General features: G+C 36.5%; 2 protein-coding genes and 1 pseudogene across 2 annotated transcripts; 1 reads left to right on the top strand and 2 right to left on the bottom strand.

Moving 5' to 3' along the window:
* The first annotated feature begins 31,251 nt into the window (after positions 1-31,251).
* Positions 31,252-35,291, top strand: LOC113275374 (glucan endo-1,3-beta-glucosidase 2-like). The gene is made up of 4 exons (XM_026524859.1): positions 31,252-31,490; positions 33,332-34,585; positions 34,697-34,724; positions 34,829-35,291. The coding sequence occupies exons 1-4, from the start codon at positions 31,427-31,429 to the stop codon at positions 34,971-34,973; spliced, it is 1,491 nt and encodes a 496-aa protein (XP_026380644.1). The 5' UTR covers positions 31,252-31,426; the 3' UTR covers positions 34,974-35,291.
* Positions 35,292-35,714: 423 nt separating this feature from the next.
* LOC113273833 (B3 domain-containing protein Os04g0386900-like) lies at positions 35,715-38,748 on the bottom strand. Its single transcript, XM_026523428.1, has 4 exons — positions 38,700-38,748; positions 36,654-36,857; positions 36,339-36,547; positions 35,715-36,201 (listed from the first exon to the last, which is right to left on the bottom strand). Exons 2-4 carry the CDS (start codon positions 36,853-36,855, stop codon positions 35,896-35,898), a joined length of 717 nt encoding a protein of 238 aa, XP_026379213.1. The 5' UTR covers positions 36,856-36,857; positions 38,700-38,748; the 3' UTR covers positions 35,715-35,895.
* A 17,893-nt stretch (positions 38,749-56,641) lies between these two features.
* On the bottom strand, positions 56,642-56,741 carry LOC113276802 (annotated as a pseudogene).
* Positions 56,742-66,363: the final 9,622 nt, after the last annotated feature.

The raw sequence follows: 66,363 nt of genomic DNA on the forward strand, positions 1-66,363 counted from the left end.
CCTCAAGGACAGATGGGCCTCAAGGAAACGGAGAGCTAATCCCTAAAATTTTAATAGTACATGTTCTTAATAATATCAGAAAAAGAAAAAAAAAAACAAGTACATGTTCATAAGTAATTTTTATCCAGGTGAGGAAGCACGAAGTCCAAGCAAAAAAATCAACACTTCACTTTACGAAACAAAATTACTTTGCTTCTGACTTTAGCTTTTCTACTCACAAATCCCGGTCTCCAGTCTTTAGACTGATTATGGGAGAGCAAAATAACAATTTACTATTGCAGTTAAAAGCTATTTTTGTAAAGGAATAAAACAAAATATAGTGATTAAACCAAGGTTATTTGACATGCACAGGCCCCAAATCCATGGATATTCATTTATGGACATTGCCTTGATATAATTTACGAAGTAAATTTGTTTTATTTCTTATTATCCACCTTCTCAATATTTAAGAACATTAGAACAAGCGTATGCGTCAGGATTTTGATGTCCCGAAATAATTATTTTTAAAAATGTGCCCGCGCTAAGCCTATAATGACGAGCACGTGAAAAAAAATGCACATCTAAATTCTTTCTTTTTCATTTCCTTCTAAATACGTACATATACTTATGATATGAGTTTCTCTTATCTCACACATTACTTTTGTTATTTTGGTACTTATGATCTATAGTTTTTATACTTGTATGGGTCACGAGTCGATTCGTGCGAGTCTACATGTCCATTTTAAAAGTCGACTCGATATATGAATCAGACTAATCTTAAGTCGCGATTTCAAGTGTGAGTAAACAATTCACAAATTTGTTTTGACTTTTAAAAAATTTCCACTAACATGTCATGCGCATGCCTGGGTTTCATCTTTAATTTTTCTTTGAAGTAAGAAAAGATAATCTTCATTAATAAACAATCGACTTGTATCAAATTTTTCTGCACTCAGAGAAGAAAACCATAATGATAAATTCTCAAGACAAGAAACAAAGTTTTCATTAAGTTCAATATGTTTTACACTTTTACTAAAATATCAGCTACTTCAATAGTTTTTCGCGGACATAACAACGTTTCCATTTATTAAAATACTTGAGAAGTTAAATAATATTATTTTTTGTCGAATTCCCATAACCTAACTTGTCACTGATTGCATTAACCACATTAGCACAATCCTCTTATAATATTAGGTTGGAAACTTGATGCTCCATTATCCATTTGATTCTTTCCAATGCAACAAGTGTTTCTACCTATTTTGCATCTTGAGCAACTGCTGGAACACACTCTTCCTCTTTCCAACTCCATGCATCATCAATAACAATTAGTCCAGCACCGATCAATTTAGTGTTTTTTATAAATGACATAGGTGGTATTCTCCAAGGAACTTGAAACCTAGTTTTAACACGTGCTTGTGTATTTATCAGAGAGGTACTGATACTATTATCCCATTCCATCCTGTTTTGGTTAACCTGACTTACCATATTACCCACACTTACATGTGAATACTAAAAAACCACCGCACATCTCAGCTTCCAAATATTCGTGAGGATAAAAACTGCAATGTTCATGAGTTCATTTGCGTTTCAGCAGTATTGGCTTTAGACGAATATCAACTCGCTATCCAGTAAATGAAAGACATTCCATTTAACATGCCTGCAATATTAGTATCAACAATTATCCAAATCTCCTTAGAAACACCACATTCTAACAAAAAATGTTGAACATTCTTAAATGCCATGTCACATAGGTCACAGTTTGGGCTAATGTTATTCACATGCCTTGCTAGCCTCTCTCTGATTGTTACGCAACCATGCAAACACTTCCATAAGAGATGCAAGATTCTAGGAGGAAGACAAGTTTTCCAGAATTTAGTCCAAGGAAAATTCATAAGGCATGACTAGTGCTAGCAACACTATTAACGGAATCAACAACTTTGTAAGTTGTTTAAACATAAGAAATAAAAAACATTACAAGCTAGTACGTACCCATCTCAATTGATCCCTACGAAAGGATGGAATTCTAATGGTACTAATAGCTTCATCACCAAAAAAGCTCTTCAGAACATCAAATTTCCATGATTTAGTATCATGTAGTTGATCAACAGTTTGGATATAAGATGAAACATGTTGAGAAGAAGGTGGTTTTTTTCTAACAAGGATTCCAAACATCGTTTCATATGGATATGCTTCTTTCATTTCCAACTCCAAGCAGTGGTTACTCTGATAGTATCAAGGCCTCTACACACACCCTTCCATGTCCAAGGACCCTTGTTTATTATTATCATAATACAGACGGTTGTGATGAGGTAAGTGGCTCACAGAGAATTGTTTTCTGTAATAATCCTCGAAGCCAACTTGTTAAGCAGAGCTCTGCTCATAACATCAAAATTTTTTTTATATTCAAACCACTTAGAGCTTTAAACCGAGCAATAGTATTCCGATTAACCATTCGCATGCTTCTACCGTTTATTTTTTGTTAAGTAAAAAATTCCTTTAAATCCTATCAAACTTATCAGTTAGAGCTTTAGGAACAGGAAAAACAACTTACTGGTGTGAAACCAAGGATCTTAAAGTAGTTTGGGTATTAAGCAAAGTCCAGCCTGGCTGATTGATGTACTTTCCTTTCCAAATGACTAATTTATTATTAAAATTCTCATCTAAATGATCAAATGTTTCCATCTTATTTATTTTTTAATTAAGATAGGTACCCATAGACTTTAGTTTTTTAATATCTTGCAAAGCTATCCTCCTAATATTGAGGATGCTGGCAATTTGGTTTTTTAATACTTGGACTAGTTTTGTAGCTGACGACAAGCCTAAACTTTTCAAAATTGATAGACTTCCCGAAATTTACGGAATTTATGAATCATTTCATCTAATTGCTTTGCTCTAGAAATAGTGGCTCTAGTGAAGACTAAGCAGTCATCTGGATGAGATGAATTTAGTAAATCTAATAACGTGGATACTACCATTGTTCTCAACATGCACAAGAAGACGAGATAAGGATTCCATACAAATTATATACAAATAATGGGACAAGGGATCCCTCTATCTAAGAACCTTTGTGGGATAAAAGATATCACCACGGCTACCATTAACAAGAATATGAGCAGAAACAGTTGAGACACATTCATTGATCGGAAAAAATGTCCCTAAGGGTAGAAACTAAGAAATTTCACTGTATCATATCAAAGGTTTTTGACATGTCCATCTTGACTGCCATAAGACCTTTTTTAGCTTTAGATTTTTCATTATGTCTGCAGTTTTATAAGCAAGAACTATATTGTCAATTATTAACCTAGATAAGAAGAAAGCAATTTGATATAGGCTTATGAATTTGTTCATAACCTTTTTCAATCTACTCGCTAATAACTTGAGATAACTTTATAAGTTACATTGCTATGACTTATAGGCCTATATATAATCTGAAGCATGTATGCCTAGAAGTAGTGGATTTTGGTACGAGACTAGTGAAGGTGTGTTTCATATTTTAAAGCAAATATCTACAATGAAAAAAAAATTACCATTTTGATGATAATAACAACTACCCCGTTCCATATTTGTTGGTAAAAACCAGGTGGATATCCGTCTCGATTTAGAATAGTCAAGGTCGCATATGAAAAAGCACAACTTTTATCTCCACATCACTGGAGTGAAAAAGAGTTGCATTTTCCTCATGCAAGGATCATGGTTCATCGAAAATTCATCGGTATTAATAGTCCTAATAATTGTAGAGAAATGATCTTTTAAGTTTACTAGCGATGCTAGTTCTATCAGAAAGCCAAACTCCTACACTAGATGGAGATGTCTATCTGAATTCTCCTTTTCCTAAATTTCATTTTGTCATGGAAATATTTAATACTCATATCCTAAAAAGATAGATCATCTTTATCTCGTTGTCTATAAAAATCTTGTTTCCCCTTATACCAATACAATTGATTTTTAAATTGGTAACAACATATGGATTGTCCATCCTAGATCCACTCTGCAAAATATTAGCAAGCTTATCCTGGATTATAGTAAGTTGAGTCCGAAAATTAACAAAACGCTTATATTCCACTGGCTTAAAACATGATTTAACATTTCTGCAAAGATTTGATTAATCTAAATATGAGATCCATTATTATAAGTTATCTTGTGTAAATACTTATAATTGTTGTTAAGGAACCAACAATTATTGAACCTATATAGTTTTCTAGTAGCATTTTCTCTTCGGCTTCTTGCTCTTTTGAGAATTCTCTTCTCTAGAGCTTACTAACAAAATGGGAAAATGATCACTTCGTAGACTAACCAAGTAATAAACAATGACATTAGAAAACAAATTAAACCAATCACTGCTAACTAAAGTGTTATCCAGTCTCTCATGGATAACTTCCTCTCAGATCTTTTCTATCAGTCCATGTGAGTGGACTATCTACGAAGTTGACATCAGAAACATCAAGCATATCAAGTTGACTTTTAACATTATTAAGTTGGGTTTTAGCAACACGGTTTCCACCTTGATTTTCACATGGTATAATCACAAATTTCAAATCATCAATGATGATTAGAGGATGGTTAAAAATGTATTAGTAATACTGTGCAGAAAATTCCATTGGTTAGCTATGCCCAAATCATCCAAAGCCTCGTGCATGCAAAACTAGGATATTTTCACTTCTAGTGTCAAAACTAGATACAAACATTAAATCTAGAATTCATTTCAATAATTTCACAGTCAAATCCATTCTTCCACATAAAAAGGAACTTTCAGAAAGACCAATGGATTGGCAAAATAATATTTAGAGAAATTAAGGCACTAAGTGTATCAAGTCATTTTCTTGCCCATGTTTTTAGTTTATGAGATAAACAATGTATCATGATCATTATACCTAATTAGGGCTGTTTGGTAACTATTATTTTAATGGATTATCAACCTATAATCCATTATGCAGATTACAATGAATTCTTTATGTGTTTGGTAACCATTTTAATAGTTGATTATTTTAATCATATTTGAAAAAATCCATTATTTACATAAACAGAAAAAAGTTGTTTTGAAAATTTGTTATAATCAATTATTTTTTATAACAAACTCAAATTGATTTTTTTTTCTCTAAACTATCAAGAGAGAGACAAAAAAATAACATAAGACTAAAAAAAATCCTTAGATCATTATTTTTTCCTATCCTTTTTGAGATCATCATTCTAAGATAATCAATTATTTGAAAAAAGTGTATGGGAAAATTTATTTTAAAAGTGATTTATATCAACATCATTTATCAATTTATGATTATATATAATCATAAATTTTACCAAACAAGGTCATTAGGTCCCTAAGGTGATATTCAATATTTTCATTCTCATATCCTTGCATATTCCAAGCTAAGACCTTCATGATGCAAATCTCAGAAAAACAATATTGATGAAGACAATTTCTAATAGTTGAAAAAGTGGGGGTACAACAACCACACTCAATATTTCGCTTAGTAATCTATATGGACTAATTCCAATATACTTTCAAGAGAATCAACTAGACTCAATCTTAATAAAGCATGTCAAAGAGTTATAGCTCTCTTTCTTGATTTAATTCTTACTCAATCAAATAGAAATTTGCGAGTCTAATTGAATACGAGAGAAATCACTTGAACGGTACCAAAGACCAATGTTCAAGTATCAATCAATGTAAATCAACGGCCAAAGGTTGGATATTCTAATTGATTGATTCAAGCACACAACCTATGATATTTCAATTATATAACAAAATATAATGCGGAACAGAAATAACACAGACACCAGAATTTTGTTAACGAGGAAACCGCAAATGCATAAAAACCTCGGGACCTAGTCCAGATTGAACACACACTGTATTAAGCCGCTACAGACACTATCCTACTGCAAACTAACTTCGGTCTGGACTGTAGTTGAACCCCAATCAATCTCACACTGATCCTAGGTACAATTATGCTCCTTACGTCTCTGATCCCAGCAGGATACTACGCACTTGATTCCCTTAGCTGATCTCACCCACAACTAAGAGTTGCTACGACCCAAAGTTGAAGACTTTAATAAACAAATCTGTATCACACAGAAAAATCTGTGATAATAGATAAATCTGTCTCTCACAGAAAAATCTACTATTTTTGTTCCGTCTTTTGATAAATCAAGGTGAACTGGAACCAATTGATAAACCAGACTTATATTCCTGAAGAACAGCTCAGTATTATTAATCACCTCACAATAATCTTAATCGACACGGCGAAAGAAGATATTGTGGAATCACAAACGATGAGACGAAGATGTTTGTGATTACTTTTATATCTTGCCTATCGGAGATATCAATCTCAAGCCAATCTTTTCGATTGTACTCGTATGATAGAAACAACAAGATCAGATCACACAACTACGAGAAAGTAGTATCGGTCTGGCTTCACAATCCTAATGAAGTCTTTAAGTCGTTAACCTGGTTTTCAAGAAGAAACCTAAGGTTAAAGGAGGATCGACTCTAGCTTATACAACTAGTATCACACAAGAGGTATGGGGATTAGGTTTCCCAGTTGCTAGAGTTATCCCTTATATAGTCTTTCAAATCAGGTTCGCAATCAATGTTAGCTTAGTAACAAAGCATTCAATATTTACCGTCAGATGAAAACTTGATTAGATTCAAGCTAATATCTTTCAACCGTTCGATCGAAAACTTAGATTGTTACATACAAATGAAATGCACGATTTTAGGTTTGTGTAACCTTACCCAAACATGTACATTTGTTGGTTCAACAATAGTTAACCAAATGGTTAGCCATATGAACACTTTCATATCAACCATATTCTTCTTCACCATAACTAGTTCAAATGACTCAAATGAACTAGTTAGAGAGTTGTTCAATTGCTTAGATCTTATAGAAGTATACAAGACACAATCGAAGCAAAAACGATTTGATTCATTCGAATCGATTCATGAACTTTATAGCCACGGTTTGAAAACTTGCATTCCTTGGTTTATATAAGTATAAGTTCATAAATAATAGTCTTTAGAAATAACCAACTCAAGTACGCGGAATAGGTTCGCGGACTTAAGTTCCCGGAAGGAGTTCACAAACTCCAGCAGATTTTCTTGGCATGAGAACCTCCGCCAGTTCGCGGACTGGGTTCTCGGACTGAGTTCACGGCTCTTATTCTGGTTTTCCTGATCAAAAAAGTACGCATACTTTGGTTCAAGGAATATGGACTTATACATATATGTGTTGCCACACAATATCCAACATTGGTTATATATTCTAAACTCTCATTTCAATCATTGAAACATTCTTAGAGGACGTTATATAGTTGTTATTTACAAACCATTTTTCGTCAAAGCCATTTTCAAAGTGATTGAAACATAATATGACTTTCGTCACTAGGTAAAGATGAACTTGGCCAAAGCGAAAGCTTACCAACACATATTTCGAGAAATAGATAGGCGAGATAAATTCGTCTCGAAATAGCAAATGTGTATAATCAAAGTATATATAGCAAAACGACTTTTGTCTTAAGATAGGAAATAGAGTAGATAGACTTTTGAGTGATAGATAAGTTCAAGTCTCCACATACCTTTTAGTTGATGAAGTTCCACCAGTTCCTTGAGTAGTTCTTCGTCTTGTATGATGATCGCCATGGAGTTCTTGAGCTCAACTATACTTTCTATCCTAGTTCGATACTTAGTTATACTAGACTAGAAATCAAGACTTATAGTTTTTATCACTAACATTGACAAACATGCTTGAGATAACAACGCATGCGAGTTCGACCGAGCAGTGCTCTAACAATAGTGATGTGAGAAATCTATATCTTAAAATTCATCCAGTAATTAAAAAATATTATTACTAAATTTAACTAGAAAAACTTTAAAAACAAATTAGGTTTTAAAGGTGAATTAGGGGAAAAAAACTTTGGATGAGCAAAAGACATTCCTAGTTGATTTTGTGTAACCAAACTCCCAGATAAGTTTTCTGAGATATCAATTGCTTTTGCAACCTTCTCTTTTTCATGGTTGTAGTGGTACACATGTTAGATCATTGCTCAGTCGAACTCTCATGCGTTGCTATCTCAAGCATGTTTGTCAATGTTAGTGATCAAAACTATAAGTCTTGATTTCTAGTCTACTATAGCTAAGTCTCGGACTAGGATAGAAAGTGTAGTTGAGCTCAAGGGCTTCATGGAGATTCATCATACAAGAAGAAGAACTACTCAAGGAACCGGTGGAACTTCTCGACAAAAAGGTATATGAAGACTTGAACTTATCTGTCACTCAAAAGTATATCTACTCTATCTCCTACTTCTCGAGACAAAAAGTCGTATGCTGATAGACACATTTTTGTGTCTAATTTGATCTCAATATTATATATTGTTGTCTCTCAATTTTGTACTAATTTTGGTGTTTTATGTATTTGTAGGCATTTTTGGGAATAAAACATTTTTTTGAAAATTCGGCTCGAAAAGTTGATTTTGGCACCCGGAGGACACATGTTATGTGAACTCTCTGCTTTGGATAAGGGGCACCCACTTGATAAGGGGCACCCACTTGATAAGGGGTGACCACTTGCTATTCGCACCCCTGAAATGGATAGGGGGAGGTCATCTTCTTTGTTTGAATTTGGTTTTGGCGGGAATACTTACATGCACGCTGTTGATTTTGGGTCGGATTGTTGGAGGGATTTCAGCGAGATTCAATCGCTAGAAACGATTGGACTGCGCCTGAATACACTAGACAGGATTAGTATGGTCAATTTGATCGAGAAAAATGGGCCATCAAAGCCGTGGGATGAAGATAAAGCTAAACATGGAAGAGAAGATAATATCGATTCTGTTTGATTCTAACTTGGAATTTACGTGGCCAATTAGTTAGAGAATATATTGTCTTTGATTGTTGCTCTATCTTAGGGAGTTTTACAACCAACAGACGCGTGAAGAACGAAATTTGGAAGAAATATATCCGAGAATATTTTCTTCATCAATACCGAGTAATGGAGGATTATATAAAGTTATGGCGAGATATTTCGGTGTTGTTGGGTTATAAATAGTTGCTGAGGTATCCTAGCGAAGGTTGTCGAGAGTCTGGGGGGCTGAGGAGAGCCAGAGAAGAAGAAATTCGAGTTTTCCCAAACTCGGTTTCTGCTGCTGCTGTTGCTGCTGATGAACATGAAGAACACAAAGAACGGACCTGCAGAAGCAGTCGTTTATCAACAGTGAAAAATACTCACAGTCGTGGGTCGTAGGTGTGGGTCTTAGAACTACAGTAACAATAGCACTTCTTCTGTGTCGTTGATTTTGGACGCTTTTTGTGCGTCGCAGATTACAGTTTCACACATTTTTCTCTTTTTCTTTTCATTGTAAACACCATTTGAGAAATAAATAAATATTTTGAACGTGTTTTTATCATGATGAGCTAAACCCAACACTGGGACGACGGAGGAGGTCTAATTTCATCCATGTGGTAATTTCATTAATTCTTTTATTTACTTTTTGCACTAATTTTAATTGAATTAAGATTTTAAATTAATTACTTGTGATTTCATTTGATGGAGTATGCTTAGTCCTAGGGATTTTTGATATGCCATGCTTAATAAATACAAGTAATATTTTATAAAATATATCTTGGCAATAAACTAGAGTTAATATTTGTTTTGTTTTTGAACTATAATTGCTAGAATTAATTTCTGAACCATTTGAAAATGAAAAAAAAAAACGGCCGAATCTTTAGTCCCAGTACCTCTCGCCCATTGTTAATATTTTTGTGTATATATTTTTATTTATAAATCTTTTCAAGTCCGAGCAACGAATTCTTATTTACCGCACGAAAAATACTATAACAAAAATGGCGCCGTTGCCGGGGACTTGTATATAGATTTATTTTTATTTTTTTTAGGTTTATTTTTTTTATTATTTGTTCCTTTTTACTTTGTATTTTTTTCTTTGATTTACAGGTTCGAAGTGGAGCACTAAGGACTTGGAGAGGAAAAAGCTTAAAGCGAAAAGAGAAGAAAAAAGGACAATTTTAGGATTTAATTTTTAATTTTTTTTAGAGTGTGTGAGGAAAACTGTAATGTTTTTATTTATTTTGGAGTTTGGACTTTAAACAATTGGACTTTATTTCTTTTTTTAACCCTACGGAAGGGTATTATTAAATAAAAAAAAATTATATAAACTGTGTGCAGGGAAGGACAACGATTACTATATCGTCTCGGCCCCTCGGGTTCGTACATGACATAGGAGTCGTGGCCCGAGTCGACCTCAACGGTTCATCCCCCGTCTGGTACGGGAGGTAAGTCCATCGAAACACTCACGAATCTCCTGTCAGCGGGTTTACTGTATTCCTTAAGGTGATTCATTGATTTAGGACGAATTTGGACTGTTTTTAAATTCCTAGTAAAGGGAAAGGCCTGGCTAATACAAGATAAGGGTTCGGATTTCATCACCGCTCCCTTCTTGCCCGCCTTAGGAAAACGAAACCTAACGCGAACCCAAGCTTAAACTTTGGAATAGAACGAGACCGATAGGGTAACGAGCTTAATAGGAAACTCGTTCGAAAAATATTGGTTGCTCTTTAAGCACACTCCAAAGTTCATGATGGTTTCTGTGAGTTGAATGCGTGACTGCGCCGCCTTGTGATAGCGGTGAGGCCTTGGGTATCAAAGCTCCACTGAGCTTCCCTCGCCTCAATTCAACTTACTTTGACTCGGATTGATTCCAGAGGGGTTTGCTTAAATTGTAACGAAGTCCCTTTCGAAAGATAGAAGCTGGTCTAGAAACAATCTAAGTGGAGCCATCATGCTTTTTGTTTGCTAGATTTTATAGGTTTGATTTGGTCGAGTCAGCCTTGTTTGTGATTGTGTAGAATTCCCTTGCAATTAAGAATGTCGAGCTGGTATGATAGAAGCCAATACAATGAATATCGACCTGAATTTGAATATGGACATCATCAGTTTTATTACCATGGTGGGAATAGTGGTTGGGAACGCCAAACTTTTCAAGGTTATGGTTCATACCATGGTGAGCCCAATCACTATCCTCACAACCATCAGTCATACGAGAAAAATTATGCTAATTCCTCTTTACTTGAGTCGACACGTAAGTTAGCTGAGACAGCATGTAAGTTCGCTGAAATGAATAACTTAGTTATGGATGAAAATAATGCAATGAGTGAACTTTCTTTACCTGATTTCCTAGATTACGTCAGTAATTCATGTGAGTCGGCCCAAAAGCTTTTGTTAGAGACCCAGAATAGAACTTCTCTAAAAGATCTAAATTTCCAAAATAGTGTTTCCAATTTTACCCTTGATGTAAATAGTGAATATTTTCCTAATCTAGAGGACGAGGTTAGAATAAAAGACACTACTTATTTAGATAAGGTTCAATCATCTTCGTACTATGATGATGAGGATAGCAGTAATGAAGAATCTGAAATATGTAGGCATAGTGATCAGGAGTCTAGTAATCCAATTGAGCTGTATAGTGATTATATTATTTCTAGTTCAAATCCAAATAATTTTTATGATTATTCACCTATTCAAAAGGACGAGGATTTGATTAGGGATACCACCGTTTTAGACGATGTAGTTTTTCCTTTTGATTACGAAGCCGACAGTGGTTTAGAGGAACGGGTTCATTTCGAAAATACTGTTTTAGAGTCTAGCGACTTAGAAACAATAGTCTTGGAAGAAGAAGATAGACCCGTAGAGATGAGTAAAGATGCACTACCTAATAATAACTTAGAAGAATCTCTTGAATATTTTAAGGACTCTGAAGATACGGAAATTCAAGAAATAATTAGAGGTCTATCTAGAGACACTGAAAACTCTAAGTTTGGGGGTGATTATCACTTTCCTAGTGCCTTACCTTTAACTCTGAGAAAGTCCCCACACTTAGGACTTGATATCTCTGCCTCGACCATTTTGCAAGATTACCTTCATACTCGTTTTCCCGAACCTAATGATGTCCAGGAAGAAGTTCAGTCGTTAGAAACCCATCCTCTGGTTGATGTGGTTTGCCCAGGCTATGATACCCAGATTGACTTTGTTTTCCCACCAAATAGTTTTCTTCCAAATGTGGGAACGTTTATATTTCAAATGTGTCGAATATTAAGTTGTGAGACTAACCTAAATGCTTTAGGAAATTAGAATCGACACATTTGCTTAAGAATGACCACTACTCTCATTTTGGTCAATATTGTAAGTCAAATCTTATTGACTTAGAGGATCCTCAGTTATTTAGGTTATTATTGTGCGTTTCTGAGATCATATCTGAGTTTTTCCAGACTCTAGGACCTGATGATTCGGATCCCACCTATGAAGAAACGCAACCTATGAAAATATTTTATTTAGACCCTTTCTTAGAACCTGAACCTGAACCACAATTAGATATAAATATCTTAATCAGGAAACTAGATAAGGGCATGTTATCCTTGTTCACTTTCTTGGGTTATTGTAGTTTCCTTTGGTCAGCTCTTTTTGGTTTTGAGACCCACAGTTATTTAGGCTGTTACTTTTTGATTCTATGAGGTGACTAATTCCTTCCGATGTCTGGATGAAGACTTTAAACTTATCACTTCTTGGGAGGTAACCTAATCTCATGCAACACGGTAATATCTTTCCTTATCTCTTTTGCTTCAAATGGTAACAGTTTCTCCTTGTTCATGCTTTTAATTTCATCTTTAGAACATTGAGGACAATGTTAGATTTAAGTTTTGGGGTATGGGAGAAACTTTTTAGTTGCAGTATGAATAAATAAACTCCAGAGCCTAGAAATTTATGCGTGGCACTAACCAATCTAAGTGGATGGAAGCATTTTGGTTATAGGAGTTGAGGAACCAATCTGAATAGATGGAAACATCTAAAGAGTCTATTCATAAAAGCACAGAGCTCAGGTGTTAGAAATAACATGATAGTTTCACCATATCTCGCTGAGTCCTTTTCACTTCTATTTTTATTTTATTTTGTTTTTAAACCATGTTTCTCTAAGTGATAGGTGGGGCCCACGATTCAAGTTGTTACCAATGCTAGGATGAATTAGAGTGATTGAGTTACAAAAAAAAAAAGTTGAAAAAAAAAAAAAAAATTGAGACCAGACCATTCGACCAAAAGGAAAATTCAATAAAGTCGACCACTGGTACCCTTGTATATGCCAGTTGTGTTGACCTAGAGTTAGGTTATCGACCACTGGTACCCTTGTATATGCCAGTGTGTTGATATTAGTCAGACTAGTATCTCAATCCATTAGGATAGGTTCATTTTGGCGGAGGCCTTCAGACAGATATGAGAAACGCCGTTCACTTAGTAAACATCAAAACCATCTACATTTTTCTATATCCATCTCTTTTTCTATCCATATGATTAGTCTGACTCCGAGTATGATGTCCATCGTGAAACAACCTTAGTAGAGCTCTGTCACTTATATGAATTTTAGTACGCTTGAGTGAAAACTCGTGTACAGTAATTCGAATTTCGCATCAGGGTACTTCCTCCTGTAATTAATAAGTATGCCAACCAAGGAGGTTCTTTAGTGCTTTCCAAGATTTTGCGTAAATAGCTAGGGTCTGGAGTATTGGTTTTGTGGGTACACCTCTGGTAAACCCTCCGGAGACAACACTCCGCCACTAGGTCCACCTAGGGGTTCAAATGATTTTCCTTTATAGATAAATTTGCTCGAGGACTAGCAAATAATAAGTTTGGGGGTATTTGATAGACACATTTTTGTGTCTAATTTGATCTCAATATTATATATTGTTGTCTCTCGATTTTGTACTAATTTTGGTGTTTTATGTATTTGTAGGCATTTTTGGGAATAAAACATTTTTTTGGAAAATTCGGCTCGAAAAGTTGATTTTAGCACCCGGAGGACACATGTTATGCGGACTCTCTGCTTTGGATAAGGGGCACCCACTTGATAAGGGGTGACCACTTTTTATTCGCACCCCTGAACTGGATAGGGGGAGGTCATCTTCTTTGTTTGAATTTGGTTTTGGGGGGAATACTTACATGCACGCTGTTGATTTTGGGTCGGATTGTTGGAGGGATTTCAGCGAGATTCAATCTCTAGAAACGATTGGGCTGGGCCTGAATACACTAGACAGGATTAGTATGGTCAATTTGATCGAGCAAAATAGGCCAGCAAAGCCGTGGGATGAAGATAAAGCTAAACAAGGAAGAGAAGATAACATCGATTTTGTTTGATTCTAACTTGGAATTTACGTGGCCAATTAGTTAGAGAATATCTTGTCTTTGATTGTTGCTCTATCTTAGGAAGTTTTACAACCAACAGACGCGTGAAGAACGAAATTTGGAAGAAATATATCCGAGAATATTTTCTTCATCAATGCCGAGTAATGGAGGATTATATGAAGTTATGGCGAGATATTTCGGTGTTGTTGGGTTATAAATAGTTGTTGAGGTATCCTAGCGAAGGTTGTCGAGAGTCTGGGGGCTGAGGAGAGCCAGAGAAGAAGAAATTCGAGTTTTCCCAAACTCGGTTTCTGCTGCTGCTGCTGCTGATGATGAACATGAAGAACACAAAGAACGGACCTGCAGAAGCAGTCGTTTATCAACAGTGAAAAAGACTCATAGTCGTGGGTCATAGGTGTGGGTCTTAGAACTACAGTAACAATAGCACTTCTTCCGTGTCGTTGATTTTGGACGCTTTTTGTGCGTCGCAGATTACAGTTTCACACCATTTTCTCTTTTTCTTTTCATTGTAAACACCATTTGAGCAATAAATAAATATTTTGAGCGTGTTTTTATCATGATGAGCTAAACCCAACACTGGGACAACGGAGGAGGTCGAATTTCATCCATGTGGTAATTTCATTAATTCTTTTATTTACTTTTTGCACTAATTTTAATTGAATTAAGATTTTAAATTAATTACTTGTGATTTCATTTGATGGAGTATGCTTAGTCCTAGGGATTTTTGATATGCCATGCTTAATAAATACAAGTAATATTTTATAAAATCTATCTAGGCAATAAACTAGAGTTAATATTTGTTTTGTTTTTGAACTATAATTGCTAGAATTAATTTCTGAACCATTTGAAAATGAAAAAAAAAAACGGCCGAATCTTTAGTCCCAGTACCTCTCGCCCATTGTTAATATTTTTGTGTATATATTTTTATTTATAAATCTTTTCAAGTCCGAGCAACGAATCCTTATTTACCGCACGAAAAATACTATAACATATGCTATTTATAGACTTAGATTATACACATTTGGTATTTCGATCCGAGTATACCTCGCCTATCTATATATCGAAATATGTGTTGGTAAGCGTTTCTCTTCGACCATGTTTATCTTTACCTAGTGACGAAAGTCATGATATGTTTCAATCACTTTGAAAATGGCTTTGACGAAAAATGGTTTGTGAATAACAACTATATAACGTCCTCTAAGAATGTTTCAATGATTGAAATGAGAGTTTAGAATATATAACCAATGTTGGATATAAGCATTGTGTGGCAACAAATATATGTATAAGTCCTTATTCCTTGAACCAAAGTATGCGTACTTTTTTTATCAGGAAAACCAGAATAAGAGCCGTGAACTCAGTCCGCGAACTGGCGGAGGTTCTCATCCCGAAAAAATCTGCTGGAGTTTGTGAACTCCTTCCGGGAACTTAAGTCCGCGTACTTGAGTTGGTTATTTCTTTGATGGAAGATGGGTTAAAATCTTTTGTGTTCAAGGATTATGTCTATTAAAAATTGTTATGCAAATAGTGATGGAAGAGAGAATGAATCCTTGTGTATTCAACAGTATTGATCTTCACTGATCCATATTTTATGTAATACTGTGAGGCTCCGTAATGCGTCTTATGTTGAGCACGATACAACCAAGTTGATTAATTTTTGATTAGCTTTGTTGGTTGTTTCGTAGGTACTTTATGTTGAGCATTCTTGAACCAAATTAATCATCTTGTTTGGTTATTTAGTTATTGCTCCATAAGTCTTTTTATGTCGAGCAAAACAAATGACAATTAAATTGATTACTTTTGTAATTAGTTTGGTTGTGTATTCCAATTATATTAATTATGGGTTCTCTTGTAATTAATCTAGTTGAGTATTTTCATACTCCGTAAGATTCCTCTTATGTTGAGTATATGAACAACTATTCTATTCATTTTCTAATGGTTATATTAGTCATATGCTCTGTAAGTTCTCTTATATAAAGCATAATCAATTAAGTTGATCACTTTTGTATTTAATTTGATTGCGTATTCCGATTAAATTAATCATGGGTTTACTTGTGATTAATTTGATTGAGTTTTTGGATATAGAAAATCATTCTCATGGTTTTTGGTGTCCAATCAAAATCCTTCTTTTCTTTTGAAATTAAGGTCGCTCTTGTTGTTCCCTTGGGAATGACATCAAATGGGGGAGAGTTCTTTTGAACTTGTGCTTAATGGCCATATCTTGAGGGGTGTGCGGCTGTGGAATTTTAAAGGGGTTATCTTGTATCTTTAAACTCCCTGATGAATGCTATTAGCTTCGGCTATATGATTGCATCTAAATTAGATGGTATGTATTTTCTTTTAGTCATGAAATGTCTCTTACAGAAATTTCATTATGATCCCGTTCTTGTACCTTTGCCAATTTTATTGACAAAAATGGGGAGAATTAATATGTAGTTCACACTACAAATACATATGGTTTTCGGATCATTGTGTAAGAGGGAGTGGTTTCCATATGACATGGAGTATTGACTAAGGGGGAGTGATACATATCACCATAGTATTATTGTTAAAGTTATGATACAATTAGACTTTGATACTCTGTAACAATACCATGACACTGTATAACAATGATCGAGACCGATGCTTTCTCATTGTTATAGCTATGGATCTTCAACAACGGTGATGCTAAACTTACAACCTTTGGGATCATTGGAGTACTTGGAAGTGACGAAGATTTCGAGGAATGTTGAAGATTAGACATGTGGAATGGAGCTACTAAAGTTTCTATATCTTTTTTGTATTCCATATGTATTGATAGTTTTGTCACTAAAATTGACAAATGGGGAGATTGTTAGAGCATTTCTCGGTCGAAATCGCATGCGCTGCTATCTCAAGCATGTTTGTCAATGTTAGTGATCAAAACTATAAGTCTTGATTTCTAGTCTAAAATAGATAAGTCTCGGACTAGGATAGAAAGCGTAGTTGAGCTCAAGGACTTCATGGCGATTCATCATACAAGAAGAAGAACTACTCAAGGAACCGATGGAACTTCTCGACAAAAAGGTATGTGACGACTTGAACTTATCTGTCACTCAAAAGTCTATCTACTCTATATGCTACTTCTTGAGACAAAAAGTCGTATGCTATATATATACTTAGATTATACACATTTGGTATTTTCGAGCCGAGTATACCTCGCCTATCTATATCTCGAAATATGTGTGGGTAAGCGTTTCGCTTTGACCATGTTTATCTTTACCTAGTAACGAAATTCGTGATATGTTTCAATCACTTTGAAAATTTCTTTGACGAGAAATGGTGTAACAACTGTATAATGTCCTCTAAGAATGTTTCAATGGTTGGAATGAGAGTTTAGATTACATAACCAATGATGGACATAAGTATTGTTGTGGAAACACATATGTGCATAAGTCCTATCCCTTGAACCAAAGTTTGCGAACATTGTTGATCAAGAGAAACCAGAAGAATGGCTTGTTGCCAAGTCCGCGAACTGTCGAACTTCTCATCCCGAGAAATTCTGCTGGAGTTGAAAAACCTGTTACGTGAGTACCAGTCCGCGAACCCAGTCCGCGAACTGCCGGAAAGTCTTTGCCGAGATTTTCTGCTGGAGTTTGTAAACTTTGCCCGGTTGCTTAAGTCCGCGAACCTACTGTGCGAACTTAAGAAGGTTATATATCTGAAGATGATTTCTGAACTTAAACTTATAAAGACTAAGGAATGCAATTTGCAAACCGTCGCTATGAAGTTCATGAACCAATTCGAGTGAATCAAATCATCTTTGCTTCAATTGTGTCTTGTATAGTACATAAGATTTCCTTGCAATTGAACAACTCTCTATCTAGTTCAATTGAGTCATTTGAACTAGTTATGGTGAAGAAGAATATGGTTGGCATGAAATGCTCATATGGCTAACCTTTTGGTTAACTATTGTTGAACCAACAATGTACACGTTTGGGTACGGTTAACAAACCTAGAAGCGTGCATTTCATTTGTGTATAACAAGCTAAGTTTTTGATCTAACGGTTGAGAAATATTACCTTTAATCTAAATCAGCTTTTCATCTAACGGTGGATATTGTTTGCTTTGTGACCAAGGCGAAATCCTGATTTGAAAGACTATATAAGGGGACATCTAGCAACTCTACAAAACTAATCCCCACATACTAGTTTGCGTGCTAGATTCGTTTCTTCTTTAACCTTTGGTTTTCTTCTTCTAAAACCAGGTTAACGACTTAAAGACTTCATTGGGATTGTGAAGCCAGACCGATACTACTTTTATCGTAGTTGTGTGATCTGATCTTACATCTTCTATCGTACGAGTACAATCAGATTGATTGGCTTGAGATTAATATCTCTGATAGGCAAGATATAAAAAGTAGTCACAAACATCTTCGTCTAATTGTTTGTGATTCCGAAAAAATCTTGTTTCGCTACCATACGATTAAGATTGTTGTGAGGTGATTGATTTATCTAGGCTGTTCTTCGGGAATATAAGACCGGATTATCAATTGGTTCATGTTCACCTTGATTATTATCAAAAGACGGAACAAAAACTTTAGGGATTTTCTGTGGGAGACAGATTGATCCTTTGATAGACTTGTCTGTGTGAGACATATTTGTTTATTGTCAAAGCCTGCGATTTTGGGTCGTAGCAACTCTTAGTTGTGGGTGAGATCAGCTAAGAGAATCAAGTGTGCAGTATCCTACTGGGATCATAGGCATAGGGAGTACAACTGTACCTTGGATCAGTGGGAGACTGATTGGGGGTTCAACTACAGTCCAGTTAAAAGTTAGCTTGGAGTAGGCTAGTGTCCGTAGCGGCTTAATACAGTGGGTGTTCAATCTGGACTAGGTCCCGCGGTTTTTCTGCATTTGCGGTTTCCTCGTTAACAAAATTTCTGGTGTCTGTGTTATTTCAGTTTCCACATTATATTTTTTTATCTTTATAATTGAAATAATACAGGTTGCGCGTTAGATCATCAATTAGACTAATCCAACCTTTGGTTGTTGATTGTCATTGATTGATCCTTAGATATTGGTCTTTGGTACCATCCAAGTTATTCCTTGTATTTGATTAGTACTCGCAGTTTCTGTTTGAGGAATTCAAATCAAGAGAGAGAGATATAAACTCGTTGATGTACTTCTAATTAACTGAGTCTTGTTGATTCTCTTAAAAGTATATTTGATTTTGTCCATACAGATTGCTAAGCGAAATATTGGGTGGTGTTGTTAGACCCCCGTTTTTTCAACACCATCTTATTATCAGTATTGTTATTACGATCAACAATTGATTCGATATCAACAATAATTGTAGCATCCATTTGAAACGTAGGGTTACTATGGTTATTGAATAAATTTGAAAATCGGGCTTTAGGGTTAAAGAATGATTTTCATTTCTTCCCCGAGATGATGCCAATAATGTCTATGAGAAAAAAAATCTCGAATAAATAATCTAAGTCTTCTTAGTCATTCATAAAAGGTATTACTTTCCGCTCTTATTCTTCTTCTTCTTAATTTTCTTCCCTCATCCTCATTAAGTTATTCAGTTTATTCTTATTCTTATTCGCATAATATTTTTCTTATAAATAAAGACTATAATTGGCCCGTTAAGGGTTTTGTAAAGATGAAAATAATCTTGAATTAACAAATGATGATGTTCTGTGAGGCAGCAATATAAGTGAAGGCTATAAAAGGAAAACTTGTGTAGAATAGGGTTAAACGAGGCTCTTGTGTTTAATATACCTGACTCACCTTGTTCTCGAAAGTAAATCCGACTAACACTTGTAACCTTTTAATACTCATTTGTTGTGTACTTGATAAAAAGACTACACTTGAATTTATGCATGATAGATTAGACTTAGGTAGCTACTGGGCATTTAGCTATCACAAATTCACAATAGAAACAGAAAGAGCGGGGGTACAACAACCACACCCAATAATTCGTTCGGAAATCTGGATGGACAAACTCCAATATAATTTCAAGAGAATCAACTTGACAGTCAGACTCAATCTTTAGAAATGTATATCGAAGAGTTATATCTCAATTTCTCAATTCAATCCGCAATCAAACAAATAGAAATTTGCGAGCCAGATTGAATAAGAGAAATAAGTTGGACGGTATAGTCAAGTGTCAATCAATTCAATCAACAACCCAAAGGCAGGATTCAAGAACTGATTGAACTTAACGCACAACCTGTGATATCTCAATTATATAGAAAATATAATGCGGAAAAGAAATAATATAGACACCAGAACTTTTGTTAACGAGGAAACCGCAAATGCAGAAAAACCCCTGGACCTAGTCCAGCTTTGAACATCATACTGTATTAAGCCGCTACAGACACTAGCATATTACCAATGAACTTCAGACTGGAATGTAGTTGAGCCCTTACCAATCTCATATTGATCAAGGTACAGTTGCGTTCCTTACGTCTCTGAACCCCAGCAGGATTCTACGCACTTGATTCCCTTAGCTGATCTCACCTACAACTAAGAGTTGCTACGACCCAAAGTCGAATACTTGATAGATTTTTTTGTCTCACACAGAAAAGTCTATTGATATAGTTAAATCTGTCTCCCACAAAAATATCTATTAGTTTTGTTACATATTTTGATAAATCAAGGTGAACATGATCCAATTGATAAACCGGTCTTATATTCCCGAAGAACAGCCAAGTATTATCAATCACCTCACAATAATCTTAATCATATGGAAGCGAAACAAGATATTGTGGAATCACAAACGATGAAATGAAGATGTTTGTGAATTCTTTTAATCTTACCTATCGGAGATAAATCTCAAGCAAATCTTAGAAAAGATAATACTCAATCACGATAGTAGAAGTAACATCAGAACATGCAACTACAGAGAAAATAGTTGGGTCTAGCTTCACAATCCCAATGAAGTCTTTCAGTAGTTAACCTACATGGTTTTGGAATAAACTTGAGGTTAAAGGAGAATCGACTCTAGTATCACACATGAGGTATAGGAATTAGGTTTCTCAGTTGCTAGAGTTCCCCCTTATATAGTCTTCAAATCAGGGTTTAATAGCTTCGGAACAAAGAAATCAATATTCACCGTTAGATGAAACTTGATCTAAGGGCCAATCTAAGTTTGCTTGAAAACAAAGCAATATCTCTCCACCGTTAGATGAACTTATCTTGTTACACACAAATGAAATGTACTTTCATTTAGATATGGGTAACCGTACCTAAACGTGTACACTAGGTTGGCTCAACAATAGTTAACCGAAGTTAGCCATATGAAACTTTCATATCAACATTATTCATCTTAAATAGTTCAAATGGCTCAGGTGAACCTAGTTACAGAGTTGTTCAATTGCTATATTCTCATAGAAGTACACAAGAACACAATTGAAGAAAAATCGGTTTGATTCACTCGAATCAATTCATCAACATTATAGAAACGGTTTGCAAAAGATTGCATTCCTTATTATATAAATGTATTTGTTCATGGCACAACCGATTCTAGAACTTTAACCCGCTCAAGTATGCAAACGGGTACGCATACTTAATTAACCGGACTTGGACTGTGTCCGACAATATGAAAACGGGTACACATACTATCACACATCCAAAAAAACATTTGAATTAGTAAGCGTACAATAGTTCCCAGATTTCAACTGATCTCGCCAGTATGCGTACATACCAAGGCTCCCGGACTTTACCTGACCTCGCCAGTACGCATACGGATATGCATACTAAACCGGCCTTGGATCAACATATATGCAAGTACACATACTATATCAATTATCCAATTATGGTTAAGTGTTCTAAACTCTATTTCAATCATTGAAACTTTCTTCGAGGATGACGATAGTTGTTTTCACAAACTATTAGCATCAAAGCAATTTTCAAGTTATTGAAATAATTAGTACGAAATCTTCCAGGTCTACATCAAATGACTGTATCATACAAATCATGTAACATGTAACCAGGCGATTTTCACAGGATCATCTTTTGACTTTCGTCAAGAATATAAGATGAACTTGGTTAAATAGAAAGCTTACTAACACATATTTAGAGAAATATGTAAGCGAGTTAAACCCATCTCGAAATATCAAATTGTATAATCGAATACCATATAGCTATACGACTTTTGTCTCAATATAGGAGATAGAGTAGAAATAGACTTTCCGAGTGATAGATAAGTTTCAGTCTCCACATACCTTTTGTTGATGAAGTTCCACAAACTCTCCTTAGTAGTTCTTCGTCTTCAATTGATGAACGTCGTGAAGTCTAAAGCTCAATTACACAATCTATCCTAGTCCGATACATAGCTATAAGTAGACTAGAAATTAAGACTTATAGTTTTGATCACTAACATTGACAAACAAGTTTGAGATAACAACGCTTGCGAGTTTGACCGAGCAGTGCTCTAACAGTCTCCCCCTTTGTCAATTTTAATGACAAAACTATCAATACATATGGATTACAAAATAAATAAACTTCGTAGCTTCTCATCCAAATGCTTGATCTCCTTGGTTCTTCAACATTACTCGAAATCTTCGTCACTTCCAAGTACTCCGGTGATTCTAAACGTGTTCAACTCAGCATCATAGTTGTTGAAGATCCGTAGCCATAACAATGAGAAAACAATTGCTCTCAATCATTGTTATACATTGTCATAGTATTACTACACAGCATCAAAGTTCAATTGTATCACAACTTTGACAATAATACTATGGTGATATGTACCACTCCCCCTTAGTCAATACTTCATCTCAAAATGAAAATCACTCCTTCTTACATAATGATCCGTAAACCATATGTATTTGTAGTGTGAACTACACATTAATTCTCCCTCTTTTGTCAATATAAATTGGCAAAGGTACGAAAACTAGTGGGATCCTAATAAAATTTTCATAGAGATACTTTATGACCAAAAGAGAACATCTCAACTTTGTTTCGATGATTTCACATAGTCGAAACTTAGTGTATTCATCAAGGAGTTTATAAAGATACAAGAAAACTTCTACAACATTCCACACCCATATTCCTCACAAAGATTTGGAAATTAAGCACAAGTTCAATTAAGAACTCTCCCCCATAAAATGTCATTCCCGAAAGAACAACAAGAGCGACCTTACTTTTACAAGAAAGGAAGGATTTTTTTGGACATTAACAAATCACATGTAACATGAATTTGAATCCAAAAATCGCAATTGAATTAACCACAAAAATGATCAATTCAATTGGTCATGCTCAACATAAGAAAACTTACGGAACAACACAATACTTTCACAAAGATGTGGATCAGGGAAAGACCAATTCTGCGGAATAATCAAAGATTCATTCTATCTTTCATCACTATTTGCAAAGAGACATGTAATAGACTTAATATTTGTAAATTAAAGTTCATCATATCTTCCATCAATATTTGCATAATGACATAATATGCTTAACTTTTGTTGTCAAAATTTCATTATATATTTTATCAATATTTGCATAATGACATATAATAGACTTAACTTTTAAGCATATATGGGACAATCATAGTTCACGGACGCAAACACACATATCCCATAACTAGTTGCAATATATAAAACCATAAAGATTAAGGGAGAAGATCCCTTAACTTAGTTTTTTGACTTAATTTTTCACTTAAGTTTCTGGCCACAGATTGATGAAGAAGATTCACGGTGGAAGAATCGCAAGAACCATTAAGGGTATCACATCTTTGTTTCTCGCAAGCATTCTCCTTCATACATTTGAAGGTACAATGGACAACGAGCTTGGTAGTTCCAATAGAGTTGTCGATGGGAGCAATGAAATAGGTGCAAAAAGTTCGCTCCATCAAACAAGGATAACCTAACTTCTTGTTGAAAGACGTGTCATCGACATCATTTGAAGAATTATAAATCCACAAATGTCGAGACTTTGAGAACCCAATTCAAGGAAATATACCAACTCCGCAAACTCATGGCTCCACCGAGAATTCTCAATTGTGGAGGGACAAAGATTAGATATACCAAGTTTTCCAAATGACATCAAGGAAAAACTAAGATAATTAGTAGGAAATTTTCAATCAACACTCTTACCACAAAGACCATTAGAAATGGTTTCATGGGAATTTTAGTAATCCTTGAAAACAACTCTCTATTAACAAGAATCCTTTCTTTATTTATCATGGTCTTGAATTCCATGTCCTCGGGATTAACATCATGGATGTTAGCATATAAGATTCTTGTAAGAGTGTCAAAACCTTCACCAATACTATTAAAGATATTTCCAAGATTAAACTTTTCAAAACATACCAAATCTTCTTTATGGCTATTAAACAAATCCAATTTCTTTTCTCGAATAAACCCATTAGAAGAAATATTTTCAAAAACCTTACTACTAGCACCATTGAAAAATCTAATTCTAATAGGGTCTTGTTCTAAATGAAAGTTCATGCTAGAAGAAGATGAACCCAAGTTTTTTGAATCCTTCTTTGAAACCTTGAAATTCCTCATGAAATTCTAGAAAAGGAGAAAAATTGGAGAAATAAAAAACTTACTTGATATGTCCCTTGAAGATGAAGAACACCCTTTGTTATTTTTTTGACCTCCAAAGAAGAATTAATGGAGATAATACACGAACCCTAGAAAAATTCATGTACGCGGATAAGAAAGGGAAGAAGAAGAAGGGTACGCGTACCACTCTCTTATAAACCCATTGATGGGATTGGACCCGTTTATGAACCGCGACCTACAAAAGAAAATGCAGGATTTTTTTAACATTCAACACTAGAGGTTCGCACACTGTGAAACATAACATAGTGCGAGAAGATAGTAGAAAGACTACATCACTTTTTCCTCGGGTGAACAAACAGATAATAAATCTATCAAGGAGTTTTCTTAAAAATAAAAGGTAAAGACAAATTAACCCAATCACAAAACAAATCAAACCATTACTTGCCCTATCTCAAGTTATATACAAATGGGGTAGAGTCAAGACTGTTACCAAGAGGCAGTATGTGCAGAGTGAACCTGATGCACCTTTTCCGATTGATATTTGTGAACATTACCAGTGATATAATCATACTAATGATGGCAATCAGGGTCAACAGAGCTTCCTAACGCCTTTTTCTTTTGACCAGGAAAAACGGTTTTCCGATATTTTGAACATGCACCAAACTCACAAGAACCCTTTTTATTGGACTTACATGAGTTGACAACATGTTTAGTTCGTAAATCATAATTACATGATTTGACATGTACGGAATTTTTATCAGAACGATTATTTTCCTCAATCAATTGAGCCTTTCCAAGAATATGAAAACGTCTTCAAAAGCTTTAAATATATCTTTGTCAAAAGATCCATCATGATAGTATTCCTCAAACAGATTAAGAACCAATCTAGTGAGATTCCATACCTTCGAGCTTTGATCTTGTTTCCTTGAGCGAATTTTCTTAGAAGGACTTTTATTTTCTCCTTTAGAATGTTTTTCATTATCTAAGATTTCAAAAGTCTTAGACGAAGGGATATTATCTTGAGATACCAAAGGTCTTATAGATAATAAGCTCTGAACAATCTTTAAGGACTTCTGGCGTGCATTACAGATGCCAAGAACAAGTTTTCCAAAGTAATTTCCCATAAGGACAAACTTTAGGGATCAGTTAAACACAAACTTATTAGGTTTATAACGTTTGTCTGCTCTGATACCAATTGAAAAAGCGGGGTACAACAACTACACCCAATATTTCGTTCGTCAATCTGAATGAACAAACTCCAATATACTTTCAAGAGAATCAACTAGATAGTCAGACTCAATCTTTAGAAAAGTATATCAAAGAGTTACATCTCAATTTCTTAATTCAATCCGCAATCAAACAAATAGGAATTTGCGAGCCCGATTGAATAAGAAAAATAACTTGGACGGTATCACAAACCAATATCCAAGTTTCAATCAATTCAATCAACAACCCAAAGGCCGGATTCAAGAACTGATTGAACTTAATGCACAACCTGTGATATCTCAATTACATAGAAAATATAATGCGGAAAAGAAATAACACAGACACCAGAAATTTTGTTAACGAGGAAACCGCAAATACATAAAAAACCAGGGACCTAGTCCAGCTTGGAACACCACACTGTATTAAGCCGCTACAGACACTAGCTTACTACCAATGAAATTCGGACTGGAATGTAGTTGAGCTCTAACCTACCTCACACTGATCAAGGTACAGTTGCGCTCCTTACGTCTATGAACCCCAACATGATTCTACGCACTTGATTCCCTTAGCTGATCTCACCCACAACTAAGAGTTGCTACGATCCAAAGTCGAAGACTTGATAAACAAATTTGTCTCACACAGAAGAGTCTATTGATATAGATAAATCAGTCTCTCACAGAAATACCTATTAGTTTTGTTCCGTCTTTTGATGAATCAAGGTGCACATGAACCAATTGATAAACCATACTTATATTCCCGAAGAACAACCAAGTATTATCAATCACCTCACAATAATCTTAATCGTATGGAAGCGAAAAAAGATATTTTGGAATCACAAACGATGAGAAGAAGATGTTTGTGACTTCTTTTAATCTTACCTATCGGAGAAAAATCTCAAGCAAATCCTAGAAAAGATAATACTCAATCACGATAGTATAAGTAAGATCAGAACACGCAACTACAGAGAAAATAGTTGGGTCTTGCTTCACAATCACAATGAATTCTTTCAGTCGTTAACCTACAAGGTTTTGGAATAAACCTAAGGTTAAAGGAGAATCGAATCTAGTCCCAACTCGCATCACATAGGAGGTGTGCGGATTAGGTTTCCCAGTTGCTAGAGTTCCCATTTATATAGTCTTCAAATCAAGGTTTGATAGCTTTGGAACAAAGAAGTCAATATTCACCGTTAGATGAAACCTGATCTAAGAGGCAAGCTAAGTTTGCTTGAAAACAAATCAATAGTCCACCGTTAGATGGACTTAGCTTGTTACACGAAATGAAATGTACCTTTATTTAGATATGGGTAACCGTACCTAAACGTGTACACTAGTTTGGCTCAACAATAGTTAACCGAAGTTAGCCATTTGAACACTTTCATATTAGCTTATTCATCTTAATCACAACTAGTTCAAACGAATCAAGTGAACCTAGTTATAGAGTTGTTCAATTGTTATATTCTCACAAAAGTATACAAGAACATAATTGAAGCAAAATCGGTTTGATTCACTCGAATCAATTCGTGAACACTATAGACACGATTTGCAAAAGATTGCATTCCTTATTATATAAATGCATTTGTTCATGGTATAACCGATTTTAGAACTTTAACCCACTCAACTGTGCAAACAGGTACGCATACTTAAGTAGCCGGACTTGGACTGTGTCCGACGGTATGCAAACGGGTACGCATACTATCACACATCCAAAACAACATTTGATTTAGTATGTGTACAGGTACGGATACAATAGTTCCCGGACTTCAAATGAGTTTGCCAGTACGCGTACGGGTAGACATACCAAGGCTCCTGGACTTTACCTGACCTCGCCAGTAAACATACGAATATGCATACTAAACCGGTCTTGGATCAACATATATGCAAGTACGCATACTATGTAACTAATCCAATTATGGTTAAGTGTTCTAAACTCTATTTCAATCATTGAAACTTTCTTAGAGGATGACAATAGTTGTTTTCACAAACTATTAGCATCAAAGCAATTTTCAAGTTATTGAAATAATCAATACGAAACATTCCAGGTTTACATCAAATGACTATACCACACAAATCATGTAAGATGTTACCAGGCGATTTTCACATGATCATATTTTGACTTTCGTCAAGAATATAAGATGAACTTTGTTAAAGCGAAAGCTTACCAATACATATTTAGAGAAATATGTAAGCGGGTTAAACCCATCTTGAAATATCAAATGTATATAATCGAATACTATATAGCTATACGACTTTTGTCTCAATACAGGAGATAGAGTAGAAATAGACTTTCCGAGTGATATATGAGTTTCAGTCTCCACATACCTTTTGTTGATGAAGTTCCACAAGCTCTCCTTAGTAGTTCTTCGTGTTTAATTGATGAATGCCGTGAAGTCTAAAGCTCAACTACACAATCTAGACTAGTCCGAGACATAGCTATAAGTAGACTATAAATCAAGAGTTATAGTTTTGATCACTAACATTGACAAACAAGCTTGAGATAGTAACGCTTGCGAGTTTGACCGAGCAGTGCTCAAACAGAAACCTATCCTTAAATCTCCGAAATTACAATGCAAAAACACATTTATCTCCAATTTAGTTCGTGGAACTAAACTCTCGTATATATAATAGGTTCATCATACATTATATATATACGATTCACGATTTTAATTATTCATTGATAGTTTAGAAATTTTATTCGTCTATGGAAAAGATACACTATCTTCTTTTTATTTTAGCCCAGAAATATATAGGCCAAATTGAAAAAGTGATAGTATTTTTTTTTTCCAGAAATAGATAGAGTATAAAGATTTCGTTCATTAAAAATTAATGAACCGACTCATCTGAATTTCACTTGTTAGTCGTTTCGAATTGGATGAGTCGATACACTAATTTATTTTTATATTTTTACAGGAAAACTTCAATCAATCAAACATTGTTATATGAATCAGCCTCGCTACAGAAACTTGTCTCATGAAGTATGAGGAGTTTGAAGTACGAGGAGTTTATGTAAACAAAAGTACACAATACTAACATAACATATTAAACTAACTCTTAATCTAATCAAACAAGCATAACTTGTATTACAATAGAGATTCACATTAATAGATTCAACCATTTTAAAAAAATTCTTACAAGGTTTAAATGACATTGTTTAGAGAGAACTAATTTCGTCCAAAATAATTAAAAATAGAATTTGGACTTAGGACAATAGAATGGTCCATCAATCTCTTAGGGCTTTGATGGTATGCCAAAGAAATAATTTCTTCCACACCTATCAGACCTTTCCTGGTCAGGAGATAACAAAATACCCAAATGAAATCAAAATAGGGAAAAAAAACATCAGTGATAATGTCTTCCTGATGTTTCTCTTAGGATCAGTTACTGTGAGGTTGATATTGGAGTGTCTTTTGTGATTGGTATTGCTGGTATCGTGATTTGTCTTGTTATTGCTGATGCGATTTTTGTTATTGTTTCCTTAGCCATTTTCGAATCTAGTGATGATGTCCGATCTGAGGTTGTTACGGTAATTATCATGATTGAAGAAGAGGAGGTGATTAAACACCCTGAAACACCTCCATAAGCCAATCCTAATTTGAAACATCGTCAACATTTTAAAAATGTTTGAGATGGTATTCAGAATACCCCCATTATATTTCATAATGTATCTAAAAAAACGTACATATGTAATATTGTGTTTAATACGGTTACGTGATAATAAAAACTCTATCCATACGTGAGATGGCTCGTTGTATGAACACCAAAATTTCTATTGTGCACTGGTGTAAATATCTTTTAGGATAACTTATACTATTAGTGATTATAGATGCTCTAGGTAAACTATGCGACCATGGTAAAAGAAATGATACGACCAAGTAATGGGAGAGTAGTTATATTTTGTTCACATGATACAACAGTGTATTATACTCGAAATATTTAGTCGATACGATTAACAAGCTAGAATCGGCCGAGTTGATACATAACTTTTATTTTAAAAAAAGAAAAATCGTAAAAGAAGCTAACCTCATAACCTGCATTGATAAAGCCGATTAAGAAAACCGGAAACCTTACATGATTTTTTCAAGATTACAGAAAACTCATACAAATTGTAGTATCTGCATCGATTTTTGCCAATGAAATCTATCATATCAGCTCTAAAAATAGTTTTAGAAGAAACTCTCTCTCGCAGAGGAGAGGACCAAATAACTAGGACCAATCTGATTTTGAAAACAAAACCAGCGTGTATCAGAGTAGAAGGTAATGATTGGATCAAATCCAACCCAATGTTCCTCCGAACATGTATATAACATAAACTGTAGTTTTTTAGATTTAAATTGCCTAACGCCATTAGCGTAACAATGATCCAAGTAACAATAGTGTAGTGTCTAAAGTAACAACAATATCCAAAGTGCTTTGAGTTACCCGGTAATCTGAATCGGTCTTTACGAGTCTGAATCGGAAAAAAAAACTGGCTATTTCGGCATCGGAGATCTGGGAACATTTGTAAATGTTGAAGAATTTTGATGGTGATCTTTAAGAGCTTATTATTTTTGTCATGATTTCCATAATTTAGGTTGTTTGTATTCTTGCTCCTGATGGTGGTATATAACAAACTTGATCCGTATCTTCTTAATATCATCGGTGAGGCAAACATACGTCAAAACATAAACATCCCAAAGTTTTGCATCTAGTGGAAGAATCAGAATACTAGTAAATAACAATAGTTCGAATTTAGACATAATCTCCTTAACCTAATACTAATAATAAACATTACTAAACAAATTAAACAATAAACAAGACCCATAAAAAAAGTAGCAAACCGGTCCGGAAAACAAATCCAAATTTTTGAATCATTGTTATAGAGCACATTGTGAAACAGTGAAAACTTTGGAGATTATGAACTATTAACTGCCATGCTTAAGAAAAAAAAAGTGTTAACTGCCCCGAGACAGACCGTTTTCCTGTTTTTGTTCATCATAGACATAGATTCCTTAATCCCTTTCTTGGTTAATTAATTCTCATTTTGTTCGTGGAGTCACAAAACTACAAGTACTAAAAGTAATGAATAAAATTAAAGAAATATGACCGTTGAATCCATCTCATCTCAGTTGCCACACAAGCATCATCACTCTCCCTCGTAGATCGCACCTTCTTACACTATAGACAGTCAGTCCCTTCAAAACAAGAGGATCATTCAAACGGCTACAATATACTTACAACTTCTCCTTTATCAAGTAGTAGGGACTTCTCTCTCTGTGTAAGAAAATCTCAACCGTCTGATCTCTGACATAGTTTCACGTGATTGATGATCAAACAGTAGCATTTGTTGCAGTACGACAAAGTTTGCTTAGTCACCCTTTTCCTCTTTAAATCCCTCAAACTCTCCTTTCCCTTTGCTTATTAAAATTGTTTATTTCCACTCCTCTCTCCGCTACAAAAACCTCAAAAAAGGTGCTTCATTTCTTCTGTTTTCTCAAGCTTCTCAGTCTCTGTCTCTAGGGATTTTCTCAGCTGGGTTTTAACTGTGAAGAAGAAGATTAATATACTATACCAAGCTGCTATTTGGAGTGTTAGTTACAATGGGTTTACTTCTTCTTTTACTCTTTGCTGTGTTATCATCATCAGTTGTTACTGCTGATGAAGGTAAGATTCTCCACTTCTCCTCCTTCTATTTCTTGTTTCTACTTCCTGGGTTGTTTTACCTATTAGTGTATTTCAATGGGTTTAGCTTATATTTTGTTATGGATGATGCATTTTGAGCTCTTTGATTATTACCCAAAAGGGGTTTCTTCCCATTTTGCCACTTTTTCATTTCCTCAAGTGATTTTTGTTCATTTCCTCAAGTGATTCTTGTGTTTGTTTTAGCTAATACTATTACAGTTTTAGTGAACATTGATCATTTATAATCATCAAGTGTAGTTAGGGTTCATCAAAGACACAATCTTAGAGTATAGATTCATACTCTAGTGTAATATCTTTGCCATTAATAAAATAGATTTGGTGCAAGGGTTAGATAAAGAGGAAGGTTGAAATTTAATGACCTCCAAAAGGTCTATGTTTGTGTTGAAAGTCTATGTATCAAAAGACTAAAAGAAATTTCCAGGGTCTAGAAAATGCAATACAGCTGATACTTATGTACAAGATGACAAAAATACCCCTTACAAAAATGCTTTGTTATTGGTGTTATGTATTTGTTATTATCCAGAGAAGATGAGAAAAGTAGCTTCTTCTGTTCTGGTCATTGTCTTATGCTGCACTTGTCTACACATTCTCTACATGCACTGACCAGCTCAGTCGGGCTTGCACGTGAATGGTCTCTCTCCATGTCTCAAAAAACTTGCATAGATACAATGACCAATGCAAAATTACAAGAATCCTAACTGGTATCATGTAGCCTTTCAACACTTTTAAAGGTTATGGGTAGTGTGGAACTTTTTCTTGTTTTTGGATACAATGTTTAGTAGATTATTATGTACATGTTTGTTCATGCTATCTACCCTATTTAATTCAGTTTTATTGGTGAGGAGCACATGTTAGACAGTTATGTCAGTTTCTTATTTTTTTGTTTTACTTTGAATATGATTAATACATGATTTCAGTGTGTAAAAAGCTCTTTGATTTGAGATTGTATCATTTGTGAATTGTTTTTTCTTACACCCATACTGAATAAAAGAACATTTTGATGATGGGGTAAAGTAGGACCAGTTTTTCCGGGTTGCGTAATGGTATGGGTAGAAGAATTTGGTCAGTGATAATACTGAAATAGGGGAGGACAAAAGTGTATATACATCTTATGAGGAAAAAAAGGGTTTAGTGTTTTGAGTAAAGTGAAATGTGTGGGAGATAATAAGATCTTTAGAATCTTTGGATTGTTCATATTGTGGAACTTTTTAGGTCATCCGCTCTGTCCAAATTATACAGCTGGTTTGGACTGTGACTTGTAATGTGATATGACACAGTTGAATATGAGTCGTACATGTCTTGAAGAATATGTTTAGCTAGTTGATGTAATAAAGAAAAATTCATAGATGTGCAATTATTTTGTTCTTCAAAACAAGACTAAAAATGATACTATAGAAAATAAACATGTAATTTTTGTCCATAGTACAATAGGCTCACATGCAGAATAATGGTTGGGGACCCAGAGATTAACTGTTGGATCTGAAATGGACAGACATCAGTGTTGGTATGATCTAAAGGGGTTCGTATTGCCTTTTGTACTAGTTAAATTGTGATATATGCATTCTTGGATTTGTATTATATGTTGGGGAGATCTGGATGAGCGAATGATTAATATCATGTGGAATGGATGATTAGCTAGCTTCTACCAGTTAATACTAATTCACATGTTCATTCGTTGATATCAGTTGGTACAAATTAGAATGTTTATACACACCCGTTTACTGTCATTTTTAAGAGCATACATAACTGACATAGATAATGTGACTGTAATTGTTAGTAACATTTTATGCTTTATTTTGCAGGTGCCTTCATTGGGGTGAACATTGGAACAGCTCTATCAGACATGCCAAATCCAACTCAGGTGGTTCAGCTACTCAAGGCTCAGCAGATCCGACACGTCCGATTATATGACGCTGACAGGGCAATGCTGCTTGCACTCGCGAAGACTGGAATACGGGTCACAGTTTCTGTCCCCAATAACGAACTTCTTGGTGTTGGCCAATCAAATGCTACAGCAGCGAATTGGGTTGCTCGTAATGTGGTGGCTCACTATCCTGCGACCAACATCACAGCCATAGCTGTTGGGTCTGAAATCCTAACAGTACTCCCAAATGCTGCACCAGTCCTTGTCAGTGCTATGACATACCTACACTCTGCCTTACTTGCATCGAACCTCGACAAGCAAATTAAAGTTTCCACACCACTCTCTTCTTCAATTATCCTGGACTCATTTCCACCATCCCAAGCCTTCTTTAACCGTTCTTGGGATCCAGTTTTAGTTCCAATGCTCAAATTCCTACAGCAAACAGGATCCTACCTTATGCTCAATGTGTACCCATACTACGACTACATGCAATCAAATAACGTCATTCCCTTAGATTATGCACTTTTCCGTCCCTTGCCCCCAAACAAAGAAGCTGTGGATTCCAATACTCTTCTCCATTACACAAATGTGTTTGACGCTGTGATTGATGCAGCTTATTTCGCAATGGCTTACCTGAACATCACTAATGTTCCTATTGTAGTAACAGAATCAGGTTGGCCATCAAAAGGTGATGTATCTGAGCCAGGCGCAACTATTGATAATGCAAATACGTACAACAGCAACTTGATCCGACATGTTCTGAACAATACTGGGACTCCAAAGCACCCAGGAGTTGCGGTTAGTACCTACTTGTACGAGCTTTACAACGAAGACTTGAGACCAGGGTCAGTTTCTGAGAAGAACTGGGGGTTGTTCGATGCAAATGGTGTGCCAATATACATCATGCGTTTAACAGGTTCTGGATCTGTATTGGCGAATGACACGACAAATCAGACCTACTGTGTTGCACGAGATGGTGCTGATCAGAAAATGTTGCAGGCAGCTCTGGACTGGGCTTGTGGTCAAGGAAAAGTAGATTGTTCGGCTATGTTACAGGGGCAGCCATGTTATGAGCCAGACACCGTAGCTGCACATGCTACTTATGCATTTGATACGTATTATCATGAGAATGGAATGGGTCCTGGAACTTGTGACTTCAACGGAGTTGCTTCCATTACCACCACTAACCCCAGTGAGTTGCTTAAAATCCTGCCGAAGTTTATTGCTTTCTGATATTTCCCTCCACTTCATTTGTTTGTTTTCAGTATGCTAACAACTGTTGTCTACTTCTTTTGTATCACAGGTCATGGTACTTGTCTGTATGCTGGAAGGTATAATTCTTGACTATTCCCAACTGCCTTTAGTTATGTTTCCTTATATATGTCTCGCTTCTGTAATACTGATATCTGTCTCTGATTTTGTTATGTGTTTGCAGTAAGAACGGCACATTCATAAATGGGACAACAGTTCAATCGACTAACTCGACTTCCGGGTCCAGTCTTGGAGTGAATGGTGGTGTTTTTTCAAGCTCACTTATCAGTGGGGCATTAGTTCTACTTATTAGTTTGATTTTCTTGTAGGATATTGTAAGTTCCTATCTTTCTTGCATTTAACTTTTCCCTGAACTGAATTCCTTCGCAAAAACACTCTTGGAGGATATGGGTAGTAGAAATGATGTGGGAGTCACTATTTTGTTCCCTTATTGAAGAACTGCGACATACCCAAATTTTGTTCCCTTCGAGACAAGTGAAGGAAGGAAGCTGAGGAGGGTTTTGGGATGTAGAATTTCTGTACAAACCATTGAAGAAAGGAAAGAATTTATCCATCTTGGATTTAAGCTTGATGCTTAACACTAATTATTCATTGAATTAGATTTCTCTTATATTTCTTTTTCCATACTTAAGTTGTCTTTAGATGCTTGAACTTGTAAGAAAACCTTCTCTTTTTCCTTGCTTTTCTTGAGTTTGAAATGAAGAAGGTAAAATTTGTCAAATTTGATCTTTGGGCACTTGTGTCTCCAAATATTTGAGTATCATTCTGATCTTTGGAGAACAGAGAATTTAGAGAATGGTAATAATCTTAGAGCTTATGATTCATCCTCTAAACCATGCGCAAATTTGTGTAGGGATTAGTTGAACTCTGTTTCTATCTACTTCTGGTAATGAAGTTTGGTCAGAAAGCTGAAGTTTATTGAGTACCAAGTTCTCATTTAATAGTAGGAAGTTCCACATTCGAATGCAAATCCAATGCTTCTGCTTGTTGGCATGAAAATAAGTTAGGTGCAGCAATTAGAAACAAAAATAATCCATGTGGACTCGAACGAAAAGCAGGGGTGCAGAACATAACTCAGGAATTAGGATATTTTTTAAAGCTCTGTTCATTCCCTGATCACAAGATTTGGAGATACATTGTGCAAGTATTATATACTAATGTAAAGGATTCTTACATTCTAGATATGTTAGTGATCCAACAAACACTACTAACTCATTATCCTAATTAGTCTCAGCCTATAGTAATTGGATGTTCTATAGTCTGGCCCTCGACCCGATCAAGCAACTCAGACGGGATATCACCATCAAGAATCTGAATTCTGAAGTTGATACAATTGTCGCGGTGCTCAGTGAGTTCAAAAACGCAGCCATCTTCAAATCTGAGGTTGTTATCATGAACAAAATGTTTCCAGCTTGAATCAAACTTTTTGGTCACACGATTGCCTTGATATTTCACCTTCCAGGTCTTGTTTCTGTAGGAAAGATTGACTGGAACCTCTTTTTCTGGAAGTAGTTGATTGACAGATTTAGGAATCCCCTGAAGAGGAAAACAGTCGACTCATATTCTCTTTTGTTCAAACATAAACCATATCTGTTTAATAACCAATCAGGGACCAAAACTTTAAAATTGAAAACGAGAAATACTAAACCTGATTGAATTTCAAGCATACTCACCATGTTATGGAGTTGTGTTTTCCCAAGGATGCAGTGAAAGTAAGGTTTATCAGTAAGAAAGTAAGGTTCATCTTGTTCTTCCATTGTGGTGGTATCATTTAATTTCATCTGATCCTGTTCTTCTTCTGTGGAATCGATTTCGTTTTCAGCCTCTTGCTGAATTGGATTACACGGTGATTTAGAATCATTTATATCTGATACTTTGATAGCTGCCAAAAAGAGAAAGCAAGAGGAATGTTAAAAGCTCATAAAGGAATTTGAGGCACCAAGAGCATTCCCTCTAAAGAAGAATAACTAACGTAGACGCAGTCTTACTTTCACCAATTTTCTGCACAGATGGGAGACCCAATATTATTGGGGAGGAGCTCGAATGTTCGAATTCCACTTGCGTGTCACCAGTTTCCTGCAGAGAGGGAAGACCCAATACTATCTGGGACTGGGAGGATCCGGCCTGTTCCAACTCCATTTGAGTGTCTAGCTGAATTGTTCTAGCAACGTTAGCTCGGGGTTTTCCCATAGCTGTCGAAAAAGAAAAGCGCAAGACAAACGGAATCAGCCCACAAAAAATTATCAAGCATAAAACTTCTCTTTACACAAAGGATAATTTAGCCTTTACATTCATCAGCTATCTGTTGAGAGGGAGGACTTGATTTTTCCTGCAAGAACCCAGACTGTTTATCAATAGAGATACATTCATTTGCTGAAGGCTCCATCTGATATAATGTACAATGGATTTCCATTTTATATTGGTAATAAAGATGCTCAACACAAGGATGAAACTGAAAAGCAAAAAGAAATTATAATTCCCATTCATGTCTTTGTTTTACCTAGCAAGTTACTTTGAGTAAAACGGAATTGCACCTAGTTACAGTTTCAAGTAATTTTTCTTTTCTTTTGAATTATAAGATACTAATCTGTGGACTAGAGGGCCAGTTCCAAAACTAGATGTAGTGTAGTTACAATAAATACGGATAATGGCATTTCATGCATTCAACTCTGGCTCAAACGTCACTTGAGCGGTGATATAATTCAATGTTATACTTCCTAAAACACTAGCATCAGACTGCATTGTTCACAGTGCATATGTACGAAAGTAGTAACAGTGCAAGGCACTTCAACAGCTCAATGCTTAAAGACTAATCATCAAGATACCGGGTTCCAGTGTAACAAACTTGACCTCTTCGTAGACCTAACCCTGTACTGCATGTGAAACCCATTCCACCATCACCCTAACTGAAAACAATGCAACTTGAATGGATGACTAAGAGCAACTGCAGTGGTGCGAGTATAACCAAAGACCAAAGAGGGAAAAAAAAAAAAAAATCAAATTTTGGGTTTAGTATGGTGTGTGACGCTACGGTGGAAAGACTAAATTTGGTCAGACGTACATTATACGTTCGCCTGGTGTGGGGCGTAGACTATACCAACGTCTGATTGGGTAGATTCTAAAAAAAAAAAAGAAAAAAAATGAAAGAAGTGGGGCGGAGGTATAAAGCCCGCCCCACTAAAATGGTTTTGAAAACAAAGAATGGGGCGGGGGTATAATGCCCGCCCCATACAAAAATTAAAAAAAAAAAAAAAATGGGGCGTAGACTTTACGTACGCCCCATGTGGAGCGTAGACTATACCAACGCCTGATGTGGGGCGTGGAATATATGTCCGCCTGATGTGGGACGTGCACTATATGTCCGCCTGGTGGTGGGGCGTGAAGTATACCAACGCTCGACTATATTTGGGTTTAGTCTTGGTCCCAGACCAAATATACTCTGGGTTTTAGTCGTTGATCAAAATTTGATCGATAGTACGTTCCACTACGTCTGTTCAAAAGACCAAATATTTGGATTTACTCTCCCACTGTGGACGCTCTAAGGAGACTAAGAAGAATTCAGGAAGATGAAAATACTACAAGTAGTGGGATGATAGCTACACATTACTAAGATGGTGAAGATCTTAACATAAAAACCCTTTGATCCCAAAGATCATAAAGTTAAGAAAAGTATAATTTTTACACAAATTATAACTAATGAACTTAGGGATAATGGATGTACCTTCAAACCCCTCTAGGGTTTGTGAGTAAAACTGATCAAATTAGGGTCAGCACACTATTCAAAGTTGGCAAGGAACTTACAGTAATGATAGATGAACAAGTGAAAACTAAATCTAATAGGCACATGTTATAATTAATGCTGAAATTAAGGTTTGTAAGCTGTTTACCCTGATATGGGGAATGAAACCTTAGAAAGTTGAACAGATGTAGATCAAAAAAGTTAGGGCTTATGAAGTTAGTGTTTACTTTGATCAAACCTCAGCAATGAAACTAACAAGAAAATGAGAAAAAAGAGAGCGAGTGAGAGTGAGAACCTGCAAGTGCTATTTTCCTCGTTTTTATCTGTTTGTGTAGGACTTCTCTCCTCTCTAGTCATTTTCTAGGCCAATTAGGCGACGAGCCATGAGATCATTTGTAGAGATTTTTGGGCACCTTTTTGCAGGGACCGTATCCTCTTGAGCCATCCATTGTAATGAGCTATGGGGTGTCCTAAGAATAGTAAAATGAGTTATTCCTTGCTGAAATTGGCCTAAACCTAATTCAAAACTAATAACCTAAACTTAATAACCTAATCAAACTCTAACTCATAAGTAATATAAAAGCACAAGTTTGTAAGAATTTTGTGAAAAAATCTAGTTAAAGTGTTAAACTAGCCGAACCTGATGGAAATGAAAACCATTTCGGTCATTTCGGCAGATGCCATTGTGGTATAGTGGTAAAGTTGTTCGGTGATGATACCAGCAACCTGAGTTCGAAACTCGTCAGTTGGGACCTTTTTGAGGTTTAAATTTTGATATAACCTTTGGGAAGTCTAAAGGTTGAATATATTGAGAGAGGGTTGTGGATCGGGCGAATGAATCGGTGCTGACTCAGAGTCTAGATTCCGCTGCCATTAATGAATCCCAACTACATCTTACATGTCTAAATCAAACAATTCTAGTTACTGTTACAAGATTCTCATAATCTTTTAATATAGATTCATTGTCGTTATGTTGTAGTTCAGCTTTATTTTCGAATCTTTCTGTTTTTAACCAAATTTTTCCCCATCATCCTTGTTCTTTTCTCTTTATGTCCCACGGGTGCTGATACCATCTGAATTTTCTTGTCTTGTTTAAGACCTTGGTAGTGAAGTCCATACGTTTGTCCCAGTTTTTAAGAGAGTTTTCTCATTTCAATGGTTTCTTTGAAGAATCCGTCACATCGATTGAATGGAATCCATTATCAAGATGAGACTTTGAAGAGTCGGTCATATCGATTAGATGAGATTTACAGGGTGTTAGTCCTCAAGGGAGTTGGGGGAGTTGGGGGAGTTGGGTGTAGTTGTGTTTTTTCCCGTTAGTCGTGAGGGAGTTCGAGTGAGTCTCTCAAAATCCCCGTTAGTCGTGGGAGAGTTTAGAAGAGTCTCCCCAACTCCCTAGAAAACCCCGTTAGTCGTGGGGGAGTTTGAAAAAAAAATCTTAAACTCCCTGTTAGTGGTAAAAATTAGAATGATAGGGAGTTTGTTTTTTTTGGGGAGTTCTGGGTAGTTCTAGGGAGTTTATAGTGTATTTTTTCCTCACTCCAAATCTCTCAAAAAAGTAGAGATTTTGGGAGAGTCTCTCAAACTCCCTACACTCAACACACGAAACTCTCTCAAACTCCCTATACTCTCTTACACTCCCTCAAAATCCCCAAGATTCAAAATACATTAAACTCCCTCCAACTCACTCGTGGACTAACCCCCTGTTAGAAAAAGGTTGCATGTACCATCTCTTGTTTGATGATATATGGCATCACTGCTATGACAAAAGCTACGCGTTTCTTTTCTTCTCAACCACTTAGAAAGAAAAGAAATTGAAAATTCTCTATAAATTCAAACTCAAATCAAATTATTAGCATCATCATTTTCCTACTCATCTTTTTTCTTTACTCTTCAATTTTCTCAATGGCTTCTGAAGACATCAACAATCTTACCAATCAATTGGACTTTGCTTCAATTGAGTCTTCGGATGACATAAGAGAAGTTATCAGTGTTGCTCAAATCAACCCCAATATCTGTCTTCAAAGACATGGCATTAGCATCATTGATAAATTCATCACAAGTAAAAACATGAGTAGAGGAGCTGCTGAAAGAAAAGCAAAACTTCTGTAGGGAAACAAAATTGGTAGCCTTGGGTTGAGAAAGAAAAGTAAAAATATTTTCATTGTGAAATTTGAATCCAAGGATGAATGGAAGTGGTTTTTACCTGAAGCCCCTTGGTGTCTGGATGGTTTCTTATGGATAATAAAACCTTGGAATCCAACTCAAAATTACAGAGACATCGCTTTTGATAAGCAACAATTCTGGGTTATCTTCAAGGAGTTGCCACGGGAATTTCTCAATGTGTATGTGGCTAATGAAATGGGGAAAATTCTTGGAAATGTTTTGGAATTAGATCCTGAAGATGCCAATCTGGTTGATTCAAATGATGTTGGTGCTCTCATCAAATTGGACATCATAAAGCCGCAAATCAAAGGAGTGCTCAGTCAGAATGTTGCAGACTGCACTCAGTGGATTCCATTTTACCATCAGAAACAACCCCACCAACTATGCCCATCTTTCTTTATCATTGATTATGATGATGATGACTGCAAAAATAAGGCAAAGGATCTCAGAGACTTAACGCAAAAGCTATTTCAATTTCTGGACAAGATTCCATACAGCATGACAAAGAATGAATATTGGAATTTCGATGAAGCTTCAACAAGAATTTCACCAAAGAGGAGTATCAATAGCAGGGGAGCTAATATGGTGATTTTTGTCAGGCCAAAAGATGGGCAATACTGCAACTCAGTTTACACTGAGAACATTTAAGGAGAAGAATTTTCCAATGCTAACTCTTCTGGAGAGAGAGTCTAAAGTAGCAGAAATGAGACATTTAGAAGATTCAAAACAACAAGAGATGTTGAAAGTTCTAGATCTAGCTCTCATCAAATAAATGAAGTCAATGAGACTGGAGAAGAAGAGAAGCAACAAATGGACAACTAGCAGCAGATGAACATTCAAGATACTTGAGATTGGGACAAATACATTGTTAACTACCTGATGTGGTTTTCAATTGAGTTGTAGTAAAAAGTTTGTTGAGCCCAATGAAAGCAAAATATTTTAGATTTACTGAAATTTAAAACAAACAAAACTTAATCCAAGATTATTAGGAATAAGCAAGACACTGATTCCACTATCAAACATGAATAAATTATGGAAAATAATCCAAAACTCTAATTATCTTTTAAGTCCCTTATTTCTTAATTCACAAATAATCAAACATATTCTCAAATATTAATTGTATTCCCCAAGCATAGACTATCAAATGATTAAACAAAGTATAATCTATCAAATTGAATCATAAGTAATTAAGAAAATTATGTAAACATTTAAAAACTCTGCAAGAGCAGTTATTGAGTGAATTATAATTAAAAATTAGAGAAAATGAAATAGTTACCCATTATTCATGCGTGAATAGATTCCTCATTGCCTTGGTCGTGGGAGAATTAGCTCATCATCATGTTGGAAACACACTCAAAATTCATTTTTATTGCTCAAAGGGTGTTTACAAAGATGAAATGGAGAAAAACTATTAAAAAACGGGTTTGCAACAGTTACAAGTGTTACAAACTGAAAAGAACGATAGAACAGTACTGTCACTGATTCTCGACCCTCTCCTATGTGTCATTTCCACTGTTGAAAAACGACTTTCTTGGATGGTCTGTTCTTCGCGTTCTTCAGATGAGCAGCGGCAGAAAAATGCTTCTGGAACTTGATTTTCTCAACTCTGTGATGCTCTATAATCTCCCAAACTCTCCGTAACCTCTTACTGGCTCCCGTAGACCCTTAAATACTCAATTGGACTGAAAATAAGCCTTCATAACTCCAAATAATACGGCAGTCAATGAAAAAATATTCCCATGCAAGATACGGAAATTTTATTCCCTGTTTTAAAACTTCACGCGTCTACAGCTTAAGAATCTCTCTTATTTAACTTCTCCACGCTTCTGCAGAAACCGAGTGCCATCCAAACATGAGCATTGCACGTCTAACTTGCTGTAATCTCGTGAAAATCTCCTTCCGGTGTACGAACTGCCATATTTTATCTGTCGGAAAATCTAACAAAATTTAATCGAAACCACTAATCATACCACGCCTGTTACGCTCAATCAAGTCTTCCCATGAAATTTTAGCCATTGAATCACACTATAATCCCTCCAAATCACGAACTGAAAAATGTCAGTAGTGTGAATATTTTCCCGCCATTTCTCGAATTCAAATGAAGAAGAAGGGTGGACCCCTAACCAGAGTGGGGGTGCCGATAGAAAATGGGTGATGTGGATGAATTTGGGCTACACATAGCCACGGGTGCTCCTTAGCCAAATCTGGGGTCCGTATAGCAAATGTCCTCCGGGGTGCCCCGAGCAACTTTTCGAGCCGAATTTTCCAAAAAAAATTATTTCCCAAAAATACCTACAAATACAAAAAAAACCATAATAAGTACGAAATCGAGTACCAACAATACAGAAAATTGAGGACAACTTAGACACAAAAATGTGTCTATCAAATACCCCCAAACTTATTATTTGCTAGTCCTCGAGTAAATCTAATCTTGAAAATAAAATGACTACACTGAGAACGTTCAGCAAGCCGTTAAATCGCTAGGTGGCCCTAGCGGCGGAGTGTTGTCTCCGGAGGGTTTACCAGAGGTGTACCCACAAAACCTTTACTCCAGACCCTAACTATCTACGCAGAACCTTGGAAGGAACTAAAGAATCTCCTTGATACAAACATTGACTATATGAGGAAGTACCCTGATGCGAAATTCCAATTGTTGTACACGAGTTTGCACTCAGCATACTATAATTCATATATAAGTGACAGAGCTCTACTCAGATAGTTTCTAGACATCATAACCGGAGTCAACAATCACATGGAAAGATTAAAAAGATGGATAAAGAGAAAAATATATGGTTAAAGTGAACGGTGTTTCCCATATCTGTCTGAAGGCGTCTGCCAAGATGATCCTATCCTAATGGACTGAGATATCGGTCTGACTAATATCAAAACAACTGGCATATACAAGGGGACCAGTGATCGATAAACCTAACTCTACGTCAACACAAATGGGATATACAAGGGCACCAGTGGTCGACTTTATTGAATTTATTCTGGTTGGTCTGATGGTCTGGTCTCAAACTTTTTTTTTTTTTTTGGTATCTCAATCACCCTATTTCACCCTAGCAATGGTAACAACTTGAGTCGTGTGCCCCACCAAATCACTTATGAAATAAAAATAGAAGGGATTAGGATTCAACGAGTTATGGTGAAACTACCATGTTTTTTTTTTTGTTTTAATTGTAACACCTGAGCTTTGTGCTTTTATGAATAGACTCTTTAGATGTTTCCATCTAATCAGATTGGTTCCTCAACTCCTACAACCAAGATGTTCCCATCCACTTAGATTGGTTAGTGCCAACCTTAATAAGCATAAATTTCTAGGCTCTGGAGTTTATTTGTTGCAACTAAAATCTAACAAAAAGTTTCTTCCCCACCCCCAAACTTAAATCTAACATTGTCCTCAATGTTTCTAATAAAATAGCAATACCAAAAAGCAAAGTAACATGAGGAATCAGTAAAGAGAGAAGTCGGAAAGATAGTACCTGGGTGAAGAGAGAAATCAAAAACTAATATACAACATACAATCAACTCGATGGTCAATCAAGGGTAAACAGGGTCCTCCAGAGGGACCTCATCAACATCACCTGTAGGAAAGGGCTCTAAAAAGGGTTTCAATATCTGACCGTTAACCTTCGAAGAGCTACTACCATTTGGTGTCTCGATCTCAACATCTCCATGAGGAAAGACAGTGCGAACAATAAAAGGACCCGTCCACCTAGAACGTAACTTCCCAGGGAAAAGATGCAAGTGGGTATCATACAGAAGAACTTTTTGACCTGGAGAAATGACTTCCTTAAAATATTTCTATCATGCACAAGTTTCATTTTGTTCTTATACTCCTTCATACTATCGTAAGCATCTATACGAATCTCTTCCAACTCATTGAGCTGGAGTTTCCTATGGGCTCCTGCCTTGTCAAGTGAAAAATTTAGCTGCTTAACAGCCCAATAAGCTCTATGTTCTAACTCAACAGGTAAATGACATGCCTTGCCATACACAAGCCGATAAGGCGACATTCCAATGGGAGTCTTAAACGCAGTACGGTAAGCCCATAAGGCATCAGTAAGCCTAGACGACCAGTCTTTCCGATTAGGATTAACTGTTTTCTCTAATATACGTTTTATCTCCCTATTAGAAACCTCTACGGTCACTAGTATGTGGATGATACGGGGTATCTACCTTATGTATAATACCATATTTCTTCATCAAAAGCCTAAAAGGTCCATTACAAAAGTGCGACCCTCCATCACTAATTATAGCACGCGGTGTACCAAAACGTGTAAGTGTATTATTTTTCAAGAACTCAATCACAACCCTATGGTCATTGGTTTTATACGCAACCGCCTCAATCCACTTAGATACATAGTCTACAACGACAAGGATGTAAAGGTTACCAAAAGAATTAGGAAAAGGACCCATAAAGTCAATACCTCACACATCAAAGACCTCAACAACTAAAATAGGGTTCAAGGGCATCATGTTCCTATGGGAAATGGTTCCTAACTTCTGGCAACGCTCACAAGTAACTCAGTGACTATGGGAGTCTTTAAACAACGAAGGCCAATAGAATCCACACTGCAATATCTTAGCAGCAGTTTTCTTAGCACTAAAGTGACCCCCACAAGCATGATCATGACAAAAGGAAATAATACTGGACTGGTCACTCTAAGGTATACATCTCCTAATAATCTGGTCTGGACAATACTTAAACAAATAAGGATCATCCCAAAAGAAATGCTTCACCTCGGCTAAAAACCTAGAACGATCTTGTTTACCCCAATGTTGGGGCATTCGACCAGTAACAAGATAATTCACTACATTCGCATACCAAGGTGCTTGGGTAACAAAGAACAGTTGTTCATCAGGAAAACTATCCCTAACAGGAGGAGAATCATTAAGGGTATCCACAACAAGCCTAGACAAGTGGCCTCCTACTACATTTTCTGCACCTTTTTTATCTCTAATGTCTAAGGAAAATTCCTGCAACAATAGGATCCATCTAATCAATCTAGGTTTAGTATCCTTCTTGGAAAGAAGATACCTCAAAGCAGCATGATCAGTAAAGATTATGACCTTAGAACCTAAGAGGTAGGATCTAAACTTGTCTAAGTCAAACACAATAGCTAATAGTTCCTTCTCCGTAGTGGTATAGTTCAACTGGGATCATTCAGAGTTTTGCTAGCATAGTAAATCACATGAAGTAACTTATTTTCTCGCTGACCTAGCACAACACCAATAACATAATCTGAAGCATCACACATGATCTCAAAGGGTAGGTTCCAGTTGGGTGCCTGGACTATGGGGGCGGTAGTGAGTAAATTCTTAAGCTTCTCAAAAGCCTCTAAACAAGCATCATCAAAGACAAACTTAACGTCTTTTGCAAGCAAATTGCAAAGAGGTCTAGAAATCAAGCTAAAATCCTTAATGAATCGACGATAAAAACCTGCATGCCCTAAGAATGACCTAATATCTCTTACAGTTTTTGGGACCTGTAAAGTTTTAATAAGGTCAACTTTGGCTCTATCTACCTCTATACACTTCGAAGATACGATATGCCCTAGAAAAATTCCTGAACGAACCATGGAGTGACATTTCTCCCAATTAAGTACTAAATTCTTTTCCTTACACCTAGTCAAAAATAATGACAAATGATGCAAGCACTCATCGAAAGACGAACCAAACACTGAAAAATCATCCATAAAGACCTCTAAGAACCGTTCTACCATGTCAGAAAATATGCTCAACATACGACGCTGAAAAGTCGCAGGGGCATTACATAGCTCGAAAGGCATGCGTCTATACGGAAAGTTACCAAAGGGACAGGTAAAAGTGGTTTTCTCTTGGTCTTCTGGGACTATGACAATATGATTATAACCGCAGTATCCATCTAAAAAGCAATAATGGCTACGTCCAGCTAATATCTCTAGCATTTGGTCGATGAAGGGAAGGGGAAAGTGGTCCTTCATAGTGACCTTGTTCAATTTCCTATAGTCAATACAGACACGCCAACCCGTGGTCACCCGGGTTGGTATTAACTCATTGTTATCATTCTGGACTACAGTAATACCGGATTTCTTGGGAACAACCTGAACGGGGCTGAACCACTTACTGTCTGAAATGGGGTAGATAATGCCTGCATCTAACATCTTAAGAACTTCGGTTCGAACTACTTATTTCATATTAGGGTTCAGTCGACGTTGCATCTCTCTAGAAGGTTTGGTGTCACTCTCTAAATAGATCTGATGCATACAATCAGTATGACTTATACCCTTAATGTCTGTTATGGTCCACCCTAAAGCTTCCTTGTTATTCTGAAGGACGGTCACTAGCCTACTTTCCTGATCATTATCCAAGTCGGATGCTATAATCACAGGTAAAGTTTAAGATGGGCCTAAAAACACATATTTCAGGGAAACTGGTAATGGTTTAAGGTCCAACTTATGAGGATTTTCTAACGAAGGAACTAGGGTAGACTCAGAAACGGGTAGAGGTTCGAACTTAGGTTTCCATCCATTACTAGTGTCTATCAAAGGGCTTGAATCTAACAAAGCATTCACCTCATTAATCACATCGTCATCATCAAAATCAATCCCAAAGTGGGCTAGGCATTTCTCTAATGGATCTTCTAACAAAGTGTTTGGTAATGACTCCTCGACTAATGTTCCTATCATGTTCACCTATTCTATGTTCGAGTCATCTAGTTCAGAGGTTAGCTTACTAATATTAAAAATGTTCAGCTCAATAGTCATATTACCAAAAGACAAATTCATAATACCATTTCGACAGTTAATGATCGCATTGGATGTAGCTAAAAACGAGCGATCTAAAATCACTGGTATTTGGTTCTCTGGGTCAGGGACAGGTTGGGTATCTAGGATAACAAAATCCACTGGATAAATAAACTTTTCGACCTTAATAAGAACGTCCTCGATCACACCACGAGGAATTTTAAAGGACCTATCGCTAACTGAAGTGTCATCTGGGTAGGTTTCATCTCACCAAGTCATAGCTTAAGGTACACATGGTATGGCAGTAAGTTCACACTGGCTCCTAAGTCAAGCAAAGCTTTCTCGACACGGTATTTACCTATTGTGCAAGAAATAGTAGGGGACTCTGGGTCTTTATACTTAGGAGTAGTGGTATTCTGAATAATAGAAGTCACATGACTAGCTAGGAAGGCTTTCTTCTGGATACTAAGTTTTCGCTTTCGTGTACACATATCCTTAAGAAACTTGGCATAAGCGGGAATCTGCTTAATCGCATCTAACAATGAGAGGTTGATAGTAACCTACTTAAAAACCTTCAATATATCATTAAAGTTGGACTCACTCTTAGTTGGAACTAGCAGCTGGGGGAACGGGGATCTGGGAACAAAGCCGGGCACAGAATGACCCTCATTGGTCTCTTTGGAGACTCTATCAGTCTCCTCATTTTCTGGCTCAGAAGGGTGAACTACATCATGTTCACTATCAGGCATGACAACCTTATTGTCAAATTTCTTTCCACTCCCAAGGGTTGTTATAGAATTCACATGATTGTACGATTTCTCTCCTTTAGGGTTAGGATCAGTTTGACTAGGGAATCTTCCATCTTCTCTTTCACTAAGAAACTTAGATATTTGGCCGACTTGAAGTTCTAAGTTAGCAAGAGACTGGGAATTATTCTTAAAATTCTGCCGGGTTCCTTCTTGAAAACCATAGTGGTTCTTTGATAACATCTCATGGTTCTTTGCTAACATAGTAAGGGTTTCTTCTAAGGTGGAGATCTTTTTCTCATTCTGAAACTGAGGTTGACCTGAAGAGTTCTTAGCATAACCAAAACCTGGGGGAGGCTGAGAATTACTAGACTGTCCTTGATTCTGACCCTTAGACCAAGAAAAATTAGGATGGTTTCTCCAACCAGGGTTGTAAGTCTCTGAGTATGGGTCAAACTTCTGACGGTTCTCAAACCTAGCATTTTTATAGACAGCATGGGCTTGCTCTTCACTAACCCGACCTTCCAAAAACGAGTTGTTGGGTTCTACTCCACAACTAGACACTTGAGAGGCTCTAAACCTATCATCAGGTTCAACAAGAGACTTATGTTTAGGATGATTCAATTCCAAAGCTTCTAACCTTCTATACAAAGCAGCAAACTTAGCATCAGACTCAAAGCTTGTATCTACCACATTGGTGCTACTTCTATTGACCAAGAGTCTTTTGGGGGTTCAACACAAGACTCCCACTGTTGGGATTTTTCAGCAATAGCTCCTAAGAAGGTAAAAGCATCATCAACACTTTTACTAGTGAACTCACCAGCGCACATAGACTCAACCATGCTTTGGTTGAATAGTCTAAACCATCATAAATAATCTCTACTAGTTCCATCTTATCAAATCCATGGTGAGGACACTGGGATAGGAGATCATTGAATCTCTCTAAAAACCTATAAAGAGACTCTCCCTCTTGTTGCACACTAGCACTAATTTTCTGCATAACAGACGCAGTTTTATGCTTAGGGTAGAATTTCATATAGAAAGCAGCAATAAGTTCCTGCCATGTTTCAATGGATTCAAATGGTAGGTTGTTCAGCCAGGTCTTGGCTTTATCTCTCAAGGAAAAGGGAAACATCTTAGGTTTCAAGACTTCATCAGTAAGGTCTTTTATTCTAATTGTCCCACAAATTTCCTAAAAGTCCCTAATATGAAAATAAGGGTTCTCATCGTCTTTCCCTAAGAATATAGGGATCATCTAAAGAATACTAGGTTTTATCTCGAAATTAGCCGTAGTCGCTGGTAATTTAATGAACGAAGCTCGGGAGGACCTAGTTGGGAACATGTAATCTTTCAAAGTTGCCATTGCTGGCACATCTGAAGTACTAGGGGTATTTTCCTCACGAAGAGACAGATTCTCAAAACTGAAGTTTCCAAAAACAGGGCTCTCAAAAGAAGAGTCTTCGAGCTCCCCGCCTTCACAAGAAGAACTACTAGGTTTATCACTAATCAAACGACCTAGAGTGTTTATTTTCCAAGCCCGCTCTTTAATAACCTTGGGCATATACTAGAAAAACAAAAGAAAAAGAAAGAAATCCTAAAAGGAAGGGAAGTTCTAAGCAAACAAAAACAAGGATGACTCCACCACAACAAACCTACTTATTTCTAGCAAACAAAAAGCATGATGGCTCCACTTAGATTGTTTTTAAACCAGCTTCTAATCCTTCGAAAGGAAATTCGTTACAATTTAAGCAAACCCCTCTGGAATCAGTCCGAGTTTAAGTAAGTTAAATCGAGACGAGGGAAGCTCATTGGAGCTTTGATACCCAAGGCCTCACCGGCGTTACAAGGCGGCGTATTCAACTCGCAGAAACCATCATGAACTTTGAAGCATGCTTAAAATATTAACCAATATTTTCCGAATGACTTTCATATTAAGCTCATTACCCTATAGGTCTCGTTCTAGTCAAATTTTAGGCTTAGGTTCGCGTTTGGTTTCGTTTTCCTAAGGCGGGAAAGAAGGGAACGGTGAGGAAATCCGAACCCTTATCTTGTATGGACAGTCCTTGCCCTTTACTAGGAAATTAAAGCAGCCGTTTTCAAATCCTCAGCATATATGCAAACGAAAGAATACAGTAACTCGCTGACAGGGGATTGGCGAGTGTTTCGACAAACTTACCTCCCGTACCATACGGGGGATGAACCGTTGTAGTCGACTCGGGCCACGACTCCTATGTCATGTACGAACCCGAGGGGCCGAGGCGATATCGTAATCGCCGTCCTTCTCTGCAAACAATTGATATTTAAACTACCCTTCCGTAGGGTTTAAAAAAAACAAAGTCCCAAAGTCCACAGTCCAAAGTCCAAAAATAAAGTGCAAAAGAAAAAGATAATCAAAAAGAAATTCTAAAAAAAAATAAAAAAAAATAATTGTCTCTCTCTCTCTTTTTTTTAATTAATTTTTATTCTCCTTTTCTTTCGCTCATTTCGCTTTGCTTTTACTCCAAATCTTTAAGTATTCACCAAAAGCTTTGGCAAATTTTTCTTTCGCTCCAAATTCCAAAATCTGTAAGGAAAAGACAAAAACCCAGAAACGTAAAGAAGAACAAATAAAATAAAAATGAAAAAAAAATAAAAACCTAAAAAAAAAAATCTAAAAACTCTAGCCTAAAGAGAAGTCCGCGTCGGCGGCGCCAAAAATTGATGTGGTTTTCAATTGATTTGTAGTAAAAAGTTCGTTGAGACTTGTGAAAGCAAAAGATTTTAGATTTAATGAAATTTAAAAACAAACAAAACTTAATTCAAAATTATTAGGAATAACCAAGACACTGATTCCACTATCACACATGAATAAATTATGGCAAATAATCCAAAACTCTAATTATCTTTTAAGTCCCTTATTTCTTAATTCACAAATAATCAAACATATTCTCAAATATTAATTGTATTCCTCAAGCATAGACTATCAAATGATTAAACAAAGTATAATCTATCAAATTGAATCACAAGTAATTAAGAAAATTATGTAAACATTTAAAAACTATGCAAGAGCAGTGATTGAGTGAATTATAATTAAAAATTAGAGAAAATGAAATAGTTACCCATTATTCATGCGTGAATAGCTTCCTCATTGCCTTGCTCGTGGGAGAATTAGCTCATCATCATGTTGAAAACACACTCAAAATTCATTTTTATTGCTCAAAGGGTGTTTACAAAGATGAAATGGAGAAAACCTATTAAAAGCCGGGTTTGTAACAGTTATAAGTGTTACAAACTGAAAAGAACGATAGAACAGTATTGTCGCTGATTCTCGACCCTCGCCTGTGTGTCGTTTCCACTGTTGAAAAACGACTGTCTTGGATGGTCTGTTCTTCGTGTTCTTCAGATGAGCAGCAGCAGAAAAATATTTCTGGAACTTGATTTTCTCGACTCTGTGATGCTCTATAATCTCCCAAACTCTCCGTAACCTCTTACTGGCTCCCGTAGACCCTTATATACTCAATTGGACTGAAAATAAGCCCTCATAACTCCAAATAATCCAGCAGTCAATGAAAAAACATTCTCATGCAAGATACGTAAATTTTATTCCCCGTTTTAAAACTTCACGCGTCTACATCTTAAGAATCTCCCTTATTTAACTTCTCCACGCTTCTGCGGAGACCGAGTGCCATCCAAACATGAGCAGCGCACGTCTAACTTGCTGTAATCTCGTGAAAATATCATTTTAGGAAGCCCATTTACATGGTCAAATCACAGAAATCAGCTAAACCAAGTAATAACAAGATTGGACAGAGCCATGTGTTCTACTTCATGGATGAGTACTTTCCCAAATGCCATCATAAAAAATCTCATACCTTATGGATCAGATCATGCGCCCATTCTCCTGAATACTAACTCTCAAAATGAAAATTTATCCAAACCCTACAGATTCTATGAACATTGGATGTCAAACAAAACCTGTAAGGAGGAGATCAAGAAAAATGGAAGACGAACAAGAAAGGCACGTAATCTTACAAATTTACCAACAAGATAAGAGAACAAAGATGGGTTTGACAGTATGGAGGGTTAAGGAGTATGGAGATACAGATAAAAGATAAAAGAAACACAATCTCAAATCCAACAAATCATTAGCCAACCACAAATGGACATGGAAGAATATCAAAGGCTTCAGAACCAGTTGAAGAACCTCTATTAAAATCAAAAACAAAACTGCCTATCAACAATCTATAAACAATGTCATTAAGTATCAGGATAAAAATTCGAAAATGTTCCACTCTTAAGCAAACTATAAAAGAAGATGCAATCAGATTCACTCACCGCAGGATAAAAATGGAGATTGGAAGATCTCAAGGGTGGACATGTCAGAAATTTTATTGAACCATTTCCAAGAAATTGGAACAACCTCAAATCCTATCGAAGATGCAAAAATCATGAGTCTTATATATCCTTGTATTTCTGAAGGGGAAAACCAAAGGCTCGCTCAAGTTCCAACAGGGCATGAATTTAAAGAAAATGTTTTCCAAATTAAGTATTGGTCTGCCCCAGGGCCAGACGGATTTCGAGCAGGCTTCTACCAGCAAAATTGGGAGATCGTTGGAGATGATATGGTGAAGATGGTGCAGGAATTCTTCATAAATGGTGAACTTCTTAAAGAGATGATGAGTGATTAATTTACATATTTAGAATGTCAATTCCATTCTTGTTTTAGCTATAATTCTTGCATATTACTTGTTATTATGATTATTTTCTAGTTTATTGTCATATCATGTGAATCATCCAAAAAGGAGCTATAAAGTGCTTAAATGAACGAGGAAGTGGAGTCTATCAATGAAGGAAGGCCAAAGTTCAAATTCAACTCATTAAAATCTAGGAGTTCTTAACATCATCTTGAAGAGAACGAGAATACGAAAAGAACGCAAAAAAATGAGGTCATTCCGAGTTCAGACAAAGAAGTTATAGGCAAAACAAGATTGAAACTTGAAGTTACAGAGAGGTTCGGCTGATAACTTCATCAACACGAGTCAGCCGAACCTGAAGCTTAAAAATCAATATTTTCGAAGAGTATACAGGAGAGTGTTCGGCTCAAAAGTAATTTAATCAAGTGAGCCGAAACTGGTGATTGCCTGGAGTGAATTTAACTTGTCAGGTTCGTCCGGGAAAGGTCGGGAAGTTATGAGACGAACCTGAAAACTTCCTGGGACATATTTGGACGCGAAATTGACTTCTAACTCAAGGAAACACGGTCAAGGAAGGATTCTAAAGCCTAACTTTGAGAGTTCTATATAAGAAGACATCCAGAGCCTTAAGAAAATATATCTCATCTCACATTATACTTTTGTTCTTCAAAAAATATTCTAGGGTTTATGATAGACGCATTTATGTGTCTAATATGTCTCAATTATATGTATTGTTAGTACTCGATTTTGTCTTTATTTTGTTATTTTATGTCTTTGTAGGTATTTATAGAGAAATAAGATCTTGCGGCAAAATTGGCTCGAAAAGTGGTGTTTTACACCCCAGGATAAAGTACTAAAGGCACCCCAGAAATGCACCGGAAGCACCCCAAAAATGTGCCGGAAAAACCCCAGAAAAATTACTATTTACGCCCAAAAATTACTATTTGCACCCCATAAGGCAAGTGCTAAAGGGAAACCCGTACAGGATTAGGGGGAGGACATCTTCTTCTCAAATTCAAAAACACCAATTTTGGCGGGAAAACATTTCACTTCACTGGCAGAATTTCGATCGAATGTTTGGAGAAGTTTTTGTGTGATTCAATCGCTGAAACTTCATGGGTAGTTGTGATATGTCCTAACAGAGCTAGTGTGGGTGTTTGTTTCGATCAAATTTGGCTGGATAACTTGGTTTAATCCAAACAGGGAGTTGGAGGGAAAACATGAGCTTGCACGAGTTGTGAGGAATTTAAACGTGTACTGCACGTGTTTGGAAGAGTTGATCTATATTCTGGAGCGTGAAGAAGGTATAGAAGGAAAGAAATACAGCTGCAGAAAAGATTTTTGGAAACAATATATTTTCGAGAATAAAAGAAATAATGGGATTAAATAAAGAGATTTTGGGAGATTCAATGTCGCAATGATGTATAAATAGGTTCCTAGGATCACATAGAAGGGGGACGGAGAGTTTGGGGTCGAGAGGAGAGCTCAGGAGGCATGAATCAAGAGTTTTCAGAACTCTGTTTCTGCTGCTGCACCAAGAACGAAGAACAAAAGACCACCAGAGGTAGTCGTTCATGCTACAGTGACAATGACAGCCACACGAGGGTCGCAGAGATACAACAACATCAGTTCTTTTTTATCGTTCTTTGTAACAGTATTTTGCAACAATTATAAACGTTGCAAACACCCGATTTTCATTATTTTCTTTCCATTTCATCTTTGTAAACAAATTTTGAGCATGAATCAATATTTTGAGCAAGTTTACACAATGATGAGCTAAACCCATCCTCTGGGGCGAAGGAGGAAGCTATGTCGCCAATGAAATGTGGTAATCTCTATTTTATTTAATTTATGCAATTATTATATGATTATTTGCCTTGATAAATAAATAGATAAAATGGTTTTTGTTAAACAATTGTTATTTCAATTGATGGAGCATTCTAGCCTAGGGTTTTGATGTCCCATACTTTCGATTTACAATTGTTATTTCTAAAAAATAAACTTTTGCAATATTAAGAATCAATTTGAATGAAGGATTTGCATAATTATAATTAGAAAAATAAATCACTTTGATATTGGTAATTAGTGGAATCCATAGCCCCAGTCTTCTCCATATTTTTCATATCACTTTTATTTAAGTTTCCTATATTTTTTATTTAAAATTAAGTCTAAAATCTGCTTTCACAAGTCTTGAACGAATCTTATCACTACAACAACTTTGAAAACACACCAATTTTTGGCGCCGCCGATGCGGACTTGTCTTTAGGCTAGAGTTTTTAGATTTTTTTTTTAGGTTTTTATTTTATTTGTTCTTCTTTACATTTTTGGGTTTTTGTCTTTTTCTTACAGAACTCGGAATTTGGAGCGAAAGAAAATTTTGCCAAAGCTTTTGGTGAATACTTAAAGACTTCGAGTAAAAGGCAAAGCGAAAGGAGCGAAAGAAGAAGATTTTTTTATTTTATAAAAAAAAAAAGAGAGACATTTTTTATTTTTGTAGATTTTTATTTTTTTTAGACTTTCTTTTTATTTTGCACTTTATATTTTTGGAATTTGGACTTTAAATTTTGGGACATTATTTTTTAAACCCTACGGAAGGGTAGTTTAAATATAAACTGTTTGTAGAGAAGGACAGTGATTACGGTATCACCTCGGCCCCTCGGGTTCGTACATGACATAGGAGTCGTGGCCCGAGTCGACTACAAAGGCTCGTCCCCCGTCTGGTACGGGAGGTAAGTTTGTAGAAACACTCGCGAATCCCCTGTCAGCGAGTTACTGTCTTCCTTCGTATGCATATATGTTGAGGACTTGAAAATGGCTGCTTTAATTTCCTAGTAAAGGGCAATGACTGGCCATACAAGATAAGGGTTCGGATTTCATCACCGTTCTCTTCTTGCCCGCCTTAGGAAAACGACACCAAACGCGAACTTAAGCCTAAAATTTTGAATAGAACGAGACCGATAGGGTAACGAGCTTAACAGGAAAGTCATTCGAAAAATACTGGTTACTCTTTTAAGCATACTTCGAAGTTCTTAACGGTTTCTGTAAGTTGAATGCGTGACTGCGCCGCCTTGTAATACCGGTGAGGCCTTGGGTATCAAAGCTCCACCGAGCTTCCCTCGCCTCTATTCAACTTACTTTAACTCGGATTGATTCCAGATGGGTTTGCTTAAATTGTAACGAATTCCCGTTTGAAAGATTAGAAGCTGGTCTAGAAACAATCTAAGTGGATCCATCATGCTTTTTGTTTGCTAGAAATCAGTAGGTTTGCTGTGGTGGAGTCAGCCTTGTTTGTGTTTGCATAGAACATACCTTCCTTTTTTTTAGGACTTTTCTTTTTAATTTTGTTTTTATAGTGTATGCCCGAAGTTTTTAAATGGGCTTGGAAAAGAAAAACTCTAGGTCATTTGATTAGTGACAAACCTAGTAGTTCTTCTTGTGAAGGCGGGGAGCTCGAAGACTCTTCTTTTGAGAACCCCATTTTTGGAAACTTCAGTTTTGAGAATCTGTATCTTCGTGAGGAAAGTACCCCTAGTACTCCTAGTCCTTTGGTAGTGCCAGAAATGGAAACTTTGAAAGCTTTGCTAAACCCAACTAGGACCTCTCGTCCGTCTTGTATCAAGTTAGCTGAAACCGAGGAAAATTATGAACTGGAACCTGGGACTTTACAGATGCTCCCAATATTTTTAGGAAAGGAGAATGAGAACCCCTATTTTCATGTTAGGGAATTTGAGGAAGTTTGTAGTACTCTGAAAATTAAAAACCTAAGTGATGATGCGTTGAAACTTAGGTTATTCCCCTTTTCCTTAAAAGATAAAGCCAAATCTTGGTTGTATAGTTTGGACTCTGAGTCAATTGAAAACTATGATCAACTCACTTCTGCCTTTATACATAAGTTTTTTCCAAGGCATAAAACATCGTCTATTAGGACACAAATATGTACTTTTGCCCAACAAGAGGGAGAATCTTTATATAAGTACTTAGAAAGGTTCAATGACTTGATATCTCAATGTCCTCATCATGGTTTGGAGAAGGTTAGGTTAGTTCAGATCCTCTACGAGGGTTTAGATTATTCAACAACAACTATGGTTGAGTCCTTATACACAGGTGGGTTTGAGAATAAAACTGTTGATGAAGCGATTACATTTTTGAATGAAATCGTCGATAAGACCCAACAATGGGAAAATAGTAGGGAACCCCATAAAACAATTCTTCTAAGTAGAGGAAATGTTAATAGGGTATAAGGATCTCATGAGTCAGATGCTAAAATAGCAGCTATAGCCAAAAGGATAGAAGCCTTAGAATTAGGTCATTCTAGTGGTAGTAGTGGAAGGAATGAGCCTTTTTGGGAAGGCCATGCTATTGAAGAGAAAGCCATTGCTCTTTATAACAACACTAGGTTTGATAACCGACAGAAGTTTGACCCATATTCAGAAACCTATAACCCTGGATGGAGAAACCATCCAAACCTTTTGTTGGTTCAAGGGCCAGAATCAAGGTCAGCATAGTAATGCTCAGGTTCCCCCAGGTTTTGGCTATACTAAGAATCCTTCAGCTCCGGCACAGTTTCAGAACCCTTGGGATAAGAAGATTATGAGTTTAGAAGAGTCTCTTGCTTTGTTAACTCGTAACACTGTGCAGTTTCAGCAATCTGTTGCTCAAGGTTTAGAAGAAAATAAGAGAATAGGTCAGGCTAACTCTCAGGCTATTTCCGAGTTGAAATCCCAGTTAGTCAGATAAATGAGTCTTTAAGAGAAAGAGGTAAGTTTCCTAGTCAGACTCAACCCAACCCTAGAGGAATTAATGAAATAGGTGAAAGACCATCTGATCATGTGAATGCTATTAAAACCCTTAGGAGTGGTAGAGTGATAAACAACAAGGTTTCCATGCATGATAGTGAACATGCTGTAGTTCACCCTTCTAAACCAGAAACTGAGGAGACTGATAGAGTCTCTAAAGAGAACAATGAGGGTTATATTGAGCCCGACTTTGTCCCTAGAGCCCCATTCCCACAGCTGCTAGTTCCAACTAAGAGGGAGTCCAATTTTAATGATATATTGGAGGTTTTTAAGCAGGTAACTATCAACCTTCCACTACTAGATGCAATTAAGCAGATTCCCTCTTATGTTAAGTTTCTCAAGGATATGTGTACACGAAAGCGAAAGCTTAATGTCCAGAAGAAATCCTTTCTAGCTAGTCAGGTGAGTTCTATTATTCAGAATACCACTACTCCTAATTATAAAGACCCAGGGTCCCCTACCATTTCTTGCGCAATTGGTAAATACCGTTTTGAGAAAGCGTTGCTTGACTTAGGAGATAATGTGAACTTACTACCATATCATGTGTACCTCAAGCTAGGACTTGGTGAGATGAAACCTACCCAGATGACACTTCAATTAGCTGATAGGTCCGTTAAAATTCCTCGTGGTGTGATCGAGGATGTTCTCATAGAGGTTGACAAGTTTATTTATCCAGTGGATTCTGTTATCCTAGATACCCAACCTGTCCCTGACCCAGAGAACCAGATACCGATAATTTTAGGTCGCCCGTTTTTAGCTACATCCAATGCGATCATCAACTGTCGAAATGGTATTATGAAATTGTCTTTTGGTAATATGACAATTGAGCTGAACATTTTTAATATTAATAGGATACCCTCTGAACTAGATGACTCAAGCATAGAATTGGTGAACATGATAGGAACATTAGTCGAGGAGTCATTACCAAACACTTTGTTAGAGGATCCATTAGAGAAATTCCTAGCTCACTTTGGGATTGATTTTGATGATGATAATGTGATTAATAAGGTAAATTCTTTGTTAGATTCAACCCCTTTGTTAGATACTAGTAATGGATGGAAACCTAAGTTCGAACCACTACCAGTTTCTAAGTCTACCCTAGTTCCTTCGTTAGAAGAGCCTCCTAAGTTGGACCTAAAACCATTGCCAGATTCCCTGAAATATGTGTTTTTAGGCCCGTCTGAGACTTTACTTGTGATTATTTCTTCCATCCTGGATAGTAATTAGGAAAGTATGCTAGTAACCATACTTCAAAACAATAATGAAGCTTTAGGCTGGGCCATAGCTGACATTAAGGGTATAAGTCCCATTGTTTGTATGCATCAGATCTATTTAGAGAGTGATACCAAACCTTCTAGGGAGATGCAACGTCGACTAAACCCTAATATGAAAGAGGTAGTTCGAAACGAGGTCCTTAAGTTGTTAGATGCATGCATTATCTACCCCATTTCAGACAGTAAGTGGTTCAGGCCCGTTGAGGTTGTACCAAAGAAATCTGGTATTACTGAGTCCAGAATGATAACAATGAGTTAATCCCGACCCGAGTGACCACGAGTTGGCGTGTTTGTATTGACTATAGGAAATTGAACAAGGTCACTAGGAAGGACCACTTTCCCCTTCCCTTCATCGACCAGATGCTAGAGAGATTAGCTGGACATAGTCACTACTGCTTTTTAGATGGCTACTCTGGATATAATCAAATCGTTATCTTCCCAGAAGACCAGGAGAAAACCACTTTTACCTGTCCCTTTGGTACCTTTGCGTATAGACGCATGCCTTTCGGGATTTATAATTCCCCCGCGACTTTTCAGCGTTGCATGATGACCATATTTTCTGACATGGTAGAACGGTTCTTAGAGGTCTTTATGGATGATTTTTCAGTGTTTGGTTCGTCTTTCGATGAGTGCTTGCATCATTTGTCATTATTTTTGACTAGGTGTAAGGAAAAGAATTTAGTACTTAATTGGGAGAAATGTCACTCCATGGTTCGTTCAGGAATTTTTCTAGGGCATATCGTATCTTCGAAGTGTATAGAGGTAGATAGAGCCAAAGTTGACCTTATTAAAACTTTACAGGTCCCAAAAACTGTAAGAGATATTAGGTCATTCTTAGGGCATGCAGGTTTTTATCGTCGATTCATTAAGGATTTTAGCTTGATTTCTAGACCTCTTTGCAATTTGCTTGCAAAAGACGTTAAGTTTGTCATTGATGATGCTTGTTTAGAGGCTTTTGAGAAGCTTAAGAATTTACTCACTACCGCCCCCATAGTCCAGGCACCCAACTGGAACCTACCCTTTGAGATCATGTGTGATGCTTCAGATTATGCTATTGGTGTTGTGCTAGGTCAGCGAGAAAACAAATTACTTCATGTGATTTACTATGCTAGCAAAACTCTGAATGATGCCCAGTTGAACTATACCACTACGGAGAAGGAACTATTAGCTATTGTGTTTGACTTAGACAAGTTTAGATCCTACCTCTTAGGTTCTAAGGTCATAATCTTTACTGATCATGCTGCTTTGAAGTATCTTCTTTCCAAGAAGGATACTAAACCTAGATTGATTAGATGGATCCTATTGTTGAAGGAATTTTCCTTAGACATTAGAGATAAAAAAGGTGCAGAAAATGTAGTAGTAGGCCACTTGTCTAGGCTAGTTGTTAGTTCCCCTGATGATTCCCTTCCTATAAGGGATAGCTTTCCTGATGAACAATTGTTCTTTGTTACCCAATTACCTTGGTATGCGAATATAGTGAACTATCTTGTTACTGGTCGAATTCCCCAACATTGGGGTAAACAAGATAGTTATAGGTTTTTAGCTGAGGTTAAGCACTTCTTTTGGGATGATCCTTATTTGTTTAAGTATTGTCCAGACCAGATTATTAGGAGATGTATACCTGAGAGTGACCAGTCCAGTATTATTTCCTTTTGTCATGATCATGCTTGTGGGGGTCACTTTAGTGCTAAGAAAACTGATGCTAAGATATTGCAGTGTGGATTCTATTGGCCTCCGTTGTTTAAAGACTCCCACAGTTACTGTGTGACTTGTGAACGTTGCTATAAATTAGGAACCATTTCCCGTAGGAACATGATGCCCTTGAACCCTATTTTAGTTGTGGAGGTATTTGACGTGTGGGGTATTGACTTTATGGGCCCGTTTCCTAATTTTTTTGGTAACTTATACATCCTTGTCGCTGTAGACTATGTCTCTAAGTGGATTGAGGCGGCTGCGTGTAAAACCAATGACCATAGGGTTGTGATTGAGTTCTTGAAAAATAATATACTTACACGTTTTGGTACACCGCGAGCTATAATTAGTGATGGAGGGTCGCAATTTTGTAATGGACCTTTTAGGCTTTTGATGAAAAAATATGGTATTACACATAAGGTAGCTACCCCGTATCATCCACAGACTAGTGATCAGGTAGAAGTTTCCAGTAGGGAGATAAAACGTATATTAGAGAAAATAGTTAATCCTAATCGGAAAGGCTGGTCGTCTAGGCTTACTGATGCCTTATGGGCTTACCGTACTGCGTTTAAGACCCCCATTGGAATGTCGCCTTATCGGATTGTTTATGGCAAGGCATGTCACTTACCTGTTGAGTTAGAACATAGAGCTTATTGGGATGTTAAGCAGCTAAATTTTTCACTCGACAAGGCAGGAGCCCATAGGAAACTCCAGATCAATGAGTTGGATGAGATTCATAGAGATGCATACGATAGTGCTCAGGAGTATAAGAACTAAATGAAACTTGTGCATGGTAGAAATATATTAAGAAAGTCATTTTCTCCAGGTCAAAAAGTTCTTCTGTATGATACCCGCTTGCATCTTTTCCCTGGGAAGTTACGTTCTCGGTGGACGGGTCCTTTTATTGTTCGCACTGTCTTTCCTCATGGAGCTATTGAGATCGAGACACCGGATGGTAGTAGTTCTTCTAAGGTTAACGGTAAGAGATTGAAACCCTTTTTAGAGCCCTTTCCTACAGGTGATATTGAGGAGGTCCCTCTGGAGGATCCTGTTTACCCTTGATTGACCATCGAGGCGATTGTATGTTGTATATTAGTTTTTGATTTCTCTCTTCACCCAGGTACTATCTTTCCGACTTCTCTCTTTACTAATTCCTCATGTTGCCTTACTGTTTGGTATTGCTCTTTCATTAGAAACATTGAGGACAATGTTAGATTTAAGTTCGGGGGTGGGGAAGAAATTTTTTGTTAGCTTTTAGTTGCAATAAATAAACTCCAGAGCCTAGAAATTTATTTTTATTAAGGTTGGAACTAACCAATCTAAGTGGATGGGAACATCTTGGTTGTAGGATTTGAGGAACCAATCTGATTAGATGGAAACATCTAAAGAGTCTATTCATAAAAGCACAGAGCTCAGGTATTAGAATTAAAAAAAAACATGGTAGTTTCGCCATATCTCGTTGAATCCTAATCCTTTTTTAAATTTTTTTTTTTTAAGTGATTTGGTGGTGCACACGATTCAAGTTGTTACCTTTGCTAGGGTGGAATAGAGTGATTGAGATACACAAAAAAAAAGAAAGACCAGACCATTAGACCAACCGGAATAAATTCAATAAAGTCGACCACTGGTGCCCTTGTATATGCCAGTTGTGTTGACCTAGAGTTAGGTTTATCGACCACTGGTCCCCTTGTATATGCCAGTTGTGTTGATATTAGTCAGACTGGTATCTCAGTCCATTAGGATAGGTTCACCTTGGGAGAGGCCTTCAGACAGATATGGGAAACACCGTTCACTTTTAACCATATCTTTATCCATCTTCTTAATCTTTCCATTTGATTGGTTGACTCCGGTTATGATGTACAGAAACTATCTGAGTAGAGCTCTGTCACTTATATATGAATTTTAGTATGCTGAGTGCAAACTCGTGTTCAACAATTGGAATTTCGCATCAGGGTACTTCCTCCTGTAGTCAATGAGAGTATGCCAACCAAGGAGATTCTTTAGTGACTTCCAAGGTTCTGCGTAGATAGCTAGGGTCTGGAGTAAAGGTTTTGTGGGTACACCTCTGGTAAACCCTCCGGAGACAACACTCCGCCGCTAGGGCCACCTAGCGGTTTAACGGCTTGCTGCACGTGCTAAGTGTAGTCATTTTTATTTTGTAGTTTTGATTTGCTCGAGGACTAGTAAATAATAAGTTTGGGGGTGTTGATAGACGCATTTATGTGTCTAATATGTCTCAATTTTATGTATTGTTAGTACTCGATTTTTTATTTATTTTGTTATTTTATGTCTTTGTAGGTATTTATAGAGAAATAAGCTCTTGCGGAAAAATTGGCTCGAAAAGTGGTGTTTTACACCTCAGGATAAAGTACTAAAGGCACCCCAGAAATGCACCGGAATAGGGGTGTACAAAATGCCCGGAAGCCTGCTACCTGCCATATACCGTCTGGGTCCGAAGGAGCCCATGGGCGCCCGATAGCCTGTCATGGGCTAGCCCGACCTGCCCGATAATTTTAAGTGGGCGGACTCGGGTTTTTGTTCAAAAATTAGAGCCCAGCCTGTTCACCTTCTGGTAGCCTGTTTAGTTACCCGGCCTGTCTGCTTACCCGATAGCCTGTTTAAGTACCCGGCGTGCGGAATAACCCTTTAAATATTATATGCTTAAAAATAAAATTATAATATATGTATATTATTTTTTCATTATTCTTTCCCTTTTTCTCATAATTTTTCATTCTTTCTTCATTTCTTGTTATCTCCTCCGAACTCTAGGTTAGAGAGATCAAAATTTTCTGCCAAAATTAGTCTCCTTTTGGTCTTAATCAGAGATTTTACTTTCCTTTCTATCATATTCTCTCGTCATCTCCTTTTTTTTATCTCGTTATTTCCTTTCTCTCGTATTCTCTAGAGAGATTTCAGCCAAATATTGTGTCTCCTATTGGTACAAATTCAGAATGGAATCAATGGATTATTATACGATTTGCAAAATTGAAATCCTTTTTAATCATAATGCAACCGCCTTCTTTATTTATAGGGTTGAATCATTCAGTATCTATTGTTAATTTATTTTGGAGAAGAAGGGGCTGATAAAACTGTAAGTTTTTTGTTCTAATCTACTACAATTGATAATGATATTTAATACATTCAATTATGTTCTATGCTTTTATTTTGGATGGTGTTGAAAGCATGATACTATAGGTATTGGTTGATTTGGAAAAAAAATTTATTGTCATGATAGATTTAAATTTACAATTAAAAGTCAGTTTTATAGCTAAGATTTGTTAGTTGTCTGGTTCTTTATCAATGTAATCAAAAATTTAGTTTTAATTGATGTTTTTTGATAGTTTTGTGACACTTACTGAACATAAGTTTACTATTTTTTTTGTGGTTGACTGGTAGCTCAAGGAATGAGACCTAAAACTATGGTTATATTTACACCTGCAAGTATACAGGGTCAGATAGTAGATAATGAATAAGCAGGGGAAGTCCACATGGACAAGGAGGGAGCTGGTGTTGTTTTCTAAATCTTGCTAGTGACAGTGACTAAAAGCACTAGGGCATTTGAATCCACCCAATAATCCTAAGCTAAGTCAATGCCTATTCAAATTATGTTCTTGTTCTTTTCCAGATAAAACTACAATGAATGATCTCTCAGTTAGTCTCCCTAACTCACCCCTAGTATAAACTGTCTTCTTACAGCACAACCTATCACAGGCTCATTTGGTTCAATTAGCTAACTGTCATTCCTTTATCAGTTAAGCACATTTCTTCCTCCAGAGAGGTCTCAAATGGATGACTTATCAACCAACTTCACTAACTCACCCCTAGTATCAACTGTCTTCTTACAGTACAATTGATCACAGGCTAATTTGATCCATTAGCTAACTATCATTCCTAAAGCAATGAAGCACAACAAGAACAACAACATGAACATGAATTATCTTAACATATGATTATGGGTTTCATCAAAACCCTAGTTATTAAATTATAACATGATGAACACAATACTGAAAATAAACTACTACAACTTGGTGCACCGGCTACTCCGGGCATGCCCAAAATCAACACCCATGTCTTCAATTTATACATGCAAGCTTTTTCCCCGAAAAATCCCCAAACAGTAAAATTAGGGTTTACTAAAAAAATCTAAAATCGACTCACCTAATCTCTGATGACACTCAAATACGTCGACCCATGCTTCCTTCTCGTCTGCTGATGCTACCCATGCCTTCGATTTATCCTCTAACCTCACCTATTTCATCAACTCCTAACCTAGGGTTCCTGAGAGATGAAACGATTAGGAGATGATAATATAAGTGGCTAGAAAGGTAGGTCTTGGTTGTTAGAAGTGATGATGGCTCGCGTGGTGGTGGTTGTGGCAGTTGAGGAAGGTGGAGGTGATGATGGTGGTGCGGAAGGGTAAGGTGGTGTTGCAGAGGGTGAGGGAGAAGATGGAGTCGATGGGGTTTGAGGAAGGGGTTGTTTGTTTTGCGGGTATATGTATTTGGTTGTTTGGGTGTTGAGCAGGCTCATCAAATCTTGATGTTTCGCGAAGCTGAGCCGTGTGATGCGGAAATGATAGATCGATCTAACAGCGAGATGGAAGGGAGCGAGGAGCGACCGTTGGATGCTGAAGTACAACGAAGCTGACAGCTCAAGATGGAGTTAGGTGCTGTAGTGTTAGACAGGAGATTCAGACTTTGATGACTGGCGATGCTGCGACCGTAAGATGCTGAGATGATCCAATCTGACGGCTAGAAAGGGAAACGGGTATGGATATATGAAATGGATTTGGGTGAGGGTTTTGGGCCTTGGGTATGCCAAGCCCATATCTTCTTTAAGAACAATTCTTCCTCTTCAAGCCCACTTCTAGCCTTTTGGTCTTGTGCACAACATTCTTCGCGGCTTCCTTGTGTAATTCCTCCCGGCTTTTCACCGCTTTTCTGCTCTTTTCCGCTCCGCTACTCATCCAAACTTTATTTATTACCTAAAAATGCAAAATTAATTAATAAAAATATTTATTCTTGAAAACAAAGAAAATACAGAATATGGGATAAAATGTAGAATTAATGCACAAAAGATGAGTTAAATGCCAAGAAAAATATATAGAAATATGCACTTTTTAGCACTCATCAAATACCCCCAAACCTGAGTTTTACTTGTCCTCAAGTAAAACAAAACTAAGGAATCCTACCTATACCACTGTCGCTGGTCTCTCGAATGCATTTAGCATATGCACTAAGCCTTTTAAACCACTAAGTGTCCCTAGTGGACGAGTGAAGTCTCGTGAAGGTTTGCTTAGAACGTACCTACAAAGTTCTAGGACAAAATACAAGCTCAGATTCCATCAAATGTGACATGTGCAAGACAGTAGAAGCTCACAGCAAAATGGAGATGTCAACCTAGCTATCTAAGGCACAATCCTAGCAATGATAACAACTAAAGACACGTGATAAGAGTGTAAAGTGTATCTACACATGTATCTAGAATGACCTGAAGTTATGACTACTAATCACCAAGAGATAGTTTTTAGGCTAAGAACCGAATTCTAAGCCAAGCTAGTTGTCCGGCTTTACGAGAATTGTGAATGTTCACCCAATGAGTTGGTGATATTTCAGTTTACCCGCGTTATACATCGATGGATGCACCCTCCTTGCTTATTACAAGACTATTTACAACAAAAAGATGACTCTTTACATGACTCTTATTTACATTGACTACTCTCTTTTATTTTTGGAACAAGAGAGAACTATTGTCTTTAACATGACAAAACATGGAATAAATAAATACTTGATTTTTTTGATTTATTTATTTATTTTATTTTATTTTTTGATTTTTCTGAATTTTTTTGATTTTTTTTTTTTTTTTTTTTTTTTTTTTTTTTTTT

The sequence above is a fragment of the Papaver somniferum genome, chromosome 4 (assembly GCF_003573695.1).
Source record: "Papaver somniferum cultivar HN1 chromosome 4, ASM357369v1, whole genome shotgun sequence".
Lineage (NCBI taxonomy): Eukaryota > Viridiplantae > Streptophyta > Magnoliopsida > Ranunculales > Papaveraceae > Papaver > Papaver somniferum.

Excerpts from the sequence above, each read along its gene's own strand:
- LOC113275374 (XM_026524859.1), top strand. The coding sequence starts at position 31,427 with ATGGGTTTACTTCTTCTTTTACTCTTTGCTGTGTTATCATCATCAGTT. Across the intron at positions 34,586-34,696 it reads CATTACCACCACTAACCCCA|GTCATGGTACTTGTCTGTAT; the intron begins GTGAGTTGCTTA and ends TTTGTATCACAG. Across the intron at positions 34,725-34,828 it reads ACTTGTCTGTATGCTGGAAG|TAAGAACGGCACATTCATAA; the intron begins GTATAATTCTTG and ends ATGTGTTTGCAG.
- LOC113273833 (XM_026523428.1), bottom strand. The coding sequence starts at position 36,855 with ATGGGAAAACCCCGAGCTAACGTTGCTAGAACAATTCAGCTAGACACT. Across the intron at positions 36,548-36,653 it reads TGTGCAGAAAATTGGTGAAA|CTATCAAAGTATCAGATATA; the intron begins GTAAGACTGCGT and ends TCTTTTTGGCAG. Across the intron at positions 36,202-36,338 it reads AAACACAACTCCATAACATG|GGGATTCCTAAATCTGTCAA; the intron begins GTGAGTATGCTT and ends TTTCCTCTTCAG.